Source organism: Pelodiscus sinensis, chromosome 18 (assembly GCF_052426305.1).
Source record: "Pelodiscus sinensis isolate ZL-2025 chromosome 18, ASM5242630v1, whole genome shotgun sequence".
Taxonomy (NCBI): Eukaryota; Metazoa; Chordata; order Testudines; family Trionychidae; genus Pelodiscus; species Pelodiscus sinensis.
Window position 1 is genome coordinate 19720500 of NC_143069.1, and position 71053 is coordinate 19791552.

The window sequence follows — 71053 nt, forward strand, 5'->3', positions numbered from 1 at the left end:
AGTCTCATAAGTTGCTGAGTGTCCTCAAACTCCCTCTGATGATATTGGGAGTTCAGAACACTCTGCCCTTCAAAGAAGGTACTCAGCAGATATCATTCGTCCTCCAAATTTAGAGGCTATGATCCTCCACCTCATAGAAAAAGTTTCCTGAATAGTTAGGTTTCTAGTCTCTCTCAGCACTTTACTCTTGCCCTCCTGGGTTCTGGGCCTATGAGGAGTCACCAGACAACAGTTAGCAAAGGAGGGTAAAAGGCTGAGGGGGTCTGGGATATCATTGTCTGTGGTTCTCAATGGGGAGAGAATCTTCCTGTGATGGCTGAATATGGGAAGGGGATCAGTGGAGACCCCCTGTTGAATTGACACTTTCTGATAATTCACTATATTAGGTAATAGGAGTTCCCCTAATCTTGTGGTGTTTCCTGTTTTGGAGATTGTTTTCCATTCCATATCCAGCAGCTTAATCCCAACCCATATTATTATATTTATTAAGGGGCATTGTACAAATGCTGATGACTCTTTAAGTTTATTTCTCAGGTGCTGGCCATGCTGTGTCTCACAAACAGTCACCTGTAAATAACCCTCCCCTGTAAATAATATAGTGTTTGTATTTACTGTGCACATGTTTCCAATTAAACTCTTTGAAGTATCTGTTTCAATTACTCAGGGGCCTGATTTCTTCTTTCAGAGTATGTCTACACTACAGCATTATTTCAAAATATCTTATTTCGAAATAGCGCGTCTACACACAAAATGCATTTTGAAATAGCGTTTTGCTATTTCGAAATAGCGCGTCCACACTGAGTGGACGGTGAATCGCATTTAAGGCCGGACAGAATCAGGTCCGGCAGGGCATCAGGTCAGGAGTTACTTTGTGTGGCTGCTGCCTGAGGCTGTCTGAGGCCTGTGCTTAAAGGCACCCCCTTGGACAGCCAGTTCTCAGGTTTCCCTGCTTGCTTGCCTACCTCCATGAGGGACAGGAAACCATTTTGTCTCTGTGTGCTCTGGTTGCCTTCACTCGGGACATCACAGCACTCTGCAACGTGAAGCCAGAGCTGCCCCTGGGCACTCTGGTGCTTTTCGTGGACGCGTTGCTGCGGACCTGTCTGAACTTTCTGCAGGCTGCCATCTGAGAGGTCCATCAGGGGGCTGTCAGTATCCAGGAGGCTCTGCGGGAGAGCTTCCATCCTGAGGAGCCCTCAGAGCCTCTCTGGTCTGCCCCACTGGGGGCTTGTGCCTCATTCCTCCCTCACGTCCTTCCACTTACCTCTCCCTAAGCCCCCTTCCTGATGTCAAATAAAATACACGTATTTTCATGAACACAAACTATCTTTATTTAACAAAACCCCGGGGGAGAGGGGGGAGAATGAAACTCTGGTGAGACTGGGGAAAGGAGGCGGGAGAGAGGAGAAGAGAGGGGGGGGGAGAGGGAAGGGGGAAAACTTGGGGGGAGGAAGCAAGGGGAAGAAAGGGGAGGGGAAGGTCAAGGCTCAGGGTTGGGGGGCTCTCCAGACCAACTTGATTTTCATGCAAACTTGCTCCTGGGTTCACATGTGGCCTTTAGTACCACGCTGGCAGCTATCCTGCCATTGACGGCCGCATTCCTCTCTCTAGTGCAGAGATCATGGACATTGGGGGCAATCCCCCCAAACCTGAATAAGGTCCATGATCTCCACCCTGGACCAGGAAGGTGCCCGCCTTCTCCAGCCCCTGTCAGGCTCCTGGGAGCTGGCAGACTGCTCCTGGCGAGTGGTGGAGGGCTGGCTGCCAGTCTTTGCTGGCTCATGTTTGGGGGCCACTGGATCAGGGGTAGTGACTGCTGGCTCTGGCCTGGCAGGCTTGGAACTGGCACAGACACTGTGGCCAGAGTCAACCCCTAAAGGCTCCGGGGAGGGAGGAAGGAGAGGAGTGATCTTGGTTGAGGCTGGAGTGGCCACCAGGGCACCCTGGGAAGTGTCAAAGTCAGACAGGACTCACAGATTTGGCAGACTGCTCTGTTTATTTCAGCAAAGCTTTGCTAAAATGCATCCAGAAAATGTGAGTACCATACAAGGTTCAAACCCCTTGATTTTATACAGTCAAAAGGCCAAGTTAACAAGATCAAAGGGTGTGGCAAAACTTCACATTATTAGTGTGGTTAAGTATCTTCATTTCAATATCAAGCACACAGCAATCTCCTGGCTATATCTCCCTGATTATCTAGAATTGCTTTCTGTCTAACACCTAATGTTTCTCTTCCTGTTAAACTCAGGCCCAAATTGGCTAGCACCTTGATCTGCATACCTACAATCAACATTAACATACTTTTCTTCTTCCTCTTAAAAGACAAACAGAATTCCTTCAACTTATTCAATTATTACAGTACAATTCATCTTTCTCCTACAGTATAATTCTTTCTACTTTCACAATCCCTCCTTTTGGTCAAGCCTCGCCTATGACCAACAATTACTGGGTTCCTTGCATTAACCGTTCTTTGTCTTTTTGTTCATTAGTGATATTTAAAAGCATCAGATTAGCACTCTGGTGAGGGGACATGTCTGTGACATGTCTTGCACAGTTTTGGATACAACAGGAGATTAACTGAAAACATACAAAAATTATTAAGATTCCAAATAGGATAGTCAGGGCTTCCTGAAACAACCAGTTTCCTATGCCAGAGAAATTGGACAAGTTACTTAGCCATTTTCACAGGGAACTTGGCTCTTCGTTGGAAAGGTATGCAATCTTTTTTAAGTAGCTAGCGCGATCTATTCTATCATTGGTGTTGTCTGGTATATATACACAACATTCTTTGCCAATGAGAGCACAGGTCCCTCCTTTTGCTGCCAGCACTATATCCAATGCCTGACGGTTTTGGAGGACCACTTGTCTGATCGCTCCTGTTTCTTTGGCCAGGGCCCTTAAACTTTTTCCAGTTTCATTTTCCATGATTTTAACTACTGTTTGTAACCTCAGAAGCCTTTTTGCATGATGTATTACTCCCCCAAGTGGGTCAAAGGAACCACCAATAGCCTCTTCCCAAGTTAAAGGGCTTATGTGATTCACATACCATTGGGCATCCGACAAGTCCCTTCTTTTTCGCCTAAAATTACGGAGGCGTTCTCATGGGAAGGACTCTAACACTCGGAATTATGGGAAGAGTTGGGCGGGATAACAGATACCTGACCAGTTAACTGGTAATGTGGTATAGGCCTTTGTTCCACAGACCCAATGATGCCCTATCAAAGCCGGGAAGGGTCGGTTGCACCCCTTTGCCATATAGGTGTCTACAAAGGAGGAGTAATATCCCCCGAAGGGCACACGGTGATTCTCCTTACGGGGAGTGGTGTTATTTGCATGGCATTAAAGATTGTACTGATGTTACAATATGCTGGAGACAACTGCTCCTCCCCAGATTCAGCCCCGTCCCATTACACACCAAACACCAGTGACCTTTTTTCTCCTCCACACTTATCCGTTTAGATACATTTATTCCCACAATTATTCCCACTGCTTCCCAAGTGTCATTACTGTTCCATGTCTTGTTAAACGGGTGAGGCCTGGGGAATTAAGTGGGATTGCCAAGACAGGAACCAGCTTGTGAGTGGGATGGAATGTGGCTGCAGACCCAGCAATTAGAGATATTAAGGGTCTGAGCGATCCATACTTGCTGGTGGATAAAAGAATTGTCATTGTCATTGTGGATTCCCCAGATCTTAAGACACCAGTGGCCGAGGAACAGGCCCCACCAGAGGCACATGTTGGAGGCAAGACCCTTTTGGTTCTGACAACCTCCACTGAGGGACCCGCAGTTACGGTTTTATGTCCACCAGGCAGCAGGCGCTAGGCTCACTACTGCTTCTTCTTGGGCCTTGCTTTTGGTCCTCATCTGCTTCAGGCAATCCTTACGCGAACGTAGGTTGTAAGGTATTGCAGGCTGTTCCTCTACGTCTTCTTCTGGAGTCAAAATTGACTCTGCATGGTCCTGAGGTGATGATTGGTCCGCTGGGGATGGTGCCTTCTTACACTGCGAAGCCTGTATCCATGCTGCGATGCCAGATAACTTAACAGCCGTCTGGGCAGTGAGCAGCACCTGATGCAGGCCCTTCCACCGGGGTTCCATGGCGTGTTTTCGTTGGTGGTGTCGTACGTAGACCCAATCACCTGTCTCGAGAGTGTGGCAGGCATCCGAGGTGGGTTCCGTCGGCCAGGCGGCTCGAACCTGTGAATGGAAGTGACTTACAGCTTGCATTAGTCCCTTGCAGTACTGAAGGAGTGTACTGTGAGTCAAGTTCAAGTCTGAGACTGGAGTAATGGTAGCCATTGTTCACATAAACAATTTCAAAAGGACTTAGTTTATGTCTTTGGGATGGTAGGGACAGTGCAGCAGGTGTGTGACATGTAACACACGATCCAGGTGCTGAACAAGTTGTTCAGTAAAACGTGTACCCCGGTCACTGGACAGAGTGGCAGGAGTTTCTTTGGCAGGCATAATATGATTTAACAAACATTTGGCAACAGACAGCGAATCAGCTTTGCAACAAGGAAAGACTTCAATCCAACCCGAAAATAAGCATACCATAACCCAAATAAATTCATATAGTTGACACACAGGCATTTGTACAAAATCAAGCTGCCAATGCAAGAACAGTGCTTGGGGCAGGCCCCAGAACCCTTGAGCTACCTTTACAGGTTTGCCAACATTGTAGCTTTGGCAAGTGGTACAGGCGGCACAGTGGTGAGCTGCAAAAGAGCTGAAATGGGGGGCCCACCATTCTGCCTTAGTTACAGCAGAGATCATACCCTCCTTTCCGACATGCGAAACGCCGTGTAGCAGGGCGGCCAGAGCTGGGTAGAGCGAAAAGGGGGCCACAAAGGCACCAATAAGGGGGCGCCAAAGGGAATCAGGGTGTAGAGAGCAACCCCGGGCGACCCAGGAGTCTTTTTCTGTTTCTGAGGCAGAGTCTTGGAGCAGGGTGACTTTAGAAAGGGACTGCGGTGGTACAGAAACAGAAAGGGAACCGAGAAACGCACCTGGGGAAGGTTCTATGGCAGCATTACCCTTAGCAACATCAGTATCTGCTGTGGAGTGACCAGGGCACTTAACAATAGCTAATGCAGATGGGAGTGCATACAGGAGAGCAGCAATGTAGGGGCCATTCTTGATAGGGGTACCAGCAGAGGTAAGGAAACCCCGAGCTTGCCAGAGGGTGCCAAAGTCATGTACAACCCCAAAAGCATATCGAGAATCAGTATAAATGGTGGCGGAGCGTCCCTCAGCCAGAAAGCAAGTGCGGGTTAGGGCAACTAGTTCAGCGACTTGTGCTGAGGTCACAGAAGGGAAAGGCGCAGCTTCTAGGGTTTCAGAGAGTGATACCACAGCGTATCCTGCGAGGAGACGACCTTGGCTATCTCTAAAGCAGGAACCGTCAGTGAATAACACAAGGTCGGAGTTAGAGAGAGGGACATCAGAAAGGTCGGGGCATGAGACGGTGACAGCAGAGACACTTGCAAGGCAGTCGTGGGGTTCACCGTCATTAGCCAGAGGAAGGAGAGTGGCAGGGTTCAACTGAGAACAGCACTTTATGGTGATATGCGAAGCCGAAAGCAGTAAAAGTGAGGCGGGCGGAGGAAAGGTGAGCTGTATTACATTGTAGCAGGAGAGTATCTATAGAGTGAGGGACCATGAGAGAAACAGGAGAGCGGAGGACAAGGGACTCAGACATTTCAATTAGGCGTGCCGCGGCAGCCACAGCACGCAGACAGGGGGGTAGACCTTGGGCAACAGGATCCAAGGTGGCAGAGAAATAAGCTACTGGACGATTTTTGCCACCATGCTCCTGAGTAAGAACCCCAAGTGCACAACCAGATTGCTCGTGGCAGAAAAGGGTAAAGGCTTACAGTAGTCAGGTAACCCTAAGGTGGCTGGGGGGGCAGTGAGAAGCACTAAAGAGTCAGTTTCTGAGGCAGATAATGAAGGGGAACAGAGGAGTAGATCATTTACACATTGGACCAATGTGGACCCAGAGGGGAAGACCAGGTTAACAAGGTCTTTGGCTAATGCTTGGGAAAAGTAAGACGGGCTTTCTGTGTACCCCTTGGGAAGCATACTGCTGCTCCTTGTAAGAAAAGGCAAAAAGATACTGGAACTTTGGGTGAACCGGGACAGAAAAGAAAGCAGAACACAAATCAACAACAGTAAAATGAGTTGCATCTGGCAGGATAGAAGCCAGATTGGTTGCTGGGTTAGGGATTACAGGAAAGGTGGGTACAACAATGCAGTTAATAGCTTGAAGATCCTGAACAAACCGCCATGATTTACCATCAGCTTTTCGAACTGGGAGGATAGGAGTGTTACAGGGGCTGGAATAGGGGACAATAATGCCTTGTTCCCACAGGGTGGATATGACCGGAGCTGAAACCTCTAAATCCCAAAAACCCGGTGCCACAACCCCTTCTCCGACCTTATCCCCATTCTTGGTACCCTCCCCGTTCCCAGTACTGTCTGCCCTGCCCTGAATAATGCTGTATTTGCAGAGCTATCAACTTTTGTGAGGACTGCTTCTCTTTCCTTTTAGAGTGCAGTGGCAATGCTCTGCCACTGCTTGCAATTTGTCCATGGTCTTGGCCTCCCATCCAACACTTACTTGCTTTAACATACTGCTAATAGCAGATAAGAGGCTATTAACAAACGCATGCGCCAGGGCGCCCCGTCCATTTTTACCTGGTTGCTGTACCCCAAAAACCCCCCCAAAAAAAACAAACAAACAAAAAAAACCATCAGTCAGTCTGTGTGATAGTTGCCCGGGTTTTTTTTTTTTCTTTGTTGCTGTTTACGGGGTTATAAGTAGCTTACACAGTTGCAGGAGGTCTGCTTCAGAGGGTTCATAGGCATTGCACACTAGCAAAATTTCTCTGCAAATTTAGTAGGGTTTTCCTGGGGCTTTGGAAAACCTTTTAAAATTGAGTGGAGCTCCGTGTGGGCCAAGGGTTTATAGCTTCAAGTGGGACCGGTCTGAGTCTTCTTGGAGGACGGGGTAAAGGGAAGCGCTCGATCTGGTGGTGGGAGAGGAGGTTTCCAATAAAGCTTTTTCTTATAATTAGAATTTTTAAGGGAGGCGAGCTTCGATTCAGTTCATTTAAGATTTGCCTCGTCCCACCACTGCATGAAGCAATCTACCTCTCCTCTAGCCAATTTAGTTTTTGGGAAGGCCAAGTTTGTCTTTTAAGACGTCCACTTGGTCTTTGTTCCAAGATCCTAACAGTGGCCACTGAGTTTTGGGATCCCCCCAGAGTCAATCTAGATCATTTTTCCAGAAATTTACAGGAGTCCGGACCCTTTCTAAAATATATAAACTGAGCCAGGGTCCCTTTAGGGAACTATCCCTGCTTAGACGTCTAGTTACCCATACAGGAGGACTTCATACACCAATTACACAAGGAGGAAATTCGGGTTCGTCAGAGCGGTGCCCAGTGCAACACACAAAAGAAGCCCACAGGCTACTGCCTCAATCGCCCTTGCGTTCACTCCAAGGATTTTATCCAAGGTGCGGTGCGGCTGCGATTGTGCAGATTCCAGTCACACAGACCGTGGGGACAGGAGCCCCTTGGTCGGCCAGTCCCTGGACAGGGATGGCTCCCAGACTCACTCACACCACAGGGAAGACGGATAGACACAGAGACAAGACAGTCCTCAGTCCGGACAAAATAATTACCTGACCAGAGTCCTGATGTTAGATCCCGGGATCCCTACCAGAACAGAGCAGGAACCAACAGGTTCGATGGCGTAGACTTCGCTATGGTTGTGCACCTTTCCGTTCTGGTGGAGGACCGCTCGGGCCAAATGCCCAGGTGCCGGCTACCACGGTCATCCTGCAAAACAGTCAGGGATCACACAGCCTCAGCGAAGACGGTTGCCATCTCAGTGGGACCTCCAAATTGTCAAAGTCAGACAGGACTCACAGATTTGGCAGACTGCTCTGTTTATTTCAGCAAAGCTTTGCTAAAATGCATGGAGAAAATGTGAGTACCATACAAGGTTCAAACCCCTTGATTTTATACAGTCAAAAGGCCAAGTTAACAAGATCAAAGGATGTGGCAAAACTTCACATTATTAGTGTGGTTAAGTATCTTCATTTCAATATTAAGCACACAGCAATCTCCTGGCTATATCTCCCTGATTATCTGGAATTGTTTCCTGTCTAACACTTAATGTTCCTTTTCCTGTTAAACTCAGGCCCAAATTGGCTAGCACCTTGATCTGCATACCTACAATCAACATTAACATACTTTTCTTCTTTCTCTTAAAAAGACAAACAGAATTCCTTCAACTTATTCAGTTATTACAGCACAATTCATCTTTTTCTTACAGTATAATTCTTTCTACTTTCACAACTTTGACCACCAGGGTCTGAAGCCCCACAGACAGGGGCCACGGATGGGGAGGGGGAGAGGCAAAGGGGGCAGTTGTCTCGGGAGCTGATGATTTAAAAGGGTCCAGGCCTCTGGGTCACTGTATCGACTATTATGGCAGCCGCCACTGCCAGAGACCCGGGCAAATGAAATCAGTCCTAGAGCTCTGTCTGGTGCAAGGTGGGTGGCGCTAAGGCCTGATTGGCCCTCGCCTTGCCCCTCCTACCTTTAGCTTTGCCCCTTTGAGGGGGTCTAGAGCCTTGCCCCTTTGAGGGGGTCTTGAGTCGACCCCCTCCCATATATTACCCAGGGCCCGACAACGTCTGTCACCAGCCCCGTTGACATGAATGTGCCCCAAATCCCTCAGACCCAGTACAGTCCCCCCCTCCTTCCCCCCCGGATCCTTAATTCTTCTCTTGTCATCTGATTGCTTCAAGCATTGTTACAGGCTGGGGACCGACTGGCTAAGCAGCAGTTCAGCAGAAAAGGACCTGGGTATTCCAGTGGATGAGAAGCCGGAGATGAGTCAACAGGGTGGCCTTGTAGCCAAGAAGGCTAATGGCATATTAGGGGGCATTAGGAGGAGCATTGCCTGCAGATCCAAAGAAGTGATTATTCCCCTTTATTCGGCTCTGGTGAGGCCACATCTGGAGTATTGTGTCCAGTTCTGGGCCCCCAACTACAGGAAGGATGGGGATGCATTGGAGGGGGTCCAGGGGAGCTTGACCAAAATGATTCGGGGTATGGAGCACATGACCTATGAGGAGAAACTGGGGGATTTGGGTTTGTTTAGCCTGCAGAAGCAAAGAGTGAGGGGGGATTTGATAGCAGCCTTCAACTTCCTGAAGGGAGGTTCCAAAGAGGATGGAGAGAGGCTGTTCTCAGTAGTGAGGGATGGCAGAACACGGAACAGTGGTCTCAGGTTACAGCGGGGGAGGTCTAGGTTGGATATTAAGAAAAACTATTTCCCTAGGAGGGTGGGGAAGCGCTGGGCTGGGTTCCCTAGGGAGGTGGTGGAATCTCCATCCCTAGAGGTTTTTAAGTCTCGGTTTGACAAAGCCCTGGCTGGGATGATTGAGTTGGGATTGGTCCTGCCTTGGGCAGGGGGCTGGACTTGATGACTCCTGAGGTCTTTTCCAACTCTAGGATTCTATGATTCATCCGTGCGATGTCACTGGAGACGCAGGGAGGTACACTGTGGGCGAAAGCCCCGATCTTGCTTCTGGTTTTGTACAGGCGGCCGTGAAAGTAACTTTACAGTTTCTCACAGGTACTGTCCTGTTGCAGCCCAGGTCTTTGCAGTTCTTGCTGGAGCTGCGCACCAGGGCACTTTCACCTCTGTGTTCAGGATTCAGAGTTATCTCTTTTCCCAAAGATCTTCCCTGGAGCTGTTCAGAGAGAGCTTGCTCCCTCTCGCCACAGTCTCTCTTAAGGCAACCATGTTCTTCAGAGCCTCTGGCCTGACGTGGAACGGGACGGGGGACACCACAGAAGAGGCCAAATTCGCCGGGGGAAACACTCCAAGGAAATGGATGCTAAAGAGGGTCCATTCGCCAAGACTCATGTGCAGGGCCTCTTTGATTTCAGTGTTGTCACTATAGACCAGCGCGCGCCCGTTGAGATTATGGTCCCTCAGCCTCTGTTTGTACAGCGGGACGTTTTCCTCCTTCAAGCCGATTGTGTCCATCTGGAAGAGAAGTGGGAGCACCCGTTAGTGCCGTGCATCTACTGAACAGGTCGCCAAACACGTTTTCAGGAAGGGTCCGCTATAGCTCCCGAGAGGAACCTGTCTGGGCTTGCTCAGATTCTAGCAAACAAGGCGGGCCGGCCGGCTGTGGGGCCAGGTATGGTACCCGACACACCCCACTGCCGTGTGCTTAGATTCTGTTAGGGGCACCGCTGAGCAAGTTGGCACGGCAGGGGAAATAGCATGCTCTCTGCAGGCAAAAGCTAGCAATGCAGGGACCACTGGAGGGGTGTGTTGAAATGAAGAGGGAAGGTTTCCTGACCCTGCTTGTAGGCTGGAGGGAAGCATGCAGTCAGCCTGACGGGGGTGGAGTTGGGCCTCTCGACCTAAGGCTATATCTACACTGCGGGCTTTTGCAGGCAGAGAGTATGCTAATGAAGCACTCGTTAGCAACTTCTTGTGCTTCATTAGGGGTGTGTCTAGACTACATGCCTCCGTCGACGGAGGCATGTAGATTAGACAGATCGGCAGAGGGAAATGAAGCCGCGATTAAAATAATCGCGGCTTCATTTAAATTTAAATGGCTGCCCTGCTCTGCCGATCAGCTGTTTGTCGGCAGATCGGGGCAGTCTGGACGTTCCCCTGTCGACAGAAAACCCTTTTGTCGACCGCCCCGGTAAACCTCATCTCACGAGGCATAACGGGGCGGTCGACAAAAGGGTTTTCTGTCGACAGGGGAACGTCCAGACTGCCCCGATCTGCCGACAAACAGCTGATCGGCAGAGCGGGGCAGCCATTTAAATTTATCCAAGTGGGTGATCTCCAGCACCACCCGCAGCTTCCGCCGCTGGAAGATCTCCATGTACTGCAGGAACCCAGGGTATGTCTACACTAGAAAGTTAGTTCGAACTAACGGACGTTAGTTCGAACTAACTTTCCTAGGCGCTACACTAGCGGTCCGTTAGTTCGAACTGAATTCGAACTAACGGAGCGCTTAGTTCGAACTAGGTAAACCTCATTTTACGAGGACTAACGCCTAGTTCGAACTAGCTAGTTCGAACTAAGGGCTGTGTAGCCCTTTAGTGCGAACTAGTGGGAGGCTAAGGCTTCCCAGGTTTCCCTGGTGGCCACTCTGGCCAACACCAGGGAAACTCTATTGCCCCCCTCCCGGCCCCGGAGCCCTTAAAGGGCCACGGGCTGGCTACTTACTTTGTGCCAGTTGCAAGGCTGCAAGCACCCGTGCCTGCACAGCCTGCACCTGCCACAGGATGAGCCAGCCATCCGAGGGTTCCCAGCCCTCCACTGCTCCCCACGACCAGCCTGGCGGCTCCCGGGAGCCTGCCTGGGGGCGCAAAAGGCGGGCGCCCGCCTGGTCAAGTGCGGAGATCGTGGACCTCATCGAGGTTTGGGGGGAAGCCTCCAATGTCCACGATCTCCGCACTAGCCACCGGTACGCGGCCGTCTATGGACGCATGGCTGCCAGTCTGGCCGCCAGGGGCCACCAGCGCAGCCGGGAGCAGGTGCGCTGCAAAATTAAGGACTTGCGGCAGTCCTACTCCCGGGCCTGCCTGCCAGGGGCTGACCCGGAGGCCTGCCCCCACTTCCATGCCCTGGACCGCATCCTGGGGCCTCATGCCGTCCCTGCCCCCCGGGACGTGATTGACCCCGGGGCAGAGGGACCGCTCCTGGACACCGAGGAGGAGGAAGAGGGCTCTGAGAGCCAGGAGCCTGCCGCCAGCCTTCCCAGGACCCGGGACCCCCGAGGCACCCCACAGAGCCGCTCGCCTGCATCATCAGAGGCCGGGGAGGCGTCCACCTGTGAGTACCCTCGTGTTCCCCTTATGTGTACGGGGGGCTGGGGCGAGAGGGAGCCCCGGGACCGTGCGCCTGGGCCTTGCCCACCACGGAGCAGCAGCTGGGGATCCTGCAGGGGCCCTGGCCTTGCAGAGGGGAGCTGGGTTTCACACACCTGGGCCCCTGGGGTCATTGACCGCTGGTCTTCTTGCACCACAGCTGCAGCACCGGGGCCTGCAGGGCGCACCACACCGCCTGCAGCAGCCGCCCGCGCCCGGGCAAGCAGGTCAGCCAGGAACCAGGAGGACTACCAGAGGCGGCATCTCCGGTTCCTGGACCGACAGCTCCGTCTCCAGGACCACTGGGTCCAGGAGGACCTCAGGCTGCGCCAGAGGAGTCTGGAGGCCCTGGAGGAGCAGGGCCGTGCCCTGCGAGGCCACCTCCAGAGCCTGCTGGACCGCTTCCCGTTTCCTCCTCCCCCTGCTCCCCCTCTTGCTCCCCCTCTTGCTCCCCCTGCTCCCCCTCTTTCTCCCCCTCTTGCTCCCCCTGCTCCTCCTGCTTCCGCTCCTGCTTCCTCCACACCCCCTGTCCTCTCTGCCCCCCCCTCCACAACCATTCCCCACCGACGCCCCCGGACCCGCAGTGTGGCGAGACGGGAGAGGCAGCCGGACTCCCACCCCTGAGCTTTCCTTTCCCTTCCTCCCTTCCCTCCCCTCCCCTTCCAGCTCCCTCGTCCCAGGTTTCCCCCTCCCTTCTCCCACCTTCATTCCTCCCTCCCCCACCCCAGTTCTGTGAAATAAACAGACGTTTTTGTTGGAAAAACAGGTGTCTTTATTTGACAGTAGGTAGGGAGGGGAAAGGGGAAGGGGGGGGGGTAGGGTGGAAGAAGGCCCCGGTGGGGCATGCAGGGAGAGGTCAGTCCTCCTCCTCCTCCACCTGGAAGCTCTCCCGCAGGGCTTCCCGGATCCGGATGGCCCCCCGCTGGGCTTCCCGGACGGCGGCGGTGCGGGGCTGACCGTAGTGTCCAGCCATGCGGTCAGCCTCAGCCATCCAGGCTGGCAGGAAAGCCTCCCCCTTCCGCTCACACAAATTGTGGAGCACACAACATGCCGCCACCACGGGAGGGATGTTGTGCTCGGCCAGGTCCAGACGGGTGAGGAGGCATCGAAAGCGGGCTTTCAGTCGCCCGAAGGCCCCCTCCACCACGATGCGGGCCCTGCTCAGCCTGTTATTGAAGGCCTGGCGGGAGGGATTGAGGTGCCCCGTGTAGGGCTTCATGAGCCACGGCTGCAGTGGGTAGGCGGCATCCCCCACCAGGCAGACGGGCATGTCCACGTCCCCGACCCTGATGTGGCGGTCGGGGAAGAAGGTCCCGTCCTGCAGCCGCTGGCACACGGAGGAGTTCCGGTACACCCGTGCGTCGTGTGCTTTGCCGGACCAGCCCACATTTATGTCCGTGAACTGTCCCCGGTGGTCACACACGGCCTGTAGGATGACGGAGAAGTACCCCTTGCGGTTCACGTACCGGGACGCCTGGTGTTCCGGGGCACGGATGGGGATGTGCGTCCCGTCGATGGCCCCCCCGCAGTTGGGGAAGCCGAGGGCGCCGAATCCCCGGATGACGGCATCCGGGTCAGCGAGGCGGACCACCCTGCGGAGCAGCACCCGGTTGATGGCCTTGACCACCTGCGGAGAGAGACACAGCAAAGCGTCAATCAGTGGGGCGCCCGGGTGGCTGGGAGCGTGCGTGCCCTGGCAGTGCCCCGGGCCCCACTCCCGGAAGCAACCCCCCTGGCGGCGTGTAGTACGGCCGGGACAGCCCGACCCCTCCGGTGCGGGGCGCTTTCGCCTCCTCCCGCCCCCCCCTTTGTCCCTGGGGCGGCCCATCCCTTCCTCGCAGCCCCCCTCCCCCCGGCTCGGTGGCCGACGAGCGCCGTACCTGCATGAGCACTGCTCCGACAGTGGATCTCCCCACGCCGAACTGGTTCCCGACGGATCGGTAGCTGTCCGGCGTGGAGAGCTTCCAGAGGGCGATGGCCACCCGCTTCTGGAGGGGGATGGCGGGCCTCATGCGAGTGTCCCTTCTTTGCAGGGCAGGGGCGAGCCACTCGCAGAGCTCCAGGAAGGTGTCCCTCCTCATCCTAAAGTTCTGGGTCCACTGTCGGTCGTCCCAGCGCTCCAGGACGATGCGGTCCCACCAGTCGCTGCTGGTGTCCAGACGCCAGATGCGGCGGGGCACGCCGGTGCCGGGGCGCCGCCGCGGCTCCTCCACGGCCCCCAGGGCGGCCAGGCGGAGAGGCAGGGGGCTGACGTTCCCCAGGTGGTGCCAGGCAGCCTCGAGCCATTGCTGGCAGGCTTGCAGCAGCAAGTCCAGAAAGTGCACCAGAAGGTGCAGGGCGAGCCGTGGCTCCATGTTGCCACCTGCGGCGGTCCCCCCCGAAGGGAAGCACCGACACAGACGGGCACAGAGACCGACGCTTTGCTGTCCCTCGGCGAGGTTGGCAAGCAAGCAGGAAAAGCTGAGAACCGGCTGTCCAGGGGGGTCCCTTTAAGCACGAGCCTCAGATAGCCTCAGACAGCAGCCACACAAAGCAACTGCTGACCTGATGCCCTGCCAGAACCGGTTTCAGCTGCCCTTAAATGCCCCCCTGCGTCCAATCAGTGTGGACGCGCTAGTTCGAACTAGCAAAACGCTAGTTCGAACTAGTTTTTAGTTCTAGATGCGCTAGTTCGAACTAGCTTAGTTCGAATTAACTAATTCGAACTAAGTTAGTTCGAACTAGCGCTGTAGTGTAGACGTACCCCCAGTGATTGTCCTGACTTCGCTTTTCACGCAGCTCATGAAGCCCAGCTGTGCGCTGAGAGCCGTCTGGTTCATCTGTCTCTCCAGCTGGCTCTTCTGGGTGACGATAATGTTTCGTACCACTGTGATAGTGAGCCGTATGGCAGCTGCTGCAGAGACGCTGACAGCCGTCACCCCAATGCCTTCCACGACAGCTATGGCGTCTCCCGAGGCATCCCCGATGGGGATCCCAAACACTAGGAGGAGACCACCCACCCCAATAGCTACCATGATCAAAAGGATCACAGCCACCCACAGCGGGAGGAAGAGGAACTTCTTGCTAACCCATTCCTGATCCCCTGGTCTTTCGATGATGCTACATTTCCTGTCTATGGTCCTGTAAATGCTCATGGGTAGGAGACCAAAGTGGCTTTCGATGCCGTCGCACAGTGTGGTAATGAGGCCTGCCCAGAGCTGGTCGCAGCCCGCGTACTCCCAGGCGCTGAAATGGATGAAGACGTGTTTCACGTTCCTTCTCCACTTCTGCTGCTCCGTCAGGACCGGCCGGTAGAAGATCATGAGTAACAGGAGCTTGAGTAGATCCCGGCCAGTGTTGTCACGCTGCATCTTCTGCGTCCGCTGAAATTCCTCCTGGTCTTTCTTCTTCGATTCGTTTTCCATGTTCTCTGAGATAAAAGAGGAAGATATGTTAGGTACCTGGCAGTGCCTTAAATCTCTCCTCCTGAAGGGTCTTCCAGCTTCACAATCCCTCCCTTCTGGGAAGCAATCAAGAATGGGTAGCTCTTGGCAAAGCCATCCTTAGGATTGATGGGATCCTACACCGTTCTATTAAACTGGTGCCCATCTGCCCAACAGCAGCCCAGATGGATGTTGAATTTTTAGCGATGTGATTTTATAACCCTCATCCACACACTAATAAACAAACACATTTTAAACTAAGGTCCTGTCGACTCTCACAGTAAATTCAGCAAACATTTAGCAGAGGTTGGCAAATGCCTGTTAAATGGCTTCATTACTATGTCGTCGATGTTCTGCCAGTAGCTCGAGCAGACTTTGTCACTTGTAAATTAACTAGATCTTCTAGAACTTCTGCTGCTGGAGGAAGCAGAGCCACAGACCATGGATAGGAAGAGGCAGGTGGGTGGAGTGGACATGAAAACCCAGTGCTGCTCCAAATTTTCAGGTCCCCTATGCGATTGCATAATCGGCAAATGAGTACGGGTGGCTCTGGCTCTTTGGAGATGGTTGTCATCCACTAATCCCCATCCCCACAAGGTTCCTTCCCCATCTTACGTTCCCCGGGGCAGTACTCACCCTTGATTTTGTGTAAGAGCAGGTTTTTGCAATGTCCCCATGGTGCATAAAACCCAGCAGTCACTGGCGTGGGCACAGTGTACAGGGCCTTCGCTAAAGCGAGGCAGTAGATAATCTCCTTGGTCTGGAACCCTGCAACGGGGATGAGGTAAAACACGAAGATTAGCCTCACCGAGCGCATCCGCAGTGGATGCTCAAGAGTGTCTCCGCTAATATTTTTCGGTTCAAGGTACTAGGTGCAAGGGGAGGGAGCAAACAAACGTCCGAAACCAGACAAGTTTATTTTAGGCTATAAATATTGGGGTGCCTGGCCTTACCCCCTTTGCATGGCCGAAGGGACAACAGAGACTTACTGACTGACTTGCTCCTCGTCCTGGGGCACTCATGAGTTGGTGCACGCGTAACCGCAAATCCAGGGCACTAGATCTGTGACTACACGGCTATAAACCTGGCCAAGTGCCTCTGTCACCAGACGGTGCCTGTGGTCGGTCTTTGTGCATAACAGCGAGATCTGCAGCAGGAGCAGGCTGCGTTACCTGCACTGACCACTGATGACACCAGAGCTCCAAGAACAGAAGCACTGAGCCACGCTGCTGAGGCAACCACATCACAGCTCTTAACACTAGGAGCCCGTAAGTACTCCTGTAGACCCTGCTTTCGCTGGCATTAAGCCAAACAGCGTCCACAGAGCCCCCTGGCACTCCTGCGCCCTGCTGTGCAATGCAGAGGGAGAGATGGAGAAGAGAAAGGCCCACGTGTTCCTTTGCCCTGGCCCAGGCTAGCCTATGCCACTTCCCATGGGTCTGTGGGCCAGACTTGCAGGGCGGGGAAAAGAGATGTAGAGGTCATGGTGGGTAATCAGCAGAACATGAGCTCCCATTGTGGCATTGGGGCTTAAAAAGCTATTGTAATTCTGGGATGTATAAACAGGAAACGCTTGAGCAGGAGTAAAGAGGCTGTCTCGCTTCTGTGATGGATGGGAGGCCCACTGTTCTTTTCTGAACATCCCAGTATTCAGTGACTAAAGGGTTAAACCTAGCTAGCTAGAAAGTGTTGGCAGGGAGCCAGGAGCACCAGTGAGAAGAAAGAGTTCAGATCTGCATTAAAAGGGAATCTGTCTGCTGTTTTTCTTTGTGAGTTTAATCCTGGAGCTGTGGAAGGGGATGAGGGGGGAGATGAATTGAACTGGGCAGGGACATCATGCCTAAAAAAAAGAATACCTGGGCCTAGAATTGGACTGGACCTTGGAAGTGTGGATCCTTGAGTAGATAGAGAATGTTTATTTAGATGCGATCAGGTTATTTTTTTGTTTTGTTGTTTGGTTAAACTCCTCTGTGCTAAATCCATATCCCCTCCTCTCCCCACTATAACTTTAAACTGAATCCCAGGGATGCAATTGTCTGTGTTTTAATCTGTTCTTTTCTCAGTTGCGCTATAACTCCTAGCAGCCAAGTCAGCTTTACAAATGAATACCTTTTTGTTTTCTTAATATAATCACCTATTTTAAGGCTATGATCTGATTTTGTATCCTGGAAAGTAATAGGAGGTCTGTGTATACCTGCCTAAGACTAAGAGGACAGCTATCAGAAATTACAGTTTGTTTTCATTTTTCTTTTTTTCTTTCCAAGTGCTAAATAAAAGGGAATAATGACATCTCTGGATCTGCTGGCAATGCTCCTCCTAATGCAACCTAATATGCCATTAGCCTTCTTGGCTACAAGGGCACACTGTTGACTCATCTCCAGCTTCTCATCCACTGTAACCCCCAGGTCCTTTTCTGCAGAACTACTACTTAGCTGGTTGGTCCCAGGCCTGTAACAATGCTTGGGATTCTTCTGTCCCAAGTGCAGGACTCCGCACTTGTCCTTGTTGAACCTCATCAGATTTCTTTTGGCTCTTGTGTAAAAGAGTTTGGGGTACCCTTCTGGAATACGTTCCCAAGTGACTTCTTCCTGCGTTCAAGAAGAAAAAGTTTTTTTCCACTTGGGTAGAGGCAGCAACCCTCCTAAGCTCAGGGAATCTGTGACCTTGGGGAGTTTTGAAGCAGAAGCCCATAGAGACACGGTATTTTAAGGTCTCTTTTGGGCCCACACCTTCTGCACTCCAAGTGCCAGAGTGGGGAACCGACTTAGCCTCTTTATTCGGCACTTGAACTTCTGCTGCTGGAGTTCTGTGCCCAGCTCTGGTGACCAGAATTCCAGATGGATGTTGATAAATTGGAGAGGGGTCATGTCAAGGCTGTTTCCCACTCTGTCACTCCAAGTGCAGAAGGTGGGGGCCCACAAGAGACTTTAAAATACCCTGCCACTGGAGGCTTGCGTTGGTGTTGCTGCCATCATCCAAATGCACAAACCCCTTTGAGAACCAGACAGGCGCATTTCAGAATTCCCTCCTGTGGGGTACCTTCCTTGTCCTTGACACTCCCTCCAGAGAGAGCTTGAAAACCTGAAATTTCTCCTAGAAGTATGGCTTGCTGTCTTAGGCACGTGCATACAGAACCTTCCGCCCTCTAGGATGCAGGAATCAGATCATGGTTTTAAAAATGTGACGTCTATTAACAAAACAAATACACTTGGTGAAACATTACTTAGAATCATAGAACCATAGAGCTGGAAGAGACCTCAGGAGTCATCAAGTCCAGCCCCTGCCCAAGGCAGGACCTATCCCAACTAAATCAACCCATCCAGGGCTTTGTCCAGCCGAGACTTAAAAACCTCTAGGGATGCAGATTCCACCACCTCCCTAGGGAACCCATCTCAGTGTTTCCCTACCCTCCTAGTGAAATAGTTTTTCCTAATATCCAACCTAGACCTTCCCCATTGTAACTTGAGACCATTTCTCCTTGTTCTGCCATCCGTCACTACTGTGAACAGCCTCTCTCCATCCTCTTTGGAACCTCCCTTCAGGAAGTTGAAGGCTGCTATCAAACCCCCCTCGCTCTTCTCTTCTGCAGACTAAACAAACCCAAATCCCTCAGTCTCTCCTCATAGGTCATGCGCTCCAGCCCCCTAATCATTTTGGTCGCCCTCCGCTGGACCCTCTCCAATGCGTCCACATCCTTTCTATAGTGGGGGCCCCAGAACTGGACACAATACGCCAGATGTGGCCTCACCAGAGCCGAATGAAGGGGAATAATCACTTCTCTGGATCTGCTGGCAATGCTCCTCCTAATGCACCCTAATATGCCATTAGGTTTCTTGGCTACAAGGGCACACTGTTGACTCATATCCAGCTTCTCATCCACTGTAACCCCCAGGTCCTTTTCTGCTGAACTGCTACTTAGCCAGTCGGTCCCCAGCCTGTAACTATGCTCGGGATTCTTCCATCCCAAGTGCAGGACTCTGCACTTGTCCTTGTTGAACCTCATCAGATTTCTTTTGGCCCAATCCTCTAATCTGTCTAGGTCACTCTGGACCCTATCCCTGCCCTCCAGCATATCTACTGCCCTCCAGCGTATCTACTTGGTTGCTAGGTGTTACAAAGAAACTGAAAAAAGAAAGATTAAAACACAGAAAATCGCTTCCCTGGGATTCAGTTTGAAGAGTTCCAGGGTAAAGGGGGATAGTTACATGTGCTTAGCAAAAAGAAGTCCAGCAAACTAAAAAAATAAAGAAAATAACCTAGTAGCGTCTGACTAAAAATTCCCTGTTCTACTCACATCTCTCTTGTTCCAAGATTTAGTCTTTCCCTAGCCAAGAAAGTCGCTGGATTCTGCTTGCCCAGGTTCCTGGCTTAATTCACATCTTCCAGGCATGATCACACAACAGGCACATCACTGCTTCCAATTCAAAACCCCAAATTCTGTTTCCATTTTCTTTCCTGGCCTCCTGTCAACTCGCTTCCTGCTTCTCTAGCATTCCTGGAGACTTTCTAGGACCTTTTGTCTATGGTTTCAACCTTTCCAGGCAAGACAGTTAGGGTTAAGTCCCAAGACTTTCAGGCAACCGTCTGCTTTTGACACGACCTGCCTGTTTCTCTTCAGCTAACTCTTGCTTACTTTGGTTCAGGCCTCAGGCCTTGCACCAGGCCCATGCTTCAGGCCCATCCTTTCTAGTACAGGATGTAGCCTGGTAACAAAGCCCTGACTGTGGTATCAGGAAACCTGGGTTCTATTCCTGCCTCTCCCACAGGTTGGAGAGGTTATTCCCTGTCTGTAAAATAAGACTAATGATACTAACCTTCCCTTTTTAGACCTACACACAGCAACTAGGGGTTTTTATTAACTACTCAAATATCGGTGAGCCTGGCTCGCTAGATGAACCATCCGGTTCCTCTTGGAATCATGTTAAATGCTTGATCCCCATGACCAAAGTCTCAGATACTGGGAGAAGTGACACGGGGGAATAAAAGCTGCTGTCTGAGGAAAACTACCTGGCAGGAATCCCCTGGAATGGGAGCCATCGCTACCAGGAGCCCAGGAATAACAAGACTCCAAAAGTCCAGCTGCCAGGCAGTTTGTCCATCTCCTTCAGGCCAGTGGCCCAGAATTCCAGGACATCTTTGGGCCTGGGTTTAAAAAGAGGCAGCACTGTGTGCTCAGCCCCTTTTTATCCATCCCCTTTCCCTCCATTGGCACGCAACCCTCAAATGGCCAAAGGTTTCCCTTTCCCTCCCTCCTTGGTTAAACAAGCTGCTTAAACAGCTCGAGGTGATGGAGTGATAAGCACCCACTGACAGAGTCGCTCGGGTTGCAGGGCCAGCGTAAGTCCGCTTTTAAAACTGCCGGCCATAGCTGCAGCTACGGGAGGGGACTCTAGCAAGGGCCTGGAACAAGGAACAGGGCTCCACTCCTGCATGGGATTCGGGCTTCCCCCAGGCAGATGCTCTGTTGCTGCTTTCCTGTCTCTCCCTTCTGCAGGTGGAAGGGGACGGTTAGCCAGTGTTCCCTGCAAGCTGAGCTCTTGGGCGGCCAGCCAGGAGACATTCAAATGCTGCCCAGTTTGCTAGCCGGTAGCATGTGTTTCTAGTGGTGGTGCATGTGGTGTACTGGGTGTAGACATAGATCTTGTTGTTATAGTAACTGCGTTAGGTCACTGGGGGTCAGCCCAGCTGGTTTGGGTTTTTTCTAGCTAGCTCCGTGCTATGCAATAAAATGGACACTTGCAACTACTCAAGCTCTCTGTATTTCCACTGATTTCTTCCCATGCTGTGAAACTCCACGTGACGTAACAGTGCACATCCGTGCATGCCTTGGTGCACATAACAAAATGTATTCCGCACAGGAGTGGGGGGAAAAGTAGAGGCATTATTGCTGCTAGCTCCTTACTGAAACTCAGTGAAAGGCAGGGGAAATGAGAGATCAAGATCCTGAGACTGACAGTCCCCAGGAACAACGGGGAGAGGCTAAAGTCCCAGTTCAGCCTGACTGGCAGAGCAGGGAGCCAGGAGGGAGCCAGGGTCGGCAGAGTGGGACTGAGCTAAGGAGAGAGCAGGGGCCCGCACTGAGCTGGGGAGCAGGGCTGGCCTCGGGGAGAGAGAAGGGGAGGCCGGGGTCAGGATCGGGGGCAGTGCGACTGGCCTCAGGGAGGAAGGGGGTCAGAGGCAGCATGACTGGCCTCGGGGAGGAAGGGGGGGTCAGGGGCAGCATGACTGGCCTCGGGGAGGGAGAAGGGGGGGCCAGGGTCAGGATCTGGCCCTTCCCCCCCAGAGCTGCTTCCCATCCCCTCTTCCTTCCAGCCAGTTCCTGCCCCCCCCCCCCAGCCAGTCCCTCTTCCTCCCTCCCCCCTGCCCAGGATCAAGTGTGTCAGGGCAGCAGAGGGGACAGGTAAGTGGTTCATAAGATATTTATGAATAACTTGGGTGCCACACTGACACATCCAAACAAGCCACAAACTCAGTACTGGTGCACAACACAAAATGTATTGTGCTCATGGGAGGAAACTCTTAGAGGGAACACTTCCCCCAGCCTCCCCACCCCCCGAGTTAATGTCTCACACGTTGGGTTAATGCAATTGCAGGATCGTTGCACGGGGGGGGGGGGGGTTGGTGAGGGCCAAACTAATCCCTATTGGTAAGAGGATGGTGGGAAAAGTCCTTGGGGGGGTGGAGGTCACATGACACCTTTTATTTCTGGTCATGTGTCCATATTGCCCTGAAAGTGTTACCTCCAGAGGCGTGGCTAATGGGAATCAGGGGGCGTGGCTAATGGGGGTCAGGGGGCTTGGCTAATGGGCGTCAGGGGGCGTGGCTAATGGGAGTCAGGGGGCGTGGCTAATGGGGGTCAAAGAGTACATTTAAAAACATTCTTTGGGTGCACACCCTAATGAAATGTGCTGCGCACGCCTATGGGCAGAGAGCAGATCCAGTCCTGGGAGCAGGGCTGCAGCCACAGAGTTGTAGACGCCACCCAGAAAGCAGATCCGCATGCTGGGAGCAGGCCTGCAGCTGTAACCCACCCACCTGATGTGGGTCACTATCCTATGGAGTGGCACTGAGACCACTTCCAGCAAGCAATTATTACAAGGGAGCTCTTCAGCCTATGCTGAGAGGCAACTGACTTATAACTCAAGCTGTAGCAGCTCCTGCCCTAAGCTCCAAAAGTCCCAGGTTCTAATCCACCTGGTGGCAGTTGCACAGCCATGGAAGCAGAGGGGCCAGGGAACCCTCTGTACAGGACTTCCCCCCCCCCCACACACACACCCTTGCTTCCTGGAATCAGCCACCTAGGTGAATAAAGCTGGAAACCCCCATGCCTATAGCTGTGCACCTTTGCTTTCAATAGCTACAGCCATTCTAAAGTGCCCAGATCTCACAACAGAAAGGAGACGTCCCAATGAGCTGCTAAGCTGTGCTGCCTGCCACGGACAAGTAGCTCCAAGAGGAGCAAGTGCTGTTGACTCTGGAGCCTAATGATGGTGGTGTCTTCCAGCCATTTTCAGATTAGTACAGCTGTGAACCAGGTGCCAGCTGGCCATAGGGTCCCATAGACCTGGCTTGTGCAGCCTAACCTGATAACCAAGCAGTCCATAACCTAGCCAGCCGATTACCTTGGGCATGGGAGACCATGGCACTCGTAATTCCTGGGGCCTTCACGCACTGACAGGGCTTGACTTGATCGGCCAGCTAGGGAGAAAGAAATAAACAGAAGGCAGAGGAGTCACCAAGAGATCAGAAGACCAGCACGATGCCTTATAGGCCGTTCAGCTGTGAAGAGTCACCAAGACAGGGCAGGTGATGCTAACCTGAGTTAGTCCATTAGCTGCGGCTAGGCTGGGCCACGAGAGGAGAGACAGGCAGTAAATCTGCAGCTGTCAGACCATAAGGAGGACACGGAGGTTTCGAAACCAGCTCAGAGAACAGGGCTGGGTAAGATGCAACCTACCAAACACTGTGATCTGGCCGCTTTCTGTTTAGATCCTGCTGCCCATGCCGCCGAATTCTAAGTGGGGACTCAGGCAGCAGGATCCAATTTTAAATGATTCACGGCTCATGGTTACAGCAGGGGCAGGAGCCATGAGCCCTTTAAAAAGCTGTAGCCACGCTGGACAGCTGCCAGTAGTGGCAAAGCTGTGAGCTCTTTTCTGTGCTTTTAATTGAAAGCCTCAGCCGCGGAGAACTCTGAGGGTAGGCTAGTCCACAACACCGCCCCTTCTGCCTCAGGCTCCGCCCCTTCTGTGGGTGGAGCCGGCCTATGACCCCATACGAAAATCAATTAAGTGGCCCCCTTCTGAAAATTATCACCCACCCCTGTCACAGAATCATAGAAAAGTTCGAGTGGAAGGGACCATGATAGGTCATCTAGTCCAGTGTTTCGCAAACTTTTTTTATAATGTACCCCCTTTAAAAAAAAATGTGTAAGTACCCCCAGTACCTACAGTTTTCAGACACACACAATTTTTTTCTACCGTTGCAACACATTTGTTTAAACAACTGCATCGTAGCCGGGCGGGCGATGGCATTTTTGGGTGTAAAAGGTACAAAAAGAATAAAGCGCTGTCAAACTGAAAACTAAAATTCAGTTTTCTCCAAATTTCAGTTGTGTTGACGTGTCCCCCAGACATCTCTTGAGTACCTTTAAGGGGACTCGTACCACTGGTCGAGAAGCACTGATCTAGTCCACCCCTGCACCGAGACAGGACCAAGCATGTTTGTCTCACCTCTTGGCTCCTAGGACACGGCTTGAACTAACGCACTTGGAAAGACATTATCGTATATACGCCCAAAGTGCTTCGTCTCAGTGTATTACCATAAAATCTAACTGACCAAACTCTGACCTTTCATTTCCCTGTCACTTGGCCAGCCACAGCCTCACAAGCCTTCGGCATCGATCTCAAAGCCTTCGTCACGCTTTTACACACCTGTGCTGACACGCTTGTGAGCCAGGCACACTTGTGCGACACGTCCCAAAGCACTTGCTCCAGGGCATTACATCGCACTTGCCTGCCTTTGATGGACAGGGAAAGGGAGACCTGAAAGGCCTCTCCAAGGTCACCAGCGCGAGAGTGAGCGCAGAATTGCGGAGCAAGGGTCTAACACACAACTCTGTGCCTTAGTCACTAGGTGGCATTAGATTAGAACCCGGGAGTTCTTACGCCCAACCCCCTGCCCCCTCCACTAGGCCATGCTGCTGGCCTCCCGCCTCTCCCCCAGGGCTTGGAGACAGACGGGAGGCTGGAGCCAGCCTGCGCAGAAGGGGCTGTAACGCTTACAGCTCGTTCATGACACTGCCCCTGCGCAGCCCCTCTCAGATCCACACTTGGAACCCACAAGAAACACCCCAAGAGCAGAGATGAAACCACCACTCACCTGCAGCCCAGCTTCCAGGAAGGGCAAAGCAAAAGCGGAGCTCGCGGATTCCAGCCCAGCCTGGCACCTGCTTCCTGAACTTTGGCCCCTTTCCTCCAAGATAGCAGGAGGCTGCTCTGGGCCTTTTGTGCCCACGACGGGGCAGAAAAGCAAACTCAGCTGTTGGTTCCATCTTGCGGGCAGAGCCCCGGCAGACAGTGGCAGGCGGGGGTATCGACTGACCCTCCAACCCAGGATATTCCCCCCACACCTGGATTCGCTTCCTAGTCATCCCCATCTCCCTGCACGATCCTTGTTTCTCATCCCGCCGGTCCGAGAAATTGTCAGAGCAGGTTGATCCCGACATTGCCAAGGGCTTAGGTTACATCACAAGGCTTTGCCGCCACAGCTGGCTTGGCTTGGGTGTGTGGCAAAAGCCCCCCCCCCCGCCCCCCCGCTGGCACAGCTATTCTGGCAAAGCCGCCAGGGCAAATGGCAACTCTGCCGAAAAGCATCTGCTGGCTTTAAGCTCCCTGCGAGCTGTTCTCATCGCTCAGCCATCACCACCACTGCCCTGCCTCTGTCCTGCTCCTCATCCCCGCCCCCACTCCTATCCCCTGCTCTCCTCCATCTCCTCCCCCTTCCCTTCTCCTAACCCTCCCCATTTCCACCTGCCCTGCCCATCCCCGTCCTCTCCCTCCCCCCGTCTGTCCCCCTCTTATGTGAGGGCTTTGCTGGAAACGCCCCCCCCCTAAGCCAGGGAGATCTCCCCTCCGGGAACAATTCAGCCCCCCCCATCTCGCTCCCTCCACTCCACAGTATTTCCTCCATTCCCCACAGTTGAAAATTGAGCTCCCCCATCCCCTCAGGTGACAGTCGGGCTCCCCCATACGCAGCTGCCTAGGTAGGCACCTCCGCAGCCAGAGCCTGCCCCTGGCGCCCACGTCCCCTCCCCGACTGCCTGTCCCAGGCGACCACCTGAACCTGCGTCCCCCATTCCCTCAGATCACAGCTCCCTCCCTGACCCTGCACCCCCCGACACCCCTCCCCCAGGCCAGACTCCTCTCTGGCACCCGCACCCCCTCCCCCAAACCCTCTGCTCCCCCTTCACCCAGGTCACAGCTCCCTCCCTGACCCTGCACCCCCCCGACACCCCTCCCCCAGGCCAGACTCCTCTCTGGCACCCGCACCCCCTCCCCCAAACCTTCTGCTCCCCCTTCACCCAGGTCACAGCTCCCTCCCTGACCCTGCACCCCTCTAGAGCCCCTCCCCCAGGCCAGAGTCCTCTCCTGCGCCCATACCCCCTCCTGGACCCTGCACCCCTATCCACCGCCCCAGATCATACCCCCCCCCCTGCACCCAGGCTCCACCCCTAAGCTCCCTTCTGCACCCAACCACCCCGTCCCAGACCCCAAAGCCCTCGGTAGAAATGTGGCCCTTGATCAGTTGCCAAAATGGCCCCCCATTACAAATTATTGACCAAGCCTGATCCAAATGTTTTTTGAAACATTGTTTAATGAGAATGTAAATACAATTCAATACAATTGGGAGGGTTGGGGGGAGGGGGACGCAGCTGCTGGCTCCTCAGCTCTTGCTGCTCTCACTGGGTGTCTTCCTGCTGCAAGGGAAGCAGAATCCGTCACATTCATCCCTGGGGACTCAGGGGAACTGGCCCCCCAGCATTTCCACCCTCCTCCCCCTGCTCTCTGGTCACCCCCCGTCAGGCCCGCAGGGTGAGCTCCTGACCCCCCCCCCCCAGAGCTCCTGACACCTCGGCCCCCTCCCGCCTCCTAGGACAGTTTCTGTGTTCAGAGCCTCCCCCACCCCCAGGGACGCTCGCAGGGGCAGGAGGGATTCTGCCAGCAGGGACGTGGGGTGGGGGCAGCCTGAGGAAAGGGGCGGGGGACTCCCTGAGGGGATGGGAAGGAGACCCTGGCCCTGCCCCACTCTCCTGATCTGCTCCGGCTGCTCACCATGTATTCCAGGAGCTGATGGGCCTGCCCATGCAGGGCGTGGGCCAGGACCAGCCCGGCCTGGCTGGGGCGCCGCAGGGGGGAGCGGGCAGCGAGCAGAGCCTTGTCCAAAAAGCAGTTCTCCTGCTCTGCTGTGAAGAGCTGCCCAAAGACCTGGAATCAAGAGCACAGGAGGTTTCAGCTGACGGCCCAGAGCCCGGCCCCAACTCCTGGGGCTAAAACAGCTTCCTCCTCCCCCAAACTCCCTTCCAGACCCTGCACCCAGACGCTCTCCTCACCCGGCACCCCAACCCCTGCCCCAGGTCACAGCTTCCTCCTGCCCCCAAGACCCTCCTACCCCCACGAGGGCCCCAGCCAGCCCCACCCCCGAGCCCTGCCCTGCCCTGGCAGCGCGTCCTTACCTCTCCCACCCGCACGCTGTTGCTGTGAGCCAGGACCCATCTTTCTTTGTAGTAGTGTCTGCACCACAGGTCCTCTGCCTGGTGGATGTTGAGGCCTGCAAGAGACACAACAGGGTCATTCTGCTGGCAGGTCTGAGCCCTTCCCCTCCCACGGGTCCCTGCAGGCATCCCTGGGCAAATGGAGGGGCACAGGGGGCAGAAGGGGAACACAGAGGGACGCATCCCCCCTTGGGCCAGTCTGGGGAAAAGGGCTGGGTCCCCTCCCCCCGCCGCCGGCACCCTCAGGGTGTCCCTGGGGCCCAGGTCCCGGCTGGGTTCCTTACCCCTGTGGTGCAGGAGGAGTTGATACAGGCTGTGCACCCCCTCCCGGGCCAGCCGGCTGACGTCTTCGGATGGGTCCGAAATAAAAAGGCCCAGCTGGGCCACGTGGTGACCCATCCTCGGCCAGTCGGCGGAGTTCTGAGGGGAGAGAAGAGGGGGGGTCCCTCAGCATCCTGGGGCTGCACGTCCCATGCAAACGGCCGCCGAGGCGGGTCTGAGCTCTGGGGACGGACAGAGACACCTCCCGGGGCGGGGGCGGGGCCTGCCTTGCGAGGAGACAACCCTGAGCAATGGCCCCGACTGAAGGGTCACTCCGGGGGTGGAACAAGGGGATCCACTGACGGCCACTCCCCAGTCTGGGGCCCAGTCCCTCAAGAGCCCCCCTGAAGGGCCCAGGGTCACCCCTCCCCGGGGAAAGGAGAACGCGGCCCATTCCCGGCCCATTCCCGGCCCTGCCTCTGCCTCCCGGGGACGCTCCCAGCCCCGCGCCCTGCAGCCCCAGACCCCCCGGCTCCGAGGTCACTTACGTCAAACCCCGGGAGGGTGGTGGCGACTCCCAGCAGGGCCGTGGTGCTGCCAAGGGCCCTGGCTCGCTCCTGGGGCAGGCGGGACTCCAGCCACGGGCTCAGGTGCTGGGGGGGAAAGAGGCAGGTCAGGACCCGTAGGGAGGTGCCTTTTCTGGGCAGAGCCTGGGGCTCCTCTCGGACTGTGCCCCCCCCAGCCACTGACACTGCTCCTCTCTCGGCCCCCCCCCGAGGAAGCAGGGACAATGGCCCCGTCCCCCCCACGGGGCTCACCTCCATTATGAGCTGCAGCCGGGCGGTGTCTGGGGAGTCGGCGAGGAGGCTCGCCAGTAGGGCCTGGAGGTCGTAGGGAAGGGCCCGGATGAACTGCTGCAAGACAAGGGGGAGCCCTGGGTCAGAGGGGGGTTGGGGGATCCAGGCCACCCGCTGGCTCCGGGGTGCAGCCTAGAGCAGGGTCTGAGCCGCCTCGCAGAGCAGGGAGGAGCCCAGGCTGGGCATGGAAGGGACGGGCCCCCCGGGAGAGCAACGGGAACCCTGGAGGGAAGGATCCAAACCTGCAGCTTCTTCCCTCCCTCTGCCCCCCCCACACTCCTCTCTGGAGCTCCAGCCCAGCCCGGGAGCAGGGCCCGGAGGGACGTACCTGCGTGTGGATGGGCTCCTGCTGCCAGTCCCCAGACACAGTCTGTCCCACGGCCGCCGTCAGCAGGGGGCTCAGGAGCTGGGCCCGCAGGGGAGGCTGCAAGGTGCTGGCAGGAGAGAGGGGCAGAGGCTGTTAATTCAGCAGCAGGAGACAGAGACTTTCCCAATCCCTGGCCAGGGGATCTGCTCTGGGGGGAGTCGGCGGCGGGGGGGGGTCGGTACCTGAGGCTGCAGGCGGCGTTGAGGCAGTCGGCCAAGACCAGCGGGGGGGGCGAGTCCTCCATGATCTCCTGTGATACCCAAGGAGACAAAGGGGCGTGTGAGGCTGGGCCCCCAAGAGACGCTCACGCGGCCAGCGCCCCCACCCAGCAGGATCCAACCCCACTGCCTCCCGCTGCCCTGTAGCCCCCCTGCCCGACACAGGGCCCCTCCCAGCACCCCCCCCCAAACCGGGACCAGCTCAATCCTTGTCCCCAGGCCGTCTCCTGCCCCTCCCTGCCCTGGTGACCAGCCTCTGAACCTCCTCATCCCTGCTCCCTAGGCGCATCCCCAGCAGCCCGCTCGGCTCCCTTCCAGCCCCCCATGGCCCGGGGAGACCCCTCCCTGTCCCGAATCCCCCTTCCTGTCCGGCACCCCAGACCTGCCCCATTTCTGTGTCCCTCCCTCCTCCAGCATCCCCACCTACCCTCCCCATGTCCACCTCCAGCCCTCCTGGCTCCACCCATCCCGTTTCCAGCACCCCCACCCGCCGCCATGGCCCAGGCAGACCCCTGTCCACCCCACGTATCCCCTTCCCTCCTCCCGGCCGCCGCTACTCGCTTACAACGATCCTGGCCATCATGGTGTCCTTGCAGCAGCGCGGCGCCAGGGTGTCCTCGCCCCTTTGGAGGGCGGCGAGGCAGGCGAGGGGGATGGCCAAGAGGAACCGCTGCAGGGCGGCTGGGCTCTGCACCCCAGAGAGAGTCTGTGAGCCTGGGGCCTGCCTGCCCCCCACGGACAGCTGCAGGGCTCAGGTCTCCCAGGAGTGGAGGTGGGAGCTGCTGGTTGTCCAAGCACCCACACTCCCCCCCCCAACTGCTGCCTCAGGCTTGTGGGGGCCCAGCTGGTGCATGACAAGAGCCCCCAGCTTGGGGGGTCCAGGTAATGCAGGAGAAGGGGCCCCAGGGGGATCCCCAGGGACAAGCCCCTCCCGGAGGGGGGGGGGGGACGTGCTGGGAAGGGGCCGGACAATCTCGGGTCCCCCCCGTGTGGAGAAGGTTCCTACCGTGTCCCGGGTGTGGAGCTGCTCTTCGATGTCGTAGAAGGCCCCTTCCTCCACCCGGGAGTCCACCCGCTCCTGGCAGAGCTCCGCCGAGGCGCAGGGGGGCTCTGTGCGGGAGGGAAGGGACCAGGGTGACTCCAGCGGCCAGCAGGGGTCACGCGCCCCCATGTCAGGGACCCAGGGCAGGTTGGGCCCCACACGCCCCTCGCAGGGACCCATCCCCCTTCCACCCTCACATCTGCCAACGCCCTCAGCAGAGCCCCACCAGGAAGAAGAGAGCCAAGCAGCAGCTCCCGCCCCCATCCATTGCCCTGGCTGCAGGGCAGACACTGGGGCTGCCCCCCCGGGGTACTGGGTGAGCCCCTGGGCCCAGCGTGTTCACGGCCCCTCACCTGGGTCTGAGCGGCTGCGGGAGGTGGCCCGGCTGCAGCTGGAGGCCCAGGCGCTGCTGCTGACGGACCTGGACCCACAGCTGCAGGGGCTGGTGCGGGGAGCGACGGGCTGGGGGCTCCCGGAGACTGGCAGGTCCCCGGGGGCCGGGCAGGGCGATGCCCCCTGGTGGTAATGGGGGCTGGGCTCCCGGGGCAGGTGTTTCTCTCCACAAAGGAGGCCCCGGAGCCACCCTACCCGGCTCCCCCGCTGGGCTGGGTCCCGCCTGCCCAGCCGCCTCTGGAGCCAGGTCCGGGGGGGGCTGGCCGGTGGGCGAGTCGCCCCGAGCTGGTGGGATCCAGCTTCCCCGCTCGCGGGGACGGAGAAGCTGCTCCCCACCGGCCCTGGGGCCATCTTCAGGGCTTTCTTGAACCACAGCCGAAAACGTTTGGCCATGCTGCAAATGAGGGGAGCAAAGGGGAGCTTGGGGCGCAGCCTGCAGAGCGAAATCCAGGGGTTCCAGCTCCCCAGAGCGACTGCCCCCAGCCCCCAAATGGCCCCTTGCTTATCGGTTCGGTCTTGCACAGGCACTGCAAGGACCTGAGGGTATGTCTACACTACCCCGCTAGTTCGAACTAGGAGGGTAATGTAGGCATACCGCACTTGCAAATGAAGCCCGGGATTTGAATTTCCCGGGCTTCATTTGCATAAGCGGGGAGCCGCCATTTTTAAAACCCCGCTCGTTCGAACCCCGTGCAGCGCGGCTACACGGGGCACGAACTAGGTAGTTCGAACTAGGCTTCCTAGTTCAAACTACCGTTACTCCTCATTCCACGAGTCTCCTGCCCATCAACAGCCCCTTCTTGGCCAATCAGGGGAGAATCTAAGGTGTGGGGGGTGGAGCGTTCTCCCCAAAGACACCGGCATAGACTTGTTCCAGCCCCACCTCCCCAGTCCCCACAATGGGGGCTGCATCCCCCACCCCACGGCTCCTGCAAACCACCCCCCGTCCTTCAGCTAGTCTGTTGGGTCCCAAGCTGGGGGAGGCAGCAAGGGAAGGTCACAGAGGAGGCAAGAACAGAGCAGAAATGTGGGGGGATGGAGGAAAAGGGAAACCAACCAGGAGAAAGCCCCAGTGGCGCTAAGGACGCAGCCCAGGTGAGGAATCACCTTCTGGCCCTTGACCGAGGGCTGGGCCTGCCTGGAACCCAGCCGGCCCCGGGCGGGATCCAACCCCTGGGGGCTCTTACCTTCGTCACAAAGGTGTCGGGATGTGGAACTCACAGAACGCGAAGGAACCGTGAGGAGGAGACGCACCAGAGCTAAAGCAACCGGGGGTCTCCAAAGTCCCCTGGGCCCGCCCCCCGCTTTTATCAGCCTGAGATGTGGGTCCCTCTGTGAGGTCACCACCTCCCCACCTGCCCTTTGCCTTATATGCTGAGGGCTGCCCAAAGCCCCTGTGAGGTCACCGCCCCCCCCTCACCCTGCCAGGCAAATGTCCTGCCTCTGGCCACCCCCCTGGGAAGTTTGAGCCATTACTAGGGGTCCCTCCCCCTCCCTCATAGGCTGCTCCCTGCCCTACACTGCAGGCTTCTTGCACGAGAGCTGTTTCACGCCGGAGTTCTTGCGCAAAAGGTCTCGTGCAAGAGTGCCTCCACCCTGCCATGGGCTTTTGCACAAGAGCATCCATGGCAGTGTGAACGCTCTCTTGTGCAAGAAAGCTCTGATGGTCATTTTAGCCATAAAAGTGTCTTGCTCAAGAAGTCCCTGGTGCCCGTCCACGCTGCCTTCTTGCACAACAGCTCTTGCACAAAGGGGGCTTAGTCATCGTGGGGAGAGGAATAACTCCTGTGCAAGAAGCCCTGTTCTCTGATGCTTTACTGCAAATTTACTTCTGCAAGAACACACGTAGAGTGTAGACGCGCCACAAGTTTTTTCGCAAGAACACGCAAAAACAAGCCATGTGGATGTTTTCTTTTTAGGCAAAAGCCCCTTTTTGCACAAGATCGGTCGGCCTTTTTGCAGAAATAGGGATCTTGTGGGAAAAGGGGGTTTTTTGCACAAAAAGTAAACATCCACACGGCTTGGTTTTGCGCACAAACCCCGAGCACAAAAACGGATCGGCAGAAAATATGCAAATGACATTGCGTGTCATAGAGTCCCTCGTTAGCATATTTGTTGCCAAAAAAACTCGTTGTGTAGACGTAGCCTAGGAGAGAAGCGATCTCAGACACAAAGCCCTTCAGTAAGAGGGCATAGCCCTGGGGCGTGGTAGGAGACGTACGGCAGACATGGGAGGTCACTCTCCTAGCTATTTGGCACGGAGGAGGCCTCAGCTGGAGCACTGTGTCCAGATCTCAGGGCCATGCTTTAGGAGAGAGAGTCCAGAGGGGAACTATGAAAAGGGATTAGGGACGTTAGATATTCACTGAGGAGTCAATTAACCTCATGATTTCTTATCGGTTACTTGACTTTTCGATAGTCCCCAGGGGCCAGCTGTCTCAGTCCTGGCTCGCGCTGGGTGCGGGACCTACCCCCTCTGCGGCTCTGCATTTACAGTGTGTTAGGAGCCAGGCAGGCAGGCAGCCTCGCTCAGTTCCAGTTTGCACCAGGTCCAGAAGCTCAGACCCAGCCCCCAGGCAAGGGCTGCTGCCAGCTTGTGCTGCTGCCTCTGATACAGAGTGCCAGGAGGGAACTGGTCTAAAAAGCACCTCCCCTTGCGACCTGGCTGCCTGTCATCCCACGCTGCTGCCTCCGTTTTTGGCGAGAGAGAGCCGCCTGTCTTGAGACACCGGTGGGGAGTCGGATTTTCAAAAGGCAGGTCTCTGTCCTTTGTGAGCCTTCCAAAGCGCTTCGGTGGGGGGAGGGGGCAGGAAGGCGGACGACACTCAGGAATTGTAGCACCCAAATCCACGGAGTGTTTCGCCAGCACCTCCTGCAACAGAGCCCAATCCCTGACAGGCTTTTAGGCAAGATAGATCATTTGAAAAAATGACAGACACAGGGTTTTCCGTCACCGCTCTCCCTTTCTTTTATTTCCCTGGGCTAACTGGCTTGTTCCTCTTTGGCTAAGGATGGAAGGGTATGTCTACACTACAATGTTAGTTCGAACTAACGGACGTTAGTTCGAACTAACATTCATAGCCGCTACACTAGCGCTCCGCTAGTTCGAATTTGAATCGAACTAGCGGAGCGCTTAGTTCGAACTAGGAAAACCTCATTTTACGAGGCTTAAGCCTAGTTCGAACTTACTAGTTCGAATTAAGGGCTGTGTAGCCCCTTAATTCGAACGAGTGGGAGGCTAGCCCTCCCCAGGTTTCCCTGGTGGCCACTCTGGCCAACACCAGGGAAACTCTATGCCCCCCTCCCGGCCCCGGACCCCTTAAAGGGGCACGGGCTGGCTACGGTGCCCGTGCCAGGTGCAAGCCTGCCAGCACCCAGCCAGCAGACCCTGCACCTGGCACGGCACAGAGCCACCCACCCGATGTCCCCCAGCCCACCCCCTCTTCCCGGGACCAGGCTGGCGGCTCCCGGAAGCTTGCCCGGGACCGCAAGAGGCGGGTACATTCCTGGGCTAGTGCGGACATCGTGGACCTCGTCCACGATCTCCGCACTAGGCACAGGAAAGTGGCCATCTAGGGCAGGAGAGCTGCCAGCCTGGCCACCCAGGAGCAGGTTTGCATGAAAATCAAGGGGGTCCACTGAGACCCCCGACCCTGAGCCCTGAGCTTACAATGGCCATCCTGGGTCAGACCAAAGGTCCATCTAGCCCAGTAGCCTGTCTGCCGACAGCGGCCAACCCTAGGGACCGTGGAGGGGATGGACCAAAGACAGTGACCAAGCCATTTGTCTCGTGCCATCCCTCTCCAGCCTTGCACAAACTTTGGGCAGGGACACCACTCCTACCCCCTGGCTAAGACTACTCCATGGACCCAACCTCCATGACTTGATCTCCCTTCCCTTTAAACTCTGTTCTAGTTGTAGCCTTCACAGCCTCCTGCAGCAAGGAGTTCCACCGGTTAACTATTTGCTTTGTCAAGAACAACAACTTTCTCTTACTAGTTTCAAGCCTGCTACCCAGTCCTTTCCTTTGGTGTCCTCTAGTCCTTCTTTATGGGAACTCATGAAGAACTTTTCTGAATGCACCCTCTCCACCCAACCCCTGCTTTTAGAGACCTCTATCCTGTCCCCCCTCCGTCTCCTCTTGTCTAAGCTGAACAGTCCCATTCTCTGTAGCCTCTCTTCATCTGGGACCTGTTCCCAACCCCTGATCATGTTAGTTGCCCTCCCCTCTCCCACCTCCTTTTCCCAGTCTCCCCCACTTTTGTTCAATAAAGACAGAGTCAATGTTGGAAGAAACGTTATCTTTATTTTGTACATCAATAAGAAGGGGGGCTAGGGAAGGAGGTGAGGGAGGAATGGGGTACGAGCCCCCGATGGGGAGGACTGGGCTGGCTCTGCGGGCTTCTGGGGGTGGAAGCTCTCCTGCAGCCCCCCGATTGCCCCCTCTCCCCAGATGGCAGCCTGCAGCAAGTGCAGCCAGGCTGATGGCCGAGTGGTGTGATGTGCTCAGTGTGGGCACTCCGGGCACTCCAAGCCAGGACTGGTTTTCAAGCAGGGCACCCCTTAGAACTGTCTGTCCGGGGTGGGGGTCGGGACCCTTTAAGCGCAGCCCTCGGCTAGCCTGAGATAGCATCTCCACGCTCTAAGTCCTCTTCTGATGCCCTGCCGGCACTGCTTCCGGCCATCCTTAAGCCCTGTTCAGAGTCCACTCAATGTGGACTTGCTAGTTCGAATTAGCAAAACGCTAATTCGAACTAGTTTTTAGTTCTAGACGCGTTAGTTCGAATTAGCTTAGTTCGAATTAACTAATTCGAACTAAGTTAATTCGAACTAGCGTTGTAGTGTAGACATACCCAGATATACTAATAAAGACTACTTGGTTGCTAGATGTTACAGAGCAACTGAGAAAAACAAAATATAACATAGAGAAAAATAATATCTCTGGGTGCAGATTAGATATAGCGTGTGTGTGTGTGTGTGTGTGTGTGTGTGTGTGTGTGTGTGTGTGTGTGTGTCGGGGAGAGGGGGAGGCGCGAGGCACATGGGCTTAGCACAGAGTTTAACCAAACAACAAAACAAAGAAAAATAACCTAATCACAACTAAATATACGTTTTTCAATCTTAAAGTATTTACGCAAGAGAGCGTCTACACTGGCATGTGCCTTTGCACAAGAGCATCCGTGCCAGTGTAGATGCTCTCTTGCGCAAGAAAGCTCCGATGGCCATTTTAACCATCGAGCTTTCTTGCGCAAGAAATTCATGTTGCCTGTCTACACTGGCCTCTTGCGCAAGAATAGTTGCACAGGAGGGCTTATTCCTGAGCAGGAGCATCACAGTTCTTGCACAAGAAGCACTGATTTCACACATTAGAACGTCCGTGTTCTTGCGCAAGAACTCCCCTCCAGTGTAGACAGGCAGCACGTTTTTCCGCAAAAGCGGCCACTTTGGCGCAAGATCGTGCCAATGCAGACACAGCCTACATGTTCCCTCAAATGTTGAATGGCTTTTCATTTTCACTAGGGCAGGTCAAAAACTTCTCTCTAATCTAATTATTAATGGAAAGCTGGACTCTCAATTACATCACATTTTTCACAAAAAGTGATTTTTCACAGAAAATGTCTTTTGTCTACAAATTCATAAGGGTTTCACTCCTATTCAGGAGATGTGGCTATTCTTTAGATCGGGGTGGACAAAAGTCTCTCAGCGGGCTGGATCCAGCTCGCTTTGGGCTTTGATCCGGCCCGCGAGGCAATTACAGACCCATCCTCCTGATTACAGGACTCATGATGGGGAGGAGCTCAGCTGAGCCCCTACATGCCCCACACTGCCACTGGAGAGGAGGCAGCGCCAGGACTCAAGCACCTCTATAGGGCCAGCCTGGAAGCATGGCTACCGCAGCCAGGCAGCCAGGGGCCAGCCCAGGAGACACTGCTTCTGCGGCCACACAGTCTGGGGTTGGCTCCGGAGGATGGAGACGCTGATACCACGGCACCTCCAGGGCTGGACCCGGACGGCCTGGCTGCAGTAGTGGTGCCTCCAGGCCAGCCCTAAGACACAGTAGCAGCACCTTCAGGGCCAGCCCTGGGTCACATCATTGTGGTAGCAGTGACTCCAGGGCGAGCCCCAGGCCATGTATCCGCAGTAGTGGCACCTCTGGGGCTGGCCCCGGGCCATGTGACTGCAGTGCCTCTGGGGCAGCCTGTAGGGCCTGCTGTGTAGCCATGACAGTGGCACCTCCTGGGCCAGCCCCAGGCCATGGTGCCTCTGTGGCAGGTGGTACCTGGGGTCCGGCCGCGTGGCTGCGGCAGTGGCACCTCCAGCCTCTGGGGTGGCCTGTGGCTGCAGTGCCTCGGGGTCAGCCCTGGATCGCATGGCCACAGCCGCAGTGTCTCCGGCCTTCGGAACCACGTGGCCCGCAGAAGCAGGGCCTCCCTCTGGGGCAGCAAGGACAGCGTGGCTGCAGCCATTGCTGCAAGGGAGCACGAAGCCAGGTAAGGTTCCCCCTCATGTCCAGACCCCCTCACTTACACCCTAATCCTGTCATTTACCTCCCCACCAACACCCAGCATCCCCAGCTTACTCCGACACCCTCCTTTGTTCTTTAACCCTCTCTCCTGGCCACACACTGCACCCTCCCTCGTTCTTGCTCCCTCCAACTGGCCAGAAACCCTACTCCCAGCCTGCTTCTGCACCCCAGCTACCTCCCAGATCCTGCACCCTGTCCCTATCCTACTTGCTGGGAGTCTTGTCTCACACACTGTCCCCTTGGGGACAGCCACCACCAGTGTCACAGAGAACGAACCTGGCACCCTTGAACACAGGAAGGATAAAGGGGGCCCTGAAGGTAGGGAGGTTGGAGGGCTCCTTCAGTGTCACAGTGGATAAGGTACCTACCTCTGAAGCCTCATTTTTATCCCTACGCCAGAGTCTAATCCACTAACTCCAGAACTCCAGAAAAATAAGTCTGGTCTATGGGAAGCCTGGAACCTCAGTTTCCCCCTTCACTTTCCCTCACTCTGTGGGGGAAGTTGTGGCCACGAGGAGTAACGGTAATTCGGACTAGGAAGCCTAGTCCGAACTACCTAGTCCGTGCCGCGCGGCACGGGGTTCGAACGAGCCGGGATTTTAAAATGGCGGCGCCCGGCTTATGCAAATGAAGCCCGGGAAATTCAAAGCCCGGGCTTCATTTGCAAGTGCGGTATGCCTACGTTACCCTCCTAGTTCCAACTAGGAGGGTAGTGTAGACATACCCCTAGAGTCCCAGGAGAGAACAGCATTGGCAGTATTTAATGATCACACAGCGGTGTCAGAGCTGTTCACATTTCTCCAGCAGGGAGAAGGGCCATTTGCAATGACCATGCAGAGCGAGAGCCTGGATGGCCAGGTCTCAGCTGAGCTCCTTTGGGCACTAGAAGACATGTTGATCTCATAAACAACTTTGCCATTTGCTAGAAGTGCCTTCTCCTACCAAGTACTGCTGGCCCTTGCCCATGCTATTGGCTCCTCTGTCTCCTGCTGCCTCTCATCCATTTATCCCTCTCTTTTGCTATTTCTTTCCTCCCCCTTCTCTTGGGACCCATCTAATGTTCATCCTTCCTGCTGCTGCCACCTCTGCTCCTGCCCTTTCACCCATTTGCTGGTGCTTTCTCCCACTTTTAGCTGTCTCCACTGTCAATTTGCTGCCTTCTGCTGCTGCTGTTACCACAGGCTTCTCCCTCCTCCCTTCCTAACTACTCTGTGATTTTGTCCAGGAAGACTGCTGATGCTGGGGGGTCTAGATTGGGATCTGATAAGAGCTGATCCAGCTGCTGTGGCATATGGTAGATCTGGCCAGCAGGAAGGTGTTTGTCTGAGAACGGCCCCCACAGACTCAGGGGATGGGATTGCCCCTGTGCATTCAGCAGGGAGTCTGGAATGATAGGATGGGGAGGGAGTGGAGATGATAACAGATTGGCTATCCAGCTGCCCAGGGGAGTTGAGGCTGGAGCCTGTGCGCACTGAGGAGAAGGTGCTGCCTTGGCTAGCAGTGCAGATGGAGTTAGGCAGTAGCCGAGACCACCCCATGAGAGGGCTTGTGGTCAAGCAAATTACTGCACCAAGCCCTGTTGTGCGCCCACCCACACAGACAGGCTTTTTCCTTGGGCCTCCAGCCTGGGAGGCAGCTGTCCTGCATGCTAGGGGTCACTGAGGGGGGAAATGCAAAGCCTTGCTTCCCATAAGCATTCAGAGACTTTCTCCTTGGCCTGGGTGTTTGCTCAGTACTCTATACCTCACCTGCACCCTAACACTGTGCTCCAGCCTAGAGCCCCTTTCCTGCACCCAGTTTCCCTCCCAGAGCTTGCATCTCTTACCCCCTCCTGCTCCCAGAACTCTTGGTTCCAGCCTGGAGCCTGCACCCCCTGTCCCAGCCTAATGAAAGTGTGTGTGTGGGGAGAGCAAGTGATGGAGAGAGCGGGGAATGAAGTCTGTGGAGCCTCAGGGGTAGGGTGGGAGTTGCCCTAATACTTAAAAAATGTTCTTGTGCATAAAAAGGTTGGAGGCCACTGGTGAAGACATTAGGGATGTAGGCAGTTCCCAGGGATGTAGCTTCACTGTGGCAGGGAAACCACTTCCCTGGGAGCCAGGCCAGCAGGGGCTGACAGGCCTGCTCTCAGGGAGGCATCGCTGTGGGCTCAGCAATATAATGCTTATTTAAGAGCATGCAGCATGTTGCCCGTGAGATTTTCAGTGGTCACATAGTTACCTATTTAATCAACTTTTAACATCCCTAGTAGACATACCCTGTCTGCTCCATTCACATTCTCACTCAGCATGGGTGCTTGATACGAACAAAGGAATGGCCAGACTGGGTCAGACCAAAGGTGCATCTAACCCAGTATCTTGTCTGCCAACAGTGGCCAACACCAGATACCCCAGAGGGAGGGAATACAAGTAATCCTCACGTGATCCCACAGATCCTCTCCCCTGTTCAGTTGGAAAACAGTACTTCCCGTGGGATAGCACTCATCAGGCTTTCTAATGCACTGCAAGAGCCCAGCATATAAATTACTTCTAACATGTTATTAATATTTCTAAACCCAAGCATAACAAATATCTCAGGTCAGGCCTGAAAAAAGTCATTCATTTGGCTTAAAAATCATGAGGTTTTTTAAAAAAAATATTATTTTTGGACTGTTTTCTGGATTCTGAGTCATTTGGGTGAACTCATGTCATATTTTAAACTTCTCTGTAATCATGACGGATAGAAACTTACTTTTTGAAGGCAAACACTGAGTTGTACATAATCATGAACCCAAGAGCTAGGGCTTGGAGGAAAAACAAAACTAAACAAAACAAAATCCTGCTAAAGTTGGCCACACACATAGATAATCATACTGTGCTGAGACGCTCTCAGTATCTGTAGCTCCCACTGACATCTGTGGAAGTTGATGACACTAAGACTTTTGCTCATTGCTTTGGATCCGACATGCCAGCCTTGGAGTTTATGGATGTAGACTGTCGCTCTCCATAGACAGCTCAGCAAGTGTGTGGATACATTTCAAAGTGCTTGCTATTCCCTGCCTACATGTGCTCTGCATGTTAGGAAATAAAACGGGTTTAAGTTGTATTTCCTAATGATTATAGTTGTACAAGTTGACAGGCATATATCACTACACGTTTTTATGAGTCCCTGCCTTTGAGTCAGCCTTATGTGTGTCACATCATTTCTTTAAAAGAACAAACTAACTGTTGGGCTACTGTGTATGCAGGCATGTATGTGCGTGTCTGAAGAGATATATCCCAAATAAATATCCTTTACTCCTTAATCTTTCATTGTGTCTGTGTAGAGTACCATTGACATGAATGCAGACACACAGATCTATCTGTGTGGATCATTTTGTAGGAGTAGGGCCCAGATCCATAAAGGTATTTAGCCTTCTAACATCCATTGACAGCAATGGACTTTAGGGCTACGTCTAGACTGCAAGCTTCTTTTGGAATAAGCTTTTCTGGAAGGGTATGTCTACACTAGCCCCCTAGTTCGATCTAGGGAGGCTAATGAGGGTTACCGAAATTGCAAATGAAGCGCAGGATTTAAATATCCCGCGTTTCATTCGCATGTTCCCGTCCAGTCGCCATTTTAGAAATTGACTAGGCCGAAGTAACTGCCCGCGTCTACACGCGGCAGTGAAACGGGATTCCAAATTAAAGCCCTACATTGAATTAGCTGTTATTCCTCCTGCAATGAGGTTTACCAGTAGTTGCTTCTGGGTGCTGTTGCCTAAGGCTAGTTGAGACATGTGCTTAAAGAGACCCCGCTGCTTGCTTGCCTACCTCTCCGAGGGACAGCAAAGCTTTTGCAGTGTGTGCTCTGCTTGCCCGGCTTTTGGACACCACAGCATACTCTTTGCCATGGAGCCGAAGCTGCCTGTGGGCATGCGATGGCCCCACACTGCTGCAGCTTCTGTTTGTGCAGGCTGCTTCCTGGCCCTGCACGAGCTCGACACCGAGCTCATCATTGAGACCCTCTCCCTGTGTGCGGAGCAAGGCCCTGGCAACTGCATCCCACAGTGAAGAGACGGTTTTGGAGGCTGGACACCAGTTCCGACTGGTGCGACCAGCTGGTCATGGAGTGGTGGGACAACCAGCAATGGCTCCATAACTTTCGTATGAGGAAGGCCACCTTCATGGAGCTGTGTGCCTGGCTTGCCCCTGCCCTCCATTGACGGGATACCCAGATACGACCCGCCATCCCCCTGGACAAGTGGGTCACCATCGCTGTCTGGAAGCTCGCCACCCCAGACAGTTAGTGGTCTATGGGCAAGTAGTTTGGCATGGGAAAGTCCACTGTCCGGGCCCTCCTCATGGAAGTAAGGTGTTCTCAGAATCTCTGGGGGGGGGGGGGGAAGTCTTGGAAAAGGGGACCCTAGGGAAAGGGGTGCGAGGCTGTGGGGGGTGGGCTGGGAGTGGAGGGAAAGTCCCATCCCTGGGGGGGATGTGCCATCCCGCCCTCACACAGCCCTGTAGGGGGTGGGGGACGACTCATAGGGGGTGGCTCCTGCGGTGTTTGAGGGGGAAAGGAGGAAGAGGGACTCCGGAACCTCCCAAGGGCTCAGGCACCCCCTCTCATTCTCTGTTTTCTGTATTTCTTTGTCTCCTTCTGCAGGTGGTGAAGGCCTAACTCCATCCTGCTATACAGGGTCATCTGCTTGGGAGACCTGGACCCCATCATGGCCAGATTTGCCACCCTGGGCTTCCCCACCTGCGGTGGGGCCATAGATGGAACCCATATTCCCATGCATGCACCACAGCATCGAGCCACCCAATACATCAACTGCAAGAGCTATTTCTGCATGGTGCTGCAGGCCCTGGTCTACCATCATGGACAGTTCATGGACATTTTTGTTGGGTGGTTGGGCAGAGCTCACGATGCACACATTTTCAGGAATTCCAGCCTCTACCTCTAGCTGGAGGTTGGCACATTCTTCCCCCAGCGTGACTGTCAGGTTGGGGATGTGCAGATGTAGGGATAACATATTAATATATTGAAAATGATTCCCCCAAATGAAAGTGACTCCCCATAATTTGTTCCCCACAACTTAAAGTGTTTAGATTTATTATTAATTCTTCTTCTTCTTATTATTATTATTATTATTTGTTAAGATTGTTAAATGTTTAGATTTATCATTATTATTGCCCCTTTAGAATATAATGTATTAGGATATACATTATAGAATATAATGTAAATATAATTTAGAATTTAAGAATATAATCCTATGTAGCCAGAAACAGCCCCCCCTCTGTGCTCCAGGCATGCTCAAGCTTGTGCAAGGGGCTGCTTGAAATTGACATTGCCGAGATACATTGTAACAATGCACTGTCAATCCACTAACTCTGCTATGGGAGCCAAGCCCTGTAATTGACTAAGGGCATTATTACTTACTTAACGCCTGTTCTCTTTAAAACATTGTAACTTTATTCAGCACTCAGAGAATGTTTTAAGCAATACCATCCAGAAACTTTTTGTAACTACAACTCTGAGATATGTAAAGTTATTATTATACAAAAATATTGTATGGGAAACATTAATTAAGGAATGTATGTAAGAGAGAGAGTGCTTGGATGATGAGTGAATGGTTCTGAGAGGTGCCAGCCTGAGAATACAGCAACAAAGGGCTGAAAAAGGCGTCAGGTGCCAGTGCAACCAAAAGGTGTCAAATACTGAAGGTCCACCCGATGAGATCACTGTCAAGCACCTGGCAGCCACCCTGGAGACATCAGCATGATGCAGCAATTTCCATAGACTGGCATAGGAAAAAATTCCTATAAGAACTGGACTAAAAAACTATGGAATCAGAGTCCAAGGTTCTGCTGCCAGCCTACCAGGAGCTTCAGATGCACATCTGATCAGAACTTTGCTCCCCACTACCATCACTTGTGTACAGAATACCTGGCCATTTTTCTGTCACAAGCAACTTCCAGGCTGGTAACTATAACAAATACACAGAACCTGAATAAATGGATGAATGAATGTTTATATGTATAAGGGTTAAGTAGTTAAACAACATTGTTTGCTTCTATCTTTTCTTTATTTTTTATTATTATCTTTACAATAAACGTGGCTTTTTGCCTTATCCCCCTCATAAGATCCTGCTTGCTTTTATTTGGTATAACATAGATGCCACTGTGCATCATGGGGGATGTGGCCTACTCCTCATGCCATGGCTGATGAAGCTATACACCTGCCACCTGGACCTCAGCAGGGACCAATTTAATACCCACCTAAACAGGGCCTGTATCCATGTGGAATGCGCCGTGCACAGCTGCCATCCATCAGGCCCATCAAATGAGGGTGCACATCTGGGAAGCTCTGAGGGAGAGTTTCTTTGAAAGACCCCACCAACTCTCCCCATGACTCCCCTCCCCCTAGAGGCCTGTGCGTTGCCCCTCTCTGCCTTTCCCACAACAATCTTTCCCTTCCCCCCTTCCTTGGTATCAGTACAGATACCAGTTTTGTGTTGAAAACCAAGAACTTTGTATTTTGTCCATAATAAAAGTAACTAGGGAGGAGCAGGATTCAGAACCTAGAATCATAGAATCATAGAACCATAGAGCTGGAAAAGACCTCAGGAGGTCATCAAGTCCAGCCCTCTGCTCTAGGCAGGACCAATCCCAACTAAATCAACCCGGCCAGGGCTTTGTCAAGCCAAGACTTAAACACCTCTAGGGATGGAGACTCCACTACTTCCCTAGATAACCCATTCCAGTGCTTCACTGCCCTCCTAGTGAAATAGTTTTTCCTAATATCCAACCTGGACCTCTCCCACCACAACTTGAGACCATTGCTCCTTGTTCTGCCATCTGTCACTACTGAGAACAGCCTCTCTCCAGCCTCTTTGGAACCTCCCTTCAGGAAGTTGAAGGCTGCTATCAAATCCCCCCTCACTCCTATCTTCTGCAGACTAAACAGACCCAACTCCCTCAGCCTCTCCTCATAAGTCATATGCTCCAGCCCCCTAATCATTTTGGTTGCCCTCTGCTGGACTCTCTCCACATCCTTTTTGTAGTGGGGGGCCCGGAATTGGACACAATACTCCAGATGTGGCCTCACCAAAGCGGAATAAAGGGGAATAATGACATCTCTGGATCTGCTGGCAATGCTCCTCTTAATGCAACCTAATATGCCATTAGCCTTTTTGGCTACAAGGGAACACTGTTGACTCATGTCCAGCTTCTTATCCACTGTAACCCCCAGGTCCTTTTCTGCAGAACTACTACTTAGCTGGTTGGTCCCCAGCTTGTAACTATGCTTTGGATTCTTCCGTCTTGTTGAACCTCATCAGATTTCTTGTGGCCCAATCCTCCAATTTGTCTAAGTCACTCTGGACGCTATCTCTGCCCTCAAGCGTATCTACTTCTCCCCCTAGCTTAGTATCATCTGCAAACTTGCTGAGGGTGCAATCCATCCCCTCATCCAGGTCATTAATAAAGATATTGAACAAAACCGGTCCTAGAACCAAACCTTGGGGCACTCCGCTAGAAACCAACCACCATCCTGACATTGAGCCATTGATCACTACCCGCTGGGCCCGGCCTTCTAGCCATCTTTCTATCCATCTTACCGTCCATTTATCCAATCCACATTCCCTTAACTTGCTGGCAAGAATATTGTGGCAGACGGTATCAAAAGCCTTGCTAAAGTCAAGTATATCACATCCACTGACTTTCCCACGTCCACAGAGCCAGTTACCTCATCATAGAAGCTAATCAGATTGGTCAGGCATGACTTGCCCTTTGTGAATCCATGCTGACTATTCCTAATCAGTTTCCTCTCTTCCAAGTACCTCAAAATGGATTCCTTAAGGATCGCTTCCATGATTTTTCCAGGAACCGAGGTAAGACTGACCAGCCTATAGTTCCCTGGATCGTCCTTCTTCCCTTTTTTGAAGATGGGCACTACATTTGCCTTTTTCAAATCATCCGGGATTTCTCCCGACCTCCACGACTTTTCAAAGATAATGGCCAAAGGCTCCTCAATGACATTTGCCAACTCCTTCGGTACCCTCGGATGCATTAAGTCTGGACCCATGGATTTGTGTACGTTTAGCTTTTCAAAATAGTTCCTAACCTGTTCTTTACCCACCAAGGGCTGTCCATCTTCATCCCATCTTGTGTCATTTAGCGCATTAGTCCGGGAGCCCACCTTGTCCGTGAATACAGAGGCAAAGAAAGCATTGAGTACTTCAGCTTTCCCCACATCATCTGTCACTAGGTTACCTCCTTCATCCAGTAGGGGCTGCACACCCTGTCTGATCACTTTCTTATTATTAACATGCCTGTAGAAACCTTTCTTGTTATCCTTCACATCCGTAGCCAATCGCAATTCCATTTCCGCTTTCGCCTTCCTGATAACCCCCCGGCATTCTTGAGCTATACATTTATAGCTCTCCCTGGTCATTTGTCCAAGTTTCCACTTTTTGTAAGCTTCCTTTTTGTGCTTAAGTTTACCAAGGATTTCCCCTGTAAGCCAATCCGGTCTCCTACCATGTTTGCCTCTCTTGCTACGTGTCGGGATGGTTACTTTCTGTGCCTTCAATAAGGCTTCTTTAAAATACTGCCAGCTGTCCTGGACTCCTTTCCCCTTCATGTTAGCATCCCAGAGGATTCTGCCCATCCGGTCTCTGAGGGAGTCAAAATCTGCTTTTTTGAAGTCCAAGGTGTGTATTTGACTACTCTCTTTTCTTCCTTTGGTCAGGATCCTGAAATCTACCATCTCATTATCACTGCCTCCAAGGTTGTCACCCACCTCTACTTCCCCTATTAGTTCCTCCCTGTTTGTGAGCAGACGGTCAAGCTGCGCATGGCCCCTGGTTGGATCCTTTAGCACTTGTGTCAAGAAGTTATCCCCAATATTGTCCAAAAACTTCCTGAATTGCCTGTGTACTGCCATATTGGTTTCCCAACAGATGTCAGGGTGATTAAAGTCCCCCACAAGAACCAGGGCCTGAGATCTGGAAGCTTCTCTCAGGTGTCCGAAGAAAGCCTCATCTACCTCATCCACCTGATTCGGTGGCTGGTAGCAGACACCAACCACAACATCACTGCTGTTGTTTGCTCCTCTAAACTTAACCCATAGACTCTCAACAGGTTTTTCTCCCTCTTTATACTGGAGTTCAGAGCAGTCATAGTGCTCTCTTACATATAGTGCAACTCCTCCTTTTCTTCCCTGGATAGGGCCAAGGAGGAGGGGGACTCAGGGCTGGGAGTGGTGCGTGGTGCAGCTGGGAGTGCCACCTCAGGTCTCAGGACCTCGGCAACCTCGGGAGGTGGGTGGGGCCTGGGACAACAGGAGAAGCATGAGCAGGGAGGGCAGTGGGAGCAGCGGGGACAGGGACAGGGACAGGAGCTGGGTGTGCCATCATTTCATATATGGTAGCACACATGTTTTGGCTCTGCTGCACCATCTGAGCCCATATTTGGGTCCCATCTAGACTGCAAGCCTCTTTCGAAAGAGCATCTAGACTACAACCGGTACTTTTGAAAAAGCAAGCCACTTTTTCAAAAGAGAGCACCGAGACAGTCTGGATGCTCGCTTTCGAAAAGGCACAGTTTGCAATACATAGTGCCTTTTTTTGAAAGAGCACTTTTGAAAAAAGGCGTTATTCCTCGTAAAACGAGGTTTTCCATAGTTAAAAAACCAGCCATGGTCTTTCGATTTACTTTCAAAAGAACATGGCAGCAGTTTAGATGCAGGGGAAGTTTTTTCAAAAAAAGGCCACTTTTTTGGAAAAAACCCTGTAGTCTAGACACACCCTGGCTACATCTACATTGGCAAGATTTTGCACAAATACTTTTAACGCAAGAGTTTTTGCATTAAAGTATTTGTGCAAGAGAGCGTCTACACTGGCATGTACTTCTGTGCAAGAGATGTGCTTTTGCGCAAAAGCATCCGTGCCGGTGTAGACGCTCTCTTGCGCAAGAAAGCTCCGATGGCCATTTTAGCCATCGAGATTTCTTGCACAAGAAATTCATGTTGCCTGTCTACACTGGCCTCTTGCGCAAGAACACTTCTTCAAGAGGGCTTATTCCTGAGCGGGCGCATCATAGTTCTTGCGCAAGAACTCGCGGCCAGTGTAGACAGGCGGCAAGTTTTTGCGCAAAATCTCGCAAATGTAGACACGGCCCCTGAGCGTCCTCCTGGTCCTTCTGGGCCAGGATCCGTTGCATGCCTTGGAGGATGACCACGTGCTGTCTCATCAGGTCCCCCTGGACCCTCCTGCACTTGTAGCTCCCCCAGGGTCAGGCGGCTGCCTCAGCTGGCGGTGATCGCCCATTAGTGATGCTAGTCCGGCTGTGGAGAATAAAGAGGAAGAGGCGGTCAGTCATCCATGCAGACACTGTCCCTGAGTCCGTGCCCTCCTCTGTGAGCTGAGAACAAGAGTCCTCAGGCTAGAGGGCAGGGATGTTCCAGGAGCAAGGCTATGTGTGGCCTGGACATCGGCCCTGCCTCACAGAGGCCCTGAGGTGCCCAGGGGACCATGCTTCTTGCTCCCCCCCATTCTCATCCCACAGACAGGCAGGGCAAGGGAAGTGGTCGGCCACAGTGGGATGCCATGGGCAGGAGAGGGGCCTGGAGCAGTCTGCTCTTCCATGGGGGCTGCACGCACACCTGCCAGCGCTGTCCGTGGAAGTGGGTGGTGCCTCAAGTGTGCAGGCATTCCCGTGTGTCGTGTGCGGCACTCCTAAGTCTGTGTGCAGCCACGTGTGTGCCCTTGTCCCCAGCCTGCTTCCAGCAGTGGTTAGTGGTGGGAGGGCATCTCCCACAGGGGTCAGATGTGTGTGTGGCCTCCCCAGAGCCCGTGAACAGGACCCTGGGGACAGGGCCGGATGGAGGCATGGGTGAGCCGGGCAGCTGCCCAAGGCGCCAGCCGATGAGGGGCGCCTAATGGCAGCTGTAAGGGGTGCATGGCGTCCCTTTCAGCTGCCATCAGGAGCCACGTGCCCGGATCCCGCAGCGCCGGCCCCGCGGCGCTGGCCAACAGCACCCTTCCACCCATGGCTGCGGGGCCCTGCACGGCCCAGCGTGCGTGCCAGCAGCGCTGGCCGGACCAGGCTGGGCAGCGCATGTGCTGTGCACCCTGGGGGCGGCCCCGGGCTGCGAGCCAGTGGCCGTGACCAGCTCGCGCATGCGCCGAGCGCCCTGGGGGGCAGGCCCACGCATGCACCCTGCGCCTGGGGGTGGCGCCGCATGCCTGGGCCCAGGGTGCCAAAGGGCTCGGGCTGGCCCTGCCTGGAGGTGCTTTGGGGCTGCCTCCTGGGGCTGCATGTTGCAGACTGGCACTGCATGTAGTTCCACGTGCACGGAGTGTAGCACAATATCCAGGCCAAGATGACCAAGCGACGATTGCATCCCATCCCCTCTGCGCCCGCCTTCCCTGCCCTGTGTGTGTGAAAAACAGAGCACTCACCTGATGATTCCTCCCCGTCCTCAGAGAATGCGTGTAAGACATCCAGGCCCTGGGGTACGGGCTTGAGGGTGAGGGTGACTGTGCTGGCTGTCTCCTCCTCCTCCTCCAGCTCGTCGTCGGATTCTTCCTCCTCCTGGCCTGGGAGCCCTGGGTTGGCAAAGATGAGCATCTCCAGCCCCAAGTCCACCACCAGGGGGGAGGAAGGGGCTGAACCACCCCCCAGGATGTGGTGGACCTCAGCGTAGTAGGGCTAGGAGTGGGGTCCTGCCCCAGACAGAGAGCTGTGCTCCCTTGCCCTCGCATAGCCCTGGCAGAGCTCCTTCACTTTGCTCCATACTTGTATGAGGTTCTGGAAGTGGTGGCCTCTTGTGGCCCGAGCCTCGGCCATCCGACCGTATATGTCGGCGTTGTGCCACTGGGAGCCGAGATCCTGCAGGGTCTCCTGTTCACCCCACACCTACAGGAAGGCCAGGATCTCTGCCCCGGACCACTATGGCACAAACCTCTTCGGGCCTCTGGCTGAGTCCTGGGAGCCCTGGTCATGCTCCCTGTGAGGGCCAGAGAGGTCTCAGGAGGCTTGTGGCTGGGCCATGGGTCCCAATTAGTGTGGCAGTCACAGCCACGCAGTGAGGTGCAGCTCTCTGGGCCAGCCCCCTGCAACAAGTGTTGTCCCAGGTGCCTGCAGCTTTAAGAGCTGGCCGGAGACAGGGACTATAGAGTTCTGATTAGTTTGGACGGAGTGGCCACCAGGGCACCTGTGCTATTTCCTGGAGGCCTCTTCTTTCAAAAGAACTCCCTCTTCTGCTCTTTCAGACAAAGACGTCTTCCTCGTGAAAGAACCCCTTGGTTCTTTCAACTTTTTGTCAAAAGAATGCAATAGCAGTATGGACGCAAGTATTTTTTTCTGGACTAACGGCAGTTATTCTGGAAAAACACTGCAGTGTAGACATACCCTAAGAGCCGAAATACCTCTGAGGTTCTGGGCATAAGGGCCTTAGACTTGGTGTCTGCCCTTTAGGTCTGAATAGGGTTTCCTGCCCCGCAGGTATACTAAGAAAGACATGACACTCCCTCACTCCCGCCTAATTCTCCACTTGAGTCATTTTCTCCTGTTTTTTGTCTTGTTGCTGAAACTTTCAATTTTCTCTTTTTTTAAAAAAAATATTGTTTTGAGTTTCCCCTGCCACTCTTTTGTGCTACTGTTCTGTCACCTGACGTTGCTACCATTGCATTGAGTCAGCTTAGGGTTATCATCTTTCCTGACCAGAGGGATGGGACACCATTGCTGTAAATGGCGTCCAGTCCATCCAGTTGGGAAAAATGGTAAGCCTAATTGTCAGCTCTTCCTAGTCTTGCCTGTGTACAAGAGATGTTTCATTAAATGATGCAACACAGGAGGCAGTTTGTATTGGCCCATGCGAGACACGGTTATATAGGCCTCTCCGAGCTGTCCAGGCCCCACAGTGGATGCCTCAACCATCAGATGGATGGGACCCATGGTGCCCAGGTAATTATCTGGGAAAATCTAGCACAGGGCAGTCAGAGGAGGTCATGCCCCCAAGCACACACCACAGTGGTGGGACCTGGAACAACCAACAGCCTACTGTGCTCCACCATCTCCCAGCTGGGTTGCTCTACTTCACTATGGTGGTGGCCGGGAAGCAGAGTGTCCTGGCCCTAGTCTCAGTACCCAGTGGGGTGAAGCAGGAGTGGGATTTGGGGGAAGGGATAGAGAGGGCTTGGGGCTCTCAAGTTTTCCAATAAGGGCTGCTGCTAATGCAGCAGCAGCCAGAGCCCAAGACCCTATCAATTGCTGCTGGAGCACCACACACTTTGGGTAGCTCGGAGGGAGGAAGTGCCACACCCCTTATGCGCGAAGCCATGTCCCTTCACCTCACCCGGGGTCCACAAAGGACATCATATGCAGAGACACAACTGGTTTTAATGAAGGAACAAGCCATGAACAGGAATTAATGACAATATTGGACTGCTCTCTGTAACAGAGCAGCATTCACCTCTCTTGAGTACCCCTTCTGGCTAAGCACATGTGCCTGCACTCTCTTGTCTGACTTCGGTGACACAGTCTCTGGCCGAGTCTCACTCATTGTGTGTGCTCATCAAAACCCCTTCCAGGGTACACATCTAATCGGAGCCTATCTTGGTTAGCTCTCTTATGTCCTTTTAAGTTTGTTCCCCACTCAAAGAGAGTGGTGTCCCCAGAGCTACCCCACCAAAATACAGCATTTTTGCCCTTACCTCAGGGCTTTATTTCAAAGACCCATCACAGTCCAGCACTCGCCAATAGCTCTTCACAAGAGCTGTGTCCAGACTCAGGGGTTTTTTCGAAAAAAGTAGCCTTTTTTCGAAAGAACTTCCCCTGCGTCCAGACTCAAGCCGCGTTCTTTCGAAAGTAAATCGAAAGAACGCGGCTTTTCTTTCGACGGCGGTACACCTAATTCTACGAGGAAGAACGCCTTTTTCGAGGGAGATCCGTCGAAAGTAAGTGAGCGTGGACGGGGGGAGCCCTTTTTTTCGAAAGTATTGGCCTCCAGGAAGAAGCCCTGGAGGACAATCTGGGCCATGGGTTGCACGTCTGTGGTTCCTTGCTGCAGCCATTCCTTAAAGGGACAGGCACCTCACAGCCACTTGTTGCAGAGAAGGAGCCAGAGCACACGGCTACTTTGCTGCAGCATGTTCCAGCCCCAAGACCGTCCTGGCCCTTCCACCGAGGCTTCTGAGGACCCAGCCAAGGGCTCCAAGCGCCGGGCACCATCCTGGTCTGGCGCAGAGATCAAGAGCCTGCTGGAGCTCTGGGGAGAGGAGGAGGCCTTACAGGCCCTCAAAAGCCGGCGGCGAAACGCAGATATTTATGGCCGCATGGCTGAAGCCCTGGCCCAGAAGGGCCACTACCCCCGCACCCAGGACCAGGTGCGGTCCAAAGTAAAAGAGCTGCACCAGGGGTACGTCAAAGCCAGGGAGGAGAGCTCCCGTTCTGGGGCAGCCCCCCACTACTGCCCCTACTACCCCGAGCTGAACCAGATCCTGGGTGGCAGCGGAGAAGCACGCACACCACGGCGGTTCGTACAGTCTGGATTGGCAGACCCCATGGTGGACGCTCCCGAGCAGGACCCAGAGCAGTCTGGAGACGGGGACATGGTCCCAGAGGAGGAGGACAGTGAGGAGACGGCGACCCTCACCCTGGAGCCAGTCACCCAGACCCCAGAGGCCTCCCAGGCAACATCTGGCGCAGGAGAGGAAGCAGCAGGTGAGTGCAGTGAGGTTGTGTAACACCCGGGGGGGGGGGAGGTAGGTGGGTGGGTGCACAGTGGGTGATGCACAAGGGAAACCTGTCATTCTCAGGCTGATGCCCAGGTCACACACACACACACAGTGTAACCTTCAGAATGTCTGATTCCCCTGTCTCAAGGGAGAGGGCATGCCCTTTTGGACAGCTGTTGCACACATGACTGATTGTGATAGAAATGTAGCCGTGTTACTCTGATCTGAGGAAGTGGGTCTGGCCCACGAAAGCTCATCCCCTAATAAACCATCCTGTTAGTATTTTAAGTGCTACAGAGTCCAGTTTTTAGGACTGATTGTGTGTTCTTCTTTTCCTCCACAGCCGGACCAGCCGTGGAAGAGGGCCGCAGCACCCCAGCCCCACCTCCATCTCCATCTCGGGGACATGGGAGCCACAGACACAGGCGTGTCTATGCGGACATCCTCAGGCAGCACGTGGAGGCCGTGCAGGAGCTGAACTCCATCCTCAGAGAGAGGGCGGAGGCAGAGGATCGCTGGCGTGACCGGCTCATGGACGAGCTGGTCCTGCAGCGCACGTCCCTGTGTGCCAACCTCAGGGAGGTCTGCGGCTTGCCTGCTCCTGTGCCTGGTCCTGCTCCTCCAGCACCCCATGACCCCACCCCACCAAACCCCCCTTCCACAACAGCATCCCTTTCCCTCCTTGGACCTCCCTCTCCCCCAGCCCCCCCAGTTCCCCAGCCCCTCTCTCCCCCTGGCCCTCCTCTCCCCCAGGCTTCCACATCCCAAGAGCACCCCAGCCAGCCAACCGACAGGTGCACCACCCGATCCCGTAGCCGTGGAGCACCCCAAACACGAGGCCCAGGCAGGAGAGGGAAATCTGGCAAGCACCGTGCAACCTGATCCCCTTCCCCCCTCCAGGTTTCCAGTCCCCTTCCCCCCTCCAGGTTTCCAATCCCCTTCCCCCCTCCAGGTTTCAAGCACCCCCATCACCCCAGATAAAGCACAAACAAAAGGTTCAACAAAATGTTTCTTTATTGTAAATAGTGTTTTCAACAACAAAAATGAAAAAAAAATGTGTTATGTTTTCTACATTTATACTATTGTTTGAGAATATGTACAAAAATTAAACATAACATTTTATTTTGCAACACACCCTGGTGTTACTGATGTGTCCAAACAGGGTCAGGAGATGGGTTGTGGAGGGAAGCTTCTATTGGGCCAGGGCCCAGTCCCCAGGCAGAAGCCCCTAAGTAGAGTCAGTGGCCTCCACTGGAGAATTGCTCCCGGAGGGCCTCCCGGATGCCAACAGCAGACCGGTGAGCCTGGCGGATGGCAGCTGTCCGGGGCTGGGCAAAGTGCCTCTCCTGGCCATCAGCACCTCTACCCCACCCTGGTAGGAAGGCATCCCCTTTCCTCTCCACCAGGTTATGGAGAACGCAACACGCGGCCACCACCTCAGGGATGTTGCTCTCCCCCATGTCGAGGCGTGTGAGCAAGCACCGGAATCTGCCTTTTAAACACCTTCCACCTGGTTGCGAACCCGGTTAAGGTGAGCATTAAACGGCTCCTTGCTCGCATCCAGGTGGCCGGTGTAGAGCTTCATCAGCCACGGCATCAGGGGATAGGCGGCATCAGCCACTATGCACACTGGCATGTGCACATCCCCAACCGCAAACTCACGATGCGGGAAAAATGTTCCTGCCTGAAGCCTCCGGTAGAGGTACGAGTTCCTGAAGATGCGGGCATCGTGTGCCCGCCCTGACCACCCAACACAAATGTCCGAAAACTGGCCACGATGGTCGACCAGGGCCTGGAGGACCATAGAAAAGTAGCCCTTTCTGTTGATGAATTGGGCTGCTCGATGGGGCGGTGCACGGATTGCAATGTGTGTCCCATCGAGCGCTCCTCCGCAATTCGGGAAGCCGAGGGCAGCAAAGCCGGCCATGACGCTGTCCAGATCTGGTAGACAGATGAGCCTGTTGAGCAGCTCTGAATTGATGGCCCTCACCACCTGCAGAACGAGACAGACAACAAAATGTTAGAAGGGGTGCCTTATCTCTTAGGAGGAGAACCCACCGCCCACCTTCCCTCTCAAACACCCGGGAATCCCCTCCTCAGAACCTCCCCCCCCAACAATTCAGGGTGAGTGGAGGAGCTCCCTCCCACTCCCACTCCACTTGGCCCTTCCTGACAGTCTCCCTTCCCCCCACCCCAAACTGTGACTGTCCCCAGACAATGACTTACCTCCATCAGGATGGATCCTACGGTAGACCTGCCCACGCCAAATTGGTGTCCCACGGAGCGGTAGCTGTCGGGGGTTGCCAGCTTCCAGAGGGCAATGGCGATCCTCTTTTCCAGGGGGATGGCGGGCCGCAGGTGGGTGTCTTGCCGTTGCAGAGCAGGGGCGAGCCAGGTACACAGCTCCTGGAAAGTGGTCTTTCGCATCCGGAAGTTGCGTAGCCAGTCTCGGTCATCCCAGATCTCCATCACGAGCCGGTCCCACCAGTCAGAGCTGGTGTCAAACCTCCAAACACGCCTGTCCACGAAAAAGTTTGGAGGCAAGGGCAGTGCGGCTGCTTGACGGAGGAGCCCCTCGTACCTCTGGTCTGGGTCCAGCTCGGGAAGTAGCCTCATGACAGTGTCATGCAGATGCAGCAACAGCTGCAGTATGGTAGTGTGGGGCCATCGCCTGCCCAGGGGCAGCTCTGGCTCCATGCCAAAAAAAAGGGTCTCAAAGCGAAAAACCTCAAAAGAAAAAAGCTGCTGGGGTGTCCCAGGGTGTGTCTAGACTACATGCCTCCTTCGACGGAGGCATGTAGATTAGCCAGATCGGAAGAGGGAAATTAAGCCGCGATTAAAATAATCGCGGCTTCATTTAAATTTAAATGGCTGCCCCGATCTGCCGATCAGCTGTTTGTCGGCAGATCGGGGGAGTCTGGACGCGATGCCCCGACAAAGAAGCCTTTCTTCATCGACACAGGTAAGCCTCGTGAAACCAGGCTTACCTGTGTCGATGAAGAAAGGCTTCTTTGTCGGGGCATCGCGTCCAGACTCCCCCGATCTGCCGACAAACAGCTGATCGGCAGATCGGGGCAGCCATTTAAATTTAAATGAAGCCGCGATTATTTTAATCGCGGCTTCATTTCCCTCTTCCGATCTGGCTAATCTACATGCCTCCGTCGAAGGAGGCATGTAGTCTAGACACACCCCCAGGAAGCTGAGCACTCCAAACCAGCACTGCAATGCCTTGCTTACTTCCTCGAGGGACAGCAAAGGCAGCTGCAGGAGCAGAGCAACGGGTGTTCAGGAGTGTCCCTCTCACCACGCGTCTCTGCAAAGGGCAGGCAGGCAGCACCCGGAAGGAAATGCTGCCCCCATGCCCTGGCAGAAGCAGTTCCGGGTGGCTTTCAATTTCGAAAGAGCGTCCAGCAGTCTGGATGCTCTTTTTCGAAAAAGCGGATCGATTTTTCGATCCGCGTATTGTAGTCTAGACACGCTCTTTCGAAAGAGCCTCTTTCGAAAGAAGCCTGCAGTCTAGACATAGCCAAGGAGCTGTCTGCAGTGCTGCCACTCTCTCAGGCAGCCTGTCTCCTGGTTCTGCATACCTTGTGGCCTCCAGAGACACTGACTGATACTGATCTTTCCGCTGCTTTGATAGGACTTTCCTGGCCCTGATTGGTTGCTTCTCCCACAGCCACTCCAGTCTGTCTGGAGGACTTTTCTATTGTGTCTCTAGGGTATGGTCAGACCATAGGGCCTCCAGGAGGGGATCCCAAGGCCAGGTCAATTGCATCACGTTCCCTTTGTCTGTAAAAATGTTTATGGATGAAAAGAATCATAGAATCGTAGAATACTAGGACTGGAAGGGACCGCGAGAGGTCATTGAATCCAGGCCCCTACCCTCATGGAAAGACCAAATACTGTCTAGACCATCCCTGATAGACATTAATTTAACCTACTCTTAAATATCTCCAGAGATGGGGATTCCACAACCTCCCTGGGCAATTTCTTCCAGGCTGTGTCTAGACTGCATCCTTTTTCTGTAAAAGGGATGCAAATTAGACACATCGCAATTGCAAATGAAGTGAGGATTTAAATACCCCCGCTTCATTTGCATAAACATGGCTGCCGCTTTTTTCTGGCTCGGAGCTTTGCCGGAAAAAGCGCCAGTCTAGACAGGGATCTTTCGGAAAATAAAGCCTTTTCCGAAAGATCCCTTATTCCTTTTTTTAAGAGGTATAAGGGATCTTATGGAAAAGGCTTTATTTTCCGAAAGATCCGCGTCTAGACTGGCGCTTTTTTCCGGCAAAGCTCCGAGCCGGAAAAAAGCAGCAGCCATGTTTATGCAAATGAAGCAGGGGGGATTTAAATCCCCACCTCATTTGCAATTGCGATGTGTCTAATTTGCATCCCTTTTACGGAAAAAGGATGCATTCTAGACACAGCCCTAGTGTTTGACTACCCTGATAGTTAGGAACTTTTTCCTAATGTCCAACCTAAATCTCCCTTGCTGCAGTTTAAGCCCATTGCTTCTTGTTCTATCCTCAGAGGCCAAGATGAACAAGTTTTCTCCCTCCTCCTTATGACACCCTTTTAGATACCTGAAAACAGCTATCATGTTCCCCCTCAGTCTTCTCTTTTCTAAACTAAACAAACCCAATTCTTTCAGCTTTCCTTCATAGGTCATGTTCTCTAGACCTTTAATCATTCTTGTTGCTCTTCTCTGGACCCTCTCCAGTTTCTCCACATCTTTCTTGAAATGTGGTGCCCAGAACTGGACACAATACTCCAACTGAGGCCTAACCAGCGCAGAGTAGAGTGGAAGAATGACTTCTCATGTCTTGCTGACAACAAGCAGTATAAGAACCTCTATAGAGTAGTGAAGGAAAAAAGAGCCTCTTCCCAGGATTATCCCTGTCCCTGTCCCTACAGATAGAATCATAGAATCATGCGGAGTATAATTTGATGTATTTCTACAACAGGGAATATAAATAACAAACCCACACCACTAGGTGGAGGCAGATATTTTGAGGAGTTTGTGAGAAAACTTTCAAAAAAGAGAAGTAATATTGGAATTCTGCTTTAAGTCATTTGGCTCACATCTCAGCAGAGTGATCTGTACAATGCTGGATCTTTAATTTTTTTCCATGAAAGAACCTGGTTAAAATCTTTTAAATAAATCAGGTTATTTCCACTCTCCTATTTGTCTGTGCTCTAATAGGGATAGAAAAAATATAATTATTGGCTAATAATGGCTTATATTTGAATCAGAGAGTTAGTAAAATTATTTAAAAAGGAAAATCTCTCTAGAAATGCATATTGTTGTTGCATCAAATTCTGCCGTCCTTGCTCAGATCCTCCCAGGTATTGAGATTCCTGGCTCCCATTGGTTTCAATGGAAATTAGTCTAAATACCTTTGAAGATCTGGGCCTCATACCCTACTCTGACAAAACTTAGGTTGAATTAGAGTCAGTCAAACACTGAGCGGGATTAAAGTGTGCATCTTACTGCACATTGTACAAAAGCTTCTTGCTATCAGTCTATTTTTTGCAGTACAGCTGCTCCCCGAGTTGCAAATGGTCGAGTTACGACCGTTCGCACTTACGACCAAAGCTCCCATGGAGCAGTCGTAAAGGCGGTCCCCGTGTTACGAATGTGACCCGCGCTTACAAACAGCGTGGTCACGTGTAACTCAATGGGGTCCAAGTTACAAACTGATCGAGTTACAGCCAAGTGTTTGGTCTGTAACTCGGAGAGAGGCTGTAATGTTTTTTCTGTATTCACCAGTTTTGTTTTCTTGCCTCCTTGGACATGTTGGACTTTGTACATAATGGTGAATAAATGGTATATTTATCATCCTCTCTGACTGTAATGTGTTTTGAGTGATGGCAAATTGTCAAGCCATATTCAGTACAGGCTGATCAATTGATACCTATTAGTGAGATAAGCATGTGAATTGTAAGCCCAGGACTTGCTAAGGGCAGGATCCCACTACTACTTGCTGCAGGACAGTGTGCGTTGCTGCAGAACTCTTAGTTGTGTATGTGCACATGACTTGTTTTTGTAAAAATCTGGCCCTGGGGCAAATAAACTAACATTCAACCAACGATTCAGCTTTTTATCTTGTAAAATACAACCAACTGATAAGTAAAATACAACCAAGTAATAAGTAAAGTTTCCTTTTGAGGATATACTATTGCACCAAGATCGGAATGAAGGTTATATGCTAACTTATGAGTTCCCTGACGTCTGCACGGTGTTTGTGATGACTTTGCTACACACATTGGTGTCCTTAATCTGTTCTGTGGTCCTGGGGTTATTTGTCACATGCACAAACATTATTCCTATTGCTGATCCACCCATAGTGGACTGATATTGGATGCCTTGCTCTCATGTGAACAGATACAACGAACAAGCATTGTTACAGTTACCTGTACATGATGCTGTGTTTTTGAAAGGCCTGAACTTATGGAGCAGGCGTAGACAGTGAGGGATGCATAAAACTAGCAGAGACAGGAAGTCTCTCTGTGATGACCATGCCCTTAGCTTCTTGTGGAAGTGACCTCCTGTGCATGTATTAAATATGGAGTACTCTTGAACTGTACTGCTGTACACTTTCTATCTAGCGCAGTTGTATAAGACCCCAGTTTGCACAATGGTATGGAACTGGGGCTTAGCCACAACAGACCCTGAATCAGGGAGAAAGTTTCCTAAATATGTAGTATTATTACACTAGTTTCATGTTGGTACCTGGTCAAAGTAGGCTTATCTTCTTGCTTAATTATCGTCTCTGTTGTGCTGTGAATAAATATTACTTAATGACAGTTAAGGACCATCTTATTCTGAGTTTGTAGAGGTCGTAAGGCAATGAGATTCTGGCCTATGACTGGGACTATGAGGCAGTACCGCAATACAAATAATCACATGCTGATCTACAGAAATATTTTTCTGCCTTGGACATCCCCACTAGCTTGAGAGATCCAGATGTATCAGTTAGTGAAAATGGAAGCATGTGAACTTGACAGCTTCAGTTTCAGTCCCCTTGTTTCCTGCACCGAGTGTTTTTTCTGCTTTTTACACTAAATGGTAAGCATGTCCACATAATAGTGTGATGAAGATGGATGGATGGGAGGTTTTGACTTCCTTAGTAATGGCATACTGTTGCAGGAAGGAGGTTTGCTGGGAAGAGATGGGGTCGATCTGACCACAAAAGGGAAGGACATCTTAATGCAGTGACTCACCAATCTTATTAGAAGGGCTTTAAACTAAGTTGAGTAGGGGCAGGTGACAAAAGGCAACTAGGTTCAAAAGGTATCTTTAATAGAGGACTAGTTCTTTGGGGAGAATCAGATATGGAAAATTAGAGTAGAATTACAGGAGCAACAAGAGGGAAATCCCTGGGGGGAATTTGATCAATCCCTTAGATCAGTGTTTCTCAAAGTGATCCGTGAAACCACTTTGAGAAAGTTGCTAACTGGCCGCGCCGGTGTATTTATTTATGTTGGAAATAAGCCAGGACACTCTGGATGCAGGTGAAAACAAGCAGAGGATTTATTATACATCAGCTGATGGAGTGACACGCAGGGGTTACCCTGGTGAACACTGGTTAATTAACACAATACAATAGATTATATAGTCAGCAGATGGACGGAGGAAAAATGATTTGATAGGTCTAGCAGCAAGACGAAATGAGCACATAAGCCAATAGAACTACTCAAGATTACATAATATCTCCGCCCATTGCAAAGTATCAGCTCGTTAATTAATATACAGGTGGTTATTGTTCAAATGCCAAAACATGTCAGCAAAACAGTAATAACATTTTAGTCTCCATAGATGATGATGTTGCTATAGGAGGCGGGTATGGCCTTGAGTTGGTGCAGCACTTGGTTCTCAGGCTTATTATCTAGGGGTATGTCTACACTAGAAAGTTAGTTCGAACTAACGGACGTTAGTTCGAACTAACTTTCCTAGGCGCTACACTAGCGCTCCGCTAGTTCGAATTTGAATCGAACTAGCGGAGCGCTTAGTTCGAACTAGGTAAACCTCATTTTACGAGGACTAACGCCTAGTTCGAACTAGCTAGTTCGAACTAAGGGCTGTGTAGCCCTTTAGTTCGAACTAGTGGGAGGCTAGCCCTCCCCAGGTTTCCCTGGTGGCCACTCTGGCCAACACCAGGGAAACTCTATGCCCCCCTCCCGGCCCCGGACCCCTTAAAGGGGCACGGGCTGGCTACGGTGCCCGTGCCAGGTGCAAGCCTGCCAGCACCCAGCTAGCAGACCCTGCACCTGGCACGGCACAGAGCCACCCACCCGATGCCCCCCAGCCCACCCCCTCTTGCCGGGACCAGGCTGGCGGCTCCCAGGAGCTTGCCCTGGACCGCAAGAGGCGGGCACCTTCCTGGGCTAGTGCGGACATCGTGGACCTCGTCCACGATCTCCGCACTAGGCACAGGAAAGTGGCCGTCTAGGGCAGGAGAGCTGCCAGCCTGGCCACCCAGGACCAGGTGTGCATGAAAATCAAGGGGGTCCACTGAGACCCCCGACACTGAGCCCTGAGCTTACAATGGCCGTACTGGGTCAGACCAAAGGTCCATCTAGCCCAGTAGCCTGTCTGCCAACAGCGGCCAACCCTAGGGACCCTGGAGGGGATGGACCGAAGACAATGACCAAGCCATTTGTCTCGTGCCATCCCTCTCCAGCCTTCCACAAACTTTGGGCAGGGATACCACTCCTACCCTCTGGCTAATAGGACTCCATGGACCCAACCTCCATCACTTTATCTCACTTCCCTTTCAACTCTGTTCTAGTTCTAGCCTTCACAGCCTCCTGCAGCAAGGAGTTCCACAGGTTAACTATTTGCTTTGTCAAGAAGAACAACTTTCTCTTACTAGTTTCAAGCCTGCTACCCAGTCCTTTCCTTTGGTGTCCTCTAGTCCTTCTTTATGGGAACTCAGGAAGAACTTTTCTGAATGCACCCTCTCCACCCAACCCCTGCTTTTAGAGACCTCTATCCTGTCCCCCCTCCGTCTCCTCTTTTCTAAGCTGAACAGTCCCAGTCTCTGTAGCCTCTCTTCATCTGGGACCTGTTCCCAACCCCTGATCATGTTAGTTGCCCTCCCCTCTCCCAGCCTTTCTCTTCCCCTCTCCCACCTCCTTTTCCCAGTCTCCCCCAGTTTTGTTCAATAAAGACAGAGTCAATGTTGGAAGAAACGTTATCTTTATTTTGTACATCAATAAGAAGGGGGGCTAGGGAAGGGCAAGTGGAAGGAGGTGAGGGAGGAATGGGGTACGAGCCCCCGATGGGGAGGACTGGGCTGGCTCTGCGGGCTTCTGGGGGTGGAAGCTCTCCTGCAGCCCCCCAATTACTCCCTCTCCCCAGATGGCAGCCTGCGGCAAGTGCAGCCGGGCTGATGGCCGAGTGGTGTGATGTGCCCAGTGTGGGCACTCAGGGCACTCCAAGCCAGAACTTCTTTGCAAGCGGGGCACCCCTTAGAACTGTGTGTCCGGGGTGGGGGTCGGGACCCTTTAAGCGCAGCCCTCGGCTAGCCTGAGACAGCATCTCCATGCTCTAAGTCCTCCTTTTATGCCCTGCCGGCACTGCTTCCGGCCATCATTAAGCCCTGTTCAGAGTCCACTCAATGTGGACTTACTAGTTCGAACTAGCAAAACGCTAGTTCGAACTAGTTTTTAGTTCTAGATGCGTTAGTTCGAACTAGCTTAGTTCGAATTAACTAATTCGAACTAACTTAGTTCGAACTAGCGCTGTAGTGTAGACGTACCCTCGGAGTGAAGCAAGACAGTTTAAGCAAATTTTATGAATGTTATCTCAAGCAAAATGTGTTACGTTACCAACTGAGACCCAGTTTGAGTGTTTTAGAACGTGGTTGCTATGGTGCCCAGGGTCTTTTACTGTCTGCAGTTCTTATCCTGACTGTGGTGTTCCCAGGCCTTAATCCTAGAATGGAGTTATGCTGTTTAGAGGCCTACTAGCACATTTAGGGCTGCCTCAGTTTACCCTACAATTTACCAGCACTGAGGCCACGGAGCCTTGCAGGTCCCTTTGGCTCTGGTTAGCCAGTCATAGCAAAAGGAGCTGTGGCTGCTGCTTCCCATGGCTCCCTTTGGCTGCACACAGCAAATCGAATCCAATGGGAGCCACGAGGCTTTGTGGCTGCGGCACCAGTAAATAAACACACCAGTGTAGCCAGTTAGCAGTTTTCTCAAAGTGGTTTCATGGACCATTTTGAGTATCACTGCTTTAGACGTCTACTCACAAATTCAAGGAATAACAGGAATAAGCAGTCAGAATTGGGAGTACTAATAGACAAGTCATAACTGAGCTTAAGTGGCATCTCAGATACTTGATGGGATAAATCTCATAACTGCAGTATTGGCATAGAGGGGTACATCTTGTTCAGGAAGAGCATATAGGAATAAAAGGGAGGTGGTGTTGTATTGTACACTTGTTCTGAGTTCCAGAAAGAGGCAAGAGGCAGACCAGCTGAAAGTCTCTGGGTAAAGACGAAGTGGGGAAAACACATCCAAACCAGGAGGAGGAGGAGGGAGATGAGGCATTTCTAGAACAAATAAAACAAATATCCAGACCCTTATAGTAATGAGGGACTTTACCTACCTAGACATCAGTGGGAAAAGTAATATGATAAAACACAAAATATCCAATAAGTTCTTGGAATGTCATGGGGACAATGCTTTGTTTCAGAAACTGAAGGAAGTAACCCAGGGCATAGGCATTTAAGAATTGATTCTGACCAACAGGGAGGAGATGGTTGTGAACCTGTAGGTAGAGGCCTATTTGGGAGAAAGTGATTATGAATAAGGCTGTGAATCATTCATGGAGGTCACAGAAATCATGAAACAAAAAACAGGACTATGTAGCACTTTAAAGACTAACAAGATGGTTTATTAGGTGATGAGCTTCCGTGGGCCAGACCCACTTCCTCAGATCAAATAGTGGAAGAAAATTGACACAACCATATATACCAAAGGATACCATCAAAAAAATGAACACATATGAAAAGGACAAATCAAATTTCATGTGTTCATTTTTTTGATTGTATCCTTTGGTATATACGGTTGTGCCAATTTTCTTCCACTATTTGATCTGAGGAAGTGGGTCTGGCCCACGAAAGCTCATCACCTAATAAACCATCTTGTTAGTCTTTAAAGTTCTACATAGTCCTGTTTTTTTTTCAGCTACACGAGACTAACACGGCTACATTTCTATCACAGAAATCATGGATTCTGTGACTTTCTGGGACCTTTGTGACTTCCACAGTAGTTGGCGTGGTACATCTCAGGGCATCCCTGGGGCCAGATGCTGTGCTGGAGCATTGGTTGGAGAGCAGTCAGGGTACCCTGGGCAGTTCACCCACCTGGAGTGGAAGTAGTAGTGGCACCCTAGCCTGCTCTCAGAGCAGTGGAGTCTGCTGGAGTGCTGCCTTTCCCCAGCACCTAAAATTTATTTAGGGCAATTTTTAGTAAAAGTCATAGACAGGTGACAGGTCATCTTAACCATAGTTCTCTCCAGCAAAGTGACAGAGTCCCTGTGTGCCTACCTGGTCATCAACAGTTTATGGAATTTGCTTAGGTCACAAGGATGTCACAATAGTGCTTGTGTAAGTTTAGCTGGAAGTTCTGGTTGACAGACTGAGAGGCCATCTATCTCTCAGTACTGGAGCTAGTTGGAGAAAGGATTGAGAGAAGGTGTTGAGGAAAGACTAAACCATGAATACATTTGTGAGTGAACAGGAGGTAATTGATAGAGGTAAGGGTCACTATTGTATTTTTTATATCCAACCTGTATCCACACATACACATTCAAGAGCATGGGTGCATAGAAACATGTAATATTCTCCATTTATATGACCAGATCATTAGCTGCTGTAAATCCAGTGAGCCTCTACTGACTTCCCTTTTAATTGACTTGAGTTGAAGGACTGGCCTACAGCCTCTGAACCTGGAAACTTTCCTGACAACCTGTGTCACTATTGGATGTTATGGGGAAGGTCTTCTTTCCTTTCTCCAGTTGTTTTATGTTGTTAATATGGGTCCTTATTTTATGACTTCTGCATCCTTGGAGCCAAAATCTAGTGGTGCAAAGCATCAGAGATGGGAGAAATTAGAAGAGAAAACACAGAAGGACTTCTCTTCTAGCTGACTGTGTCTAGACTACAAAGTTCTATCACTTTTCTTTTGAAAGAGGCTTTTTTTCTGACAGTTGGCCCGTCTACACTGGGCCAAATGTCAGAAAAAAAGCCTCTTTCAGAACATCCCTTCTTCCTCGTACAACGAGGTTTACTGAGATGCTGAAAAAACATGTCTGCTTTTCCAATATATTTTTGGAAAAGCAGACGCATTCCTTGGACGTGGCAGAGCTTTTCTGGGATATCTCTGGTATCCTGGAAAAACTCTGCAGTCTAGATGTACCTGCTGTCTACTTAAGATATTAAGTGGATAGCTAGCATATTAAATGGCGGATAACAAAGCGTTTCTTAGCAACACTAGTGCTCTTAATCCTTCACCATTACTATTGCAACTGTATGGGCAATGTAAGTTACAGTTCTGATTCCATCTGCATCTGGGTGTTGGAATCGAAGGGTAAGGATGGGTAATCGCCTAATCTTGAGCAATCTTTCATGGGAAGGATAAATTCTCATCAATTCCTCCTCCATGCCTTGGAATGCTGTTACAATGGAGACAGATAAATATGGCATTTCAGATTTCTTGTTAAATATTAAGTCTCTAGGAGAATTTCTGCTGAGAGACACATGGGAGATAAAATCCTGATTTTATTAATACATCAACTATTTCACAGTTTCATAGAGTTTAAGGCTGGTAGGTCATTCGATCATGTACTTTAATCTTCTGTATGTCACAAACCATTACGTTTCACCTAGCAACCCTATGCTGAAACCAAAACTTGTCTTGGACTAAAAATTGTCACTCTTGAAGGGTATGTCAACACAGCAGTGTTAATTTGGAATAACTGATGTTATTGCAAAATAACATAGTCCGCATCTACACAGCAAGCCATTATTTCAACGTAATGTCAAATAATGTCAAGCTGGAGGACTTCTTTCTCCGACTCCTATAACCCGCATTTTATGGGGAGTAAGGGAAGTAGGAGGAAGAGTGCTCTTTCCCCGACTTCCTGCTGTGTAGACAGCGCCAAAAGCCGAAATAAACTATTTCAACTTAAGCTGCACAATTGAGAGCTCAAGTTGTGTAGCTTATTTCTGCTTTAGCCCTGCTGTGTAGATGTGCCCAAGGCCTAGGAGACCAAGATGCTGTGTGCTGCAGACAGAGGATAGGAGAAACTGAAATGCTACCAATGCCTGAGGCCTTTGCAATGGTAGAGAAATGATTAGGTCAGAAATGCCCTGATGATCCTGGTGGTTGATCAGTGCCCCATACTCCCGAAGAAGACAAATTCCCAACCTCCCAAACAATAATCCCTGCTAGTCTGACCCAGGGAAAATTCCTCCCCACCCTCAAATCTGGAGATCAATTGCATCCTGACCAATGTTCTCTCCAATTCTACATGTAGAATACATTTGATGTGCATTGAGGCATGTATGGATGTGTACAACCATTAGAAACACATGTCTGCCACCCAAGTGCTCAGTTTACGGGTAACACTGATCCTGACTATGTGAGCAAGACTTACCAAGACTTAATCTCTGAGGCTTCACATAAAGGTATGGGGCAATCACCCTACCCATGGAAAACACCTAGCTAGATAATTTCATGGAGGTTAGGTCCATAAAAGGCTATTAGCCAGGGGATAAAATGGTGTCCTTGGCCTGTGTTTGTCAGAGGCTGGAGAGGGATGGCAGGAGATAAATCGCTTGATAATTGTCTTCTGTCCACCCTCTCTGGGGCACCTGGTGCTGGCCACTGTCGGCAGACAGAATACTGGGCTAGATGGACCTTTGGTCTGACCCAGTACGGCCGTTCTTATGTTCTTATGTTGTGCATTGGGGGAAAATCTTTTAGGGTCTCTAGAGGCAACTGGACAAATACCTATTCCATGTGTCTTCTCTGCAAGTATTTAAATTACCATAAAATAAAACTGAAGCCTTTTTTCAAAACAGAGTGCATAAAGTTTGACTTCTAAATTCATACAGTGGGGTCTTTAAAAAGTGGCTTGATTTTCAAGAGATACTGAACCCCTAGAAGTTCTTTGCACCATCCATAGGTAATTCTGGGTGCTCAGCACTTTTGGAAATGACACCCTGACTAAGCAAAACACTTCAGCATGTGTTTAACTTTAGATTTATTTGTTGGCATTGAGTTAGGCATGTGATTAATTTGTTGAATCAGGATGTAGACATGTTAATATGGATTTAGGAGTTTTAGTTTAGGCACCCAGTTTTAAAAATCTTGGCTATAAATTATTCTGTGTGCTATCAAAATGCCTACATTAATAGTAAAGGTGGAAAAGATTATTTTATGTGGGGATCTTATTTAAAAGGAGCAGCTTTTCCTTATTATAATCCGTCCCCCCACAATAGCTCTGCAAACAGACATGGTCACCATGAGGGAAGAAAAGGATTTGCATGATTCCCAGGTCCACTTATCACCATGTCTGGTCTCCTACAGAGTCTTTACTAGATAGTGAATTAAAGACACAAGCCCTGAATCCCAACATCAATGATAACCAGCAGAATCCTTTCCTTTAATTTCAGCTGTTTACAGCGAGGTTGTTTTCCTCCTGGACCATATGGACGATCAAGATAAGGCCTCTATTGCCCTTCAGATTGTCAAGATAGCTGAGACCAAACTGGCTGTCGTTGTGACTGTTCTGCTAGAAAAACTTCAGCAGGATGAGGTAGGGCAGTTTCATCAAATCACATCTGTTTTCCATGTTTCCACTCCAAATTCTGTTTGACTTCATGGAAGTAATTCAATACAGAACTTGGCTCAGCCCACCTTCAGTGTAAGCAGTATTTAACCTTCTGTCTTCATGCAAAACTCATCATGCAAAATTCTGTTACAGATCAGGATGATATAATAAAGAGACACTCAGAGGAGCACTGTCCTTTTGTACACACTGGAGTACATGGGCTGTATATTATAAAAGTGCACTGTAGGGGTATCTATAATCTCTTATAGCAGTAGTTTGTCCTCCTTTAGCATCTTCATCCAAAAACCTCAAAGCACTTACCTACTTACGCATGAATTAGGTTTTACAGCACCTTTGGGAGAGTGATAAACATCCCCATTTACTGATGGGCTGTGTCATGGGGAATTAAATAACTTGCTCAACACCACATAGTGAGTTAGTAGAAGAATGGTGAATAAAACCCATGTGAACTGACTCTCTGCTCTAAACCCAAGACAACACTTCTTAATTATAATGACATATGATTGGGATATAGCTCTGAAGGGTTCTTAAATAATCCAAACCCCTTTTTCTTTTATTAATACTCGCATCCAGCAAAGTCCATTTCTCTATTAAGGGTCAACACAGAAGGCATTTTAGTTTCAAGTACCAGGAAGCCAAGACAAGCAGTTCATTTCTGGCTCGCTTGAATAGTGTGGGGCGCTTGTATTCATAAGTTATCAATTATGATTTTCAATTAAAAATCCTCCTTACATTTAAAAATGAATGGAAAGAGGCAGAGCCTCTCCCCACTAGAGCAGTAATAATAGCAGTTTGCAGCAGCATCCTTTAAAAGCACAACCACTGGAATGTGTAGCCAACCATTGGCTTTGAACATTCCAAAGTGCTTTATGACCTTAGCAGGCAGTTCACACCTTCAGCTGCCTGAATTCAGAGTTATAGACTCACAGGAGACAGATGTGAAAGGCTTGTTGGATCATCCAATTTCCCAGCAGTGCCTTTTTCATTTTTTTGGGCCAAACCAATTTTAAAAGCTCCTAGTGACTGGGTTTCCACCACTTTCCAATGAAGACGATGTAATAACCTGATAGATGTCTTATAGCTGGGGCATTTTTCCTGATGTTAAAGTCTAAATTTTAGGTCTCTGATACTGCCCCCTGCTGTGCAATGTACGTGCTGCAGGGTAAGAAACACTGACTCCTAAGCATCCTCACTCCACAGTGCATGCTATGCAGCAAGGAGGTGGTGGCTGGCTGGAGTAGGCAGTCACGGTTGTGCTGACTCTGTGGAGGAGAGCTGACCTGATCTGAGCCCAGGGGAGTCCAGTTGTTTTCCCACTGTGATGTGATACGATTCATTTTAGATCCAAGAGAAACCAGGACACTCCAGGGATACTTAACCACTTTCTTATTTATTGCAAGCTTTAAGCAGTTATGACAGTTGTTTAAGTTTTACAAGCCTTAAAAACAATTACTACGCAATTTAAACCTTAAATGCCATACATTCTAAAGCAATAAGATAGTGCAAAGCAATGCAAAAGCAATTAATAAAAGAGCTACTATAATACAATAAGAAAGACTAGTTCACTTACACTTCACCCGTATGCTACCTACAGTAGCAGGCAGGAGGCCAGGGTTCCTTTTCTTCCCATGCATTGGAACACCATGCACTGGATCACCGGTGTGAAGGGCCTATTTACTTCTAGTTACATCGAGCAGTACCTGTGGGTCAATCCTGCTCATTCCCTCCCACTGATTGTTCTTACTAAGCCCATTTTATAGCAAAGCGAGACTTGGTTGTTCTAATAATATTTACCAATTGATTACGTATTGTGTAGGATATGGAACATGCCCAATACCCTATCTGGAGTACATCCTGTCACTCAGGATGTTGCTGCTATGTGCATAGTTGACAGCTGTATGGCTGCATCTGTAATTTGTGGTTATCAGAAACAGAAGTACCTGTACAAGATTGCTTGCCATGTGTTCTTGACATAGTCTCACGTACCATGCTTCATCTGCATTGTTATGCAAAACATTCCTTCCTCTCACAGCTTCTCCCATGACCTTGCCTGCATGCTTATGTGCACCAGACTTGAGACAGGCCTGGGTTTTGCTTGTTAGAGATCCGCAGGTGTTAAAGGGAGACGTGGCCATTTATTGTCAAGGCAGGCTCCCCTACACCCACCCAACCTCACCCTGATGCATGAGGTCAGATCCCATAGAGGTTGCAGGTCTCTATTTAAAAGTCAGTTCTGCTGGCCTCCCTGCACTTTTTAAATTTTTCTCCTGAATTACTTCCAAGCTGTTGATCTTTTCTGGGGAATGTGGTGCCAAAAAAGTGAAATAAGCCAGAAGCAGTCACACCTCAGATGAACAATGAGAAACTGTTGTCTTCCTGCTTTATGACAAGATTCCTGTATGTAACAAACCCAACCCAGATGGCTGACTTTTTTTTTCACTGTCACTCCAGGTCACTTGTTGTTTCCCACTTTTCTCCCTCTCATTATGTCAGTTATATTGACCCCCTCTCTAGGTGCGCTAGTTTGCAGTTCTCTGAAATCAGTCTTGTTCTGCTCAGGTTTCTAATTTCTCTGTGCCCCTCTTTATTATTTCTCTGTCACAACTCATACCTTCAACTCCTCCATATTTAGTATCATCTGTGAATTTGAACTTTGATGGACCCCATAAAAGAGACCTTCAAGTGTGCTACTGTCAATGTAGAGGTAACTCCTGAGCTAATTTTCCCTAAAAGCTGCAGAAGATTTACTGCAGGAGTTGGGTATTTTATCATTGTATTTACAAATTCTGTCTGGAGTGGATAAAAAAAGGCATGATGCTAATAATAACAATAACAACAATAACAATAATAATAATAATAACAACAATAATAATAATAAACGAAATTAGATAAGGGGGCAGTGCAGGGCCCTTATTCTGATTAAAAATTTGTAAATTGCTCAGCTTCTTCTGAAATGCTGCTAGCTGGGGTGATTGTGGAGGGCATAGCAAGTTTTATACAAATGAAGACTAGGGGTTACTTGAGTGAGTATGCAGGCTGAGAATCAGTGTGGTCTAGTGGAGAGGACTCCAGATAGTGAATCAGAAGACCTGAATTATTTTCCTGGCTATTGATCTGCTCTTTTAGCCTGGGCTAGTTGTTTCATGTTTAGATTGTAAACTCTTTTGGGCAGAAGCTTATTAGCGTAAGTGTTACTATATTGCGTTACTATATTAGCTTACAGCATTACTATATTGTCATCAAGGAAACATTTCCCCCAATTGTTCTTTTATGTTTTGTCCCCAGAAAAACAGAGTAGACATTTACTGTATCCTGGAGAAAGTATTACAGCAGGATGCCCAGGTCCTAAAGAGAAGGCTACTGAGCAAAATAATAACACTTGCCTCAAAGCACATGAGAGAGACTCAGGTAAGTTAGATTAACGGAAGTGTTGGAGCATAAGCTTTTGTGGTCAAAGACCCACTTCGCTGCTTTTGCAGATTCAGACTAACACGGCTACCCCTCTGATACTCAGGTAAGATAGTTTTCCCTATATGCTAATGACAGGAATGAAAGCTTAAACTAATTAAAACATTTTTTGTAAACTATATACTGAAACTCCAGGATTAATGACTGCTAGGGGCCCACAGATCCCCACACCGTCCTCCAGAAATCCCAGGTCCTATGCAGCATGTGACTAGTTTCATCTTGTTCAAGTTACACGTGTGCTTAAGTGCTTTGTAAGGTCAGGATATTGTGACATATATCAGATGCAGAGAGGCCTACCGCTTCTTAACAAGCAAGTATTTTGTGAAGTCTACTAGGGATTTCATTATTGATACTGATTTTGTGTGGAAGGTGCTCTGATACTATGGTGTTAAGCAGCAGGATGAAACCTTTAAACAGAATCGGAGCTGTTTCCAAAAGAAGCAGTATTTGGATTTAGGGTATAGTTTATTCAGGAAAATTCTCTGAATATCTTGAAGCTGCCCACCTCCTCTGAGGGAAAAATATCATGTCACTATGATAGCCAATCATCCACCACAAATAGCTAATAGCGAATAGTCTAAGCAGCTTGCAAACAACTGAAAGGCTGACAAGTGTTTAGGCAAACGATTCAATGATTATTTATGACTCATGATTCTGTTCTCAGAAAGTTGGGTGGAAAACAGAAATAAGAACTTGATTCATTTGAGCAGCATTGGCTGGTGTAGTTGGCTTTAATCACTTCAGTCTCTCTCTTTTTGTATTTTTTAAGGAAGCAACAAATGAACTAAAAGTGGCAGCGAGCAACACATTAGTGGCTCTGGCACGCTGCTATTTCGGTGAGGTGATGTATGAGCTTCAATGTCATCTGAATCCACTGAAGCTGTCTGACGTGTTCACTTTGATTACGCTGGGCAACCTATCATCAGCCTATCGTAGGTCAACTTCCATCTTTTGTTTCAAAGTTATTGTCTTCCATTTAAGGACAGAGGTTCACGCTCTGTACAGCTACACAGAGTGCTATTTGGGGGGCATGAGATGAACTGCTGTGGCTGGTTCCAGTTGCTAGACCATGAGCTATCCACACCAAGGTGCAAGCTCTTATGCCCCATTTGAAGTTCTTAAAGGACAGGATTGAGGAAAATCAGGTCTAGTGGAGCTCTTCTCCATTCCATTTCTCATCCCTCCCCAGTGCTCTCTCTCCTACTCTGGGAGAGGATTGGGCATC

The 71053-nt window shown here is 51.7% G+C and overlaps 1 protein-coding gene across 1 annotated transcript; it reads right to left on the reverse strand.

Moving 5' to 3' along the window:
* Positions 1-22160: 22160 nt before the first annotated feature.
* On the reverse strand, positions 22161-30017 carry LOC149523274 (uncharacterized). Its single transcript, XM_089770416.1, has 4 exons — positions 29833-30017; positions 29392-29514; positions 28791-28858; positions 22161-22173 (listed from the first exon to the last, which is right to left on the reverse strand). The coding sequence occupies exons 1-4, from the start codon at positions 29995-29997 to the stop codon at positions 22161-22163; spliced, it is 369 nt and encodes a 122-aa protein (XP_089626542.1). The 5' UTR covers positions 29998-30017.
* Between the last annotated feature and the right edge of the window lie 41036 nt (positions 30018-71053).

Bases quoted from the DNA above. Each gene is read 5' to 3' on its own strand.
- LOC149523274 (XM_089770416.1), bottom strand. From the start codon at position 29,997: ATGGGGGCGCGTGACCCCTGCTGGCCGCTGGAGTCACCCTGGTCCCTT. The intron at 29,515-29,832 runs GTAGGAACCTTC...TCTGGGGTGCAG, and splicing joins AGCTCCACACCCGGGACACG to AGCCCAGCCGCCCTGCAGCG. The intron at 28,859-29,391 runs GTAAGCGAGTAG...TGGGTATCACAG, and splicing joins CCATGATGGCCAGGATCGTT to GAGATCATGGAGGACTCGCC.